The 70,702-nt window shown below is 40.2% G+C and overlaps 8 protein-coding genes across 8 annotated transcripts; 1 reads left to right on the top strand and 7 right to left on the bottom strand.

The window, feature by feature from the left end:
• Positions 1–27,998: 27,998 nt before the first annotated feature.
• LOC121877856 (cuticle protein 21-like) lies at positions 27,999–28,779 on the bottom strand. The gene is made up of 3 exons (XM_042383762.1): positions 28,753–28,779; positions 28,486–28,587; positions 27,999–28,348 (listed from the first exon to the last, which is right to left on the bottom strand). Exons 1-3 carry the CDS (start codon positions 28,762–28,764, stop codon positions 28,100–28,102), a joined length of 363 nt encoding a protein of 120 aa, XP_042239696.1. The 5' UTR covers positions 28,765–28,779; the 3' UTR covers positions 27,999–28,099.
• A 2,311-nt stretch (positions 28,780–31,090) lies between these two features.
• Positions 31,091–31,868, bottom strand: LOC121877854 (pro-resilin-like). The gene is made up of 3 exons (XM_042383760.1): positions 31,809–31,868; positions 31,567–31,668; positions 31,091–31,429 (listed from the first exon to the last, which is right to left on the bottom strand). The coding sequence occupies exons 1-3, from the start codon at positions 31,818–31,820 to the stop codon at positions 31,181–31,183; spliced, it is 363 nt and encodes a 120-aa protein (XP_042239694.1). The 5' UTR covers positions 31,821–31,868; the 3' UTR covers positions 31,091–31,180.
• Positions 31,869–36,013: 4,145 nt separating this feature from the next.
• LOC121877855 (pro-resilin-like) lies at positions 36,014–36,768 on the bottom strand. The gene is made up of 3 exons (XM_042383761.1): positions 36,724–36,768; positions 36,496–36,597; positions 36,014–36,358 (listed from the first exon to the last, which is right to left on the bottom strand). The coding sequence occupies exons 1-3, from the start codon at positions 36,733–36,735 to the stop codon at positions 36,110–36,112; spliced, it is 363 nt and encodes a 120-aa protein (XP_042239695.1). The 5' UTR covers positions 36,736–36,768; the 3' UTR covers positions 36,014–36,109.
• A 2,566-nt stretch (positions 36,769–39,334) lies between these two features.
• LOC121877851 (pro-resilin-like) lies at positions 39,335–40,109 on the bottom strand. Its single transcript, XM_042383756.1, has 3 exons — positions 40,065–40,109; positions 39,817–39,918; positions 39,335–39,679 (listed from the first exon to the last, which is right to left on the bottom strand). The coding sequence occupies exons 1-3, from the start codon at positions 40,074–40,076 to the stop codon at positions 39,431–39,433; spliced, it is 363 nt and encodes a 120-aa protein (XP_042239690.1). The 5' UTR covers positions 40,077–40,109; the 3' UTR covers positions 39,335–39,430.
• Positions 40,110–42,656: 2,547 nt separating this feature from the next.
• On the bottom strand, positions 42,657–43,431 carry LOC121877853 (pro-resilin-like). The gene is made up of 3 exons (XM_042383758.1): positions 43,387–43,431; positions 43,138–43,239; positions 42,657–43,001 (listed from the first exon to the last, which is right to left on the bottom strand). The coding sequence occupies exons 1-3, from the start codon at positions 43,396–43,398 to the stop codon at positions 42,753–42,755; spliced, it is 363 nt and encodes a 120-aa protein (XP_042239692.1). The 5' UTR covers positions 43,399–43,431; the 3' UTR covers positions 42,657–42,752.
• Positions 43,432–46,053: 2,622 nt separating this feature from the next.
• On the bottom strand, positions 46,054–46,948 carry LOC121877852 (pro-resilin-like). Its single transcript, XM_042383757.1, has 3 exons — positions 46,783–46,948; positions 46,534–46,635; positions 46,054–46,398 (listed from the first exon to the last, which is right to left on the bottom strand). Exons 1-3 carry the CDS (start codon positions 46,792–46,794, stop codon positions 46,150–46,152), a joined length of 363 nt encoding a protein of 120 aa, XP_042239691.1. The 5' UTR covers positions 46,795–46,948; the 3' UTR covers positions 46,054–46,149.
• A 14,185-nt stretch (positions 46,949–61,133) lies between these two features.
• Positions 61,134–62,083, top strand: LOC121877787 (cuticle protein 19.8-like). Its single transcript, XM_042383651.1, has 3 exons — positions 61,134–61,189; positions 61,376–61,480; positions 61,753–62,083. The coding sequence occupies exons 1-3, from the start codon at positions 61,178–61,180 to the stop codon at positions 62,008–62,010; spliced, it is 375 nt and encodes a 124-aa protein (XP_042239585.1). The 5' UTR covers positions 61,134–61,177; the 3' UTR covers positions 62,011–62,083.
• Positions 62,084–64,933: 2,850 nt separating this feature from the next.
• On the bottom strand, positions 64,934–65,764 carry LOC121877838 (pro-resilin-like). Its single transcript, XM_042383726.1, has 3 exons — positions 65,692–65,764; positions 65,416–65,502; positions 64,934–65,264 (listed from the first exon to the last, which is right to left on the bottom strand). Exons 1-3 carry the CDS (start codon positions 65,701–65,703, stop codon positions 65,013–65,015), a joined length of 351 nt encoding a protein of 116 aa, XP_042239660.1. The 5' UTR covers positions 65,704–65,764; the 3' UTR covers positions 64,934–65,012.
• Between the last annotated feature and the right edge of the window lie 4,938 nt (positions 65,765–70,702).

Here is a 70,702-nt window from a genome sequence, read left to right as displayed (position 1 = left end):
ATTCAGGTCCTGATATGGGTCAGTGACCTGTGCCAGGGTGGGCTAATCCCCGTAAAAAAAAAAATAAAAAAATAAAAAAATAAACACTTATATATTCACCACGAGCCTTTGTGACTAATTACCTGAACTGTCTCTACGGACAGCGTCCATGGAGAGACATCATCGTAATGGTCAGTGAGAGTATAGTTAACAATTAGGTGACTTGTGACTAATGGTCATAACTACAAGTGCATGACCTTGTTACAGTAATGTATAGTAAACATGTAGACTGGGGTGGGGGGGGGGAGTGACCAATAGGAGGGTTAATTATAGGTGAGGAAAGACTGGTGATTCAATCTAGCTGCCAATGACCTCGTTTAGAAAGTGATGTTTGATAACAGCTGAAGAACCGTGAAGTAGATATGAAGTTCATAGATGATTGGTTAGTGTTCTTATTAAGGAAGTTCTGAAGCAACACGTGATTGGTTGGTTTGAGGTGACCAGTTGGAAGGTGATTAAACCAGAGGTGAATGGCCTTGTTTATAGAGTGACGCTTGTTAAGTATGTTAGGTGTGGAAAGTATTAGGGCTAAATATGACCAGGTTGCTTTGTACACGTATGCTAAACAGACACGCTCGTGTGTGTATTCATGTATGTACGTGCATTTACATGTATGTGAGTAAATGAATATGTAGATGTTGTGTAATAAGAAACGGTGAAAGAGAGAGAGAGAGAGAGAGAGAGAGAGAGAGAGAGAGAGTCATTTCAGGACAAATATCAACCTCTTAGAAGCAACCCAAAATATAATGTAACAAACAAATAAAAAAACGAACAATGACAATGATTTTCTTAAAGTTAACAAACAAAGAAACAAACATAAACAAAACAAGTATTTTAAGAAACTTCGCCTCTTATATCAGACGTCATCAATTCTCACAATCTTCCGGTAAATAGCCAATCATTTGCAAGGTGATTAGAATTGTGTTACGACAAGAACGATCTCACGAGCTGTTTGTGGATGATTGACAAACCCGGGAGAAACAGTTACGGCTGACCGTTAAGTCTGTTATCATTGCCTTTGACCATTATTTTCATTACGGTTTTTATCGTTATGTCAGTTATCATTGCAGTTGACCGTTATTTCCGTTACTGTTTTCATCGTTATGTCAGTTATCAGTGCAGTTGACCGTTATTTCCGTAACTGTTTTATCGTTATGTCAGTTATCATTACAGTTGACCGTTATTTCCGTTACTGTTTTTATCGTTATGTCAGTTATCATTGCAGTTGACCGTTATTTCCGTTACTGATTTTATCGTTATGTCAGTTATCATTGCAGTTGACCGTTATTTCCGTTACTGTTTTTATCGTTATGTCAGTTATCATTACAGTTGACCGTTATTTCCGTTACTGTTTTTATCGTTATGTCAGTTATCATTACAGTTGACCGTTATTTCCGTTATTGTGGCTTCTAATCGTTAGGTCAGTTACCGTTCCTTCACATCTCCGTTATTTACACTACTGTTATATGTGCTTATGTGAATAGTTATTCCGTTAAAAATAAATTCCTTTACATATCCTTAAATTTATTTACTGGAGAATAATTTACACATTTACAACTATGTAACTATCTAAAACTAGATTATTTACACGTTTACAACCTAGTAACTCTATCTATTAAAACCCCATTTACACATATACACCCTTACACCTCTCTTTCATTGTGATTTATTTACACATTTACAAATTTAGTCTTGTCTTCACTCATGAATAAATAACTCAATTATAAATTTTAATATAGATTTACAAATGTACTTCTCTCTCTTAGTAAATGATATTACTCATTTACACTATAAGTCAATAATTTACATGGATATAGTGTTATATTTTTTCTTAATTGTTAATATTAAGTTAATACTAATTCAAGCGACATCAACATAGGTGGTAACAACGCTAACGACCTCATTGCTCGCTACTCTCCTTCTAATTGGCAATTATCTCATTGATGCTTGTTATACCTCTCTCTTGACTGCTAATCGCCTCTTAAGTGTTTGTTATGCCTACCCTAACTGGTGAGTACCCATTATAAATGCTAATTATCTCTTAACTGCTTGTTTGGTCATCCAATTGGCCAGAGTAGACCTTATCTCCCATCTTGATTGGTCGATCCCTTAACATCCTTATTCACATAAATTAATCCTATTCGTCAGTCACGGTAACAGGTTATTAACTGATGCTAATGAGCCATGGTATCACCTCGTCCAGTCAACCTCATGAACCACTTATTAATGAGGTGTAATTAAAGTCTTACCTGTATTATCATTCTTATTATGTGTCTGAAGTTTTATTAATATCAGGTGAGAGAGAGAGAGAGATATCGTGTAGTGTATTGTATAAGAAAATTTTATTTTCTCTCTCTCTCTCTCTCTCTGTTTCTAAGGTTAGGTTAGGTTAGTAATGATGTTATTTATTTACAGTTTTTATTTTGATGTTCTTCGTGATGACACTAGATAACGCACACACACACACACACACACACACACACACACACACACACACACCGCGGCACTGTGGTGAAGGTGGCCACCCGCTGCCTCACAGTGCCACGCCCTCACCAGCGGCACTCTGCTTCCCCTTCTATGTCCCTCACCCAATCCCTTATCTCCTTTCTTCTCTCCTTCTAGTTCTCTATACCTCTCTTTTTCCCTTCCTCTTCCTTCTATCTTTCACTGCTTCATTTTCTTTTCATCTCCTCCTTCCTCCTTCTTCATGTTTTCTTCATCTTGTCTTCTCTCACTCATTTCTTTCCTTTCTCCCTCCTTCTTCCGTTCATTCTTCAACCCATTACCCTCCCTCATTCTCTCCTCCCCTTCCTTACACTTCTCTCCCCCATTCTCCTTATTTTTTTACCTCATTCCCTCACTTCCTTCATCTCTCCTTCTCCCTTCCACTGTCTTACAATGTCTCTACTCCCTTCCCATTTAAGATTCCCTCCCTTTATTGTCTCCCTCCCTTTTTAGGTTCCCTCTCTTTTCTCATCATTCTATTGAACCTTCCATTCTCTCTCTCTCTCTCCCTTTGTTTCTTTCTCTTTTCTCTCTTTCTCCCTCTCCATCTCCCTTTCTCCCTCTCCATCTCCATCTCCCTTTCTCCCTCGGTTAACCTCAGCCACACTACATTTCACAATACGCCCCCTTTCCTCTCCTCTCAGGGCCTCTTCCATCATAGAGACCCCACCCTTCCACCACGTCCCAGGGCCCCTTTCCTCCTAAGACCCCCTCCCTTCCCTCACCCATTCTTCTCTCACATCTTAGGGTCTTTATACGGTTATCATTTCCTTCCCACCCTTTCCACTTCCTTCTTTCCTTCCTTCTCTCTCCTGGTTACCCTCTTCCATGGTTCCTATCCTTCTATGGCATCTGTTCCACCCCTTTTCCTCTACACGGTTCCTTTCCTTTCAGTCTCTCCTTCATCCTTGGAAAAATAACGAAAATTAACGAGAAATAATAATAATAATAATAATAATAATAATAATAGTAATAACAGCTGGGAAAGTAAAGACAATCAGAAGAGAGAGAGAGAGAGAGAGAGAGAGAGAGAGAGAGAGAGAGAGTATAAAACAAGGCAGGGGAGATATGACACGAATAAATGAATAATAATAATAATAATAATAATAATAATAAACAATAACAAGAGAGTCTAGCGTATAAGGAGGTGATTACTGTGACGTTAGAACACAACAGCCAGCCGCCCAAACATTATTTACATTGGTTCTTCTTACCACTTTAGAATACCAATGTACTTTACAATGGTGATGTGGGGCAAAGGTTTCAGGGTTAACATTCAGGAGTATCATTGTAGAGTACCATTGTAGAATATAATTGTAAAGTACCATTGTAGAGTATCATTGTAGAGTATCATTGTAAAGTATCATTGTAGAGTACCATTGTAGAGTACCATTGTAGAGTATCATTGTAGAGTATCATTGTAGAGTACCATTGTAGAGTACCATTGTAAAGTACCATTGTAGAGTATCATTGTAGAGTATCATTGTAAAGTATCATTGTAGAGTACCATTGTAGAGTACCATTGTAGAGTACCATTGTAGAGTTCCATTGTAAAATATCATTGTAGAGTATCATTGTAGAGTACCATTGTAGCGTATCATTGTAGAGTATCATTGTAGAGTACCATTGTAGAGTACCATTGTAGAGTATCATTGTAGAGTATCATTGTAAAGTATCATTGTAGAGTATCATTGTAGAGTACCATTGTAGAGTACCATTGTAGAGTACCATTGTAGAGTATCATTGTAGAGTACCATTGTAGAGTACCATTGTAGAGTATCATTGTAGAGTACCATTGTAGAGTACCATTGTAGAGTACCATTGTAGAGTATCATTGTGGAGTATCATTGTATTTAGCATCTATATACAATTGGGCACCTCAGCTTATTTCTCCTGATGATTTTAATACCTTATTGCTACCTGGGGAGGGTTAGGTTAGGTTAGGTTAGGTTAGGTTAGGTTAGGTTAGGTTAGGTTGCCTTATCTTGATGATATTCAGAAATACACGATATTATAATTATTTCACTATTTTAACATTGAATTAAGAATGCATAGAATCTAGTGTTCATGAAGAGAGAGAGAGAGAGAGAGAGAGAGAGAGAGAGAGAGAGTGTGAGTGTGTTAGTTTGCCAGCTTCAGCCATTAACTTAACCACAATGACAAAACAAATAGATCACTCATATTTCTTGTTGTTTTCTGCCTTCTTACTTCTTTAGTGTTTGCGTATCTATGTATTATTTATTCTTTCTCTCTCTCCTTACTATATATATCCCTTATTCATTATATCTCTCTTCTCTTTCATGTTTCTCCTGTATTCTATCTCCCCTTTTTGTCTCTAATACACTCTCACTTTCTGTGTGTGTGTGCGCGTGTGTGTGTGTGTGTGTGTTAAAAGACATTCCCGTGGGCTTCGCTATAATTGGTGATAGCCGCAGGCAGAGGGCGTGTGGTCTAGACGGTGTACGTACATGTGCGTCGTACGTGTGTATATACGTTCATGTGTACGTGTGTGTGTGTGTGTACATATAGGTTAGAGAATGTATGATAGGTGAGTATGTGTGCGTCAATAGGTTCTTGCGTACGTGTGTATGTAGTGCGAGTAAATGTATATATGTATGTATGTATGTAAGTATGTATGTATGTATGTATGTAAGTATGTATGTATGTATATATGTATGTATGTATGTCTTATGTGGTAATGTGGATATTTTTTACCCCAGGATGAATAGAATTATCAAAGAAACAGCATGGGCCCCAAGTCATCGCCCTGTAGAACCTCACCCAATCGTAGAGAGAGAGAGAGAGAGAGAGAGAGAGAGAGAGAGAGAGAGAGAGAGAGAGAGAGGGGTATACATTTCAAACCTTTGTTCGCCCTAGAAAAAAAAATATAGGTCACTTTAAATAGCGGAGTCGTTCAAAAGAGAGAGATATATGTTAATGACGTATTTGTTCATACTAGGAAAAGGAACAACTTAGTGAACGTGTTTAATGTTCTGGTAACGAGAGAAACAATACCACGCCTTAGTAACTACTTAATGGCCTTGTTTCTGACTGGGAGGAGGGGGGTGTTATTATAAGCTACAGCTGTTCTGTACAACTCAGGTTTATGTAGTTAGGTAGTTAATGAGAGTTTATTTGTTGGTGTTGTTGTTATAATGTATTACTGCACTTTAATAACTGAGGTCTCTAATATATAACATACGTTCTTCACAGTCTACATAACACATACTGATTATTTTGAATAGAAGGGAAAGTAGTACTATTACTACTACAAGTACGTTTTTTCTACTACTACTACAGCTGCTACTACTACTACTGCTGCTACTACTACTGTTATTATTATTATAACAATAAATAATACTAATAGTAAAGTAACAACAACAACAACAACAATAATAACAATAATAATAATAATAATAATAATAATAATAATAATAATAATGATTATGATATTAATAATGATAAAAGTGCGAAGAAAAGGTAGAATTTTTTTTTAATTTGTTATTATCATCATAATACCATTACTATCATTACTATAATTTAATGACTACTATTACTAATCTGTTTATTACTATTTTAATTAACATAATTTGTTAATTTCATTTTAACAATATTACTATGATTATTAACAGTATTACAATGATTACAATCTTGTTTTAATTACTATTACTAATATTTCTGTCATTAAGGTTTTCATTATCATGGTATTTTAGAGAGAGAGAGAGAGAGAGAGAGAGAGAGAGAGAGAGAGAGAGAGAGAGAGAGAGATTAGCTAATATGCCTTGAACACTTCACGTCACCAGTAATCACACAAAATAACAAAAGAATTGGTTTGACTCCGCCTTGACTTTCCATCAACTACTTTGTCGAGAAATGAAAAAAAAAATTGAAGTGTTTTTCAAGTGGTCACGTTACCTCAAATTATGGATGACACGCGAGAAGGACAAAGAATAACTCTGAATTTTACCCTTGACCTTTATTTCATTACCTTGCAGCTGTAAAGAATTCAGGTTAAAACTTTCAGTAATTGTCTTGTCATGCGTGACTCGCAGCAAGGTCTTGTCACTCTTGTAAAGGTATTATCACCCATGTTTTACTCAGCCGTTTAAACAGAAAGGAATATATTTCTTACTTTTTGTCTTTTGTTGAAACTCAAGAAGGCATGAACTGTGCTTCAAGACTCTGGGACGAAGCATTAATATACACACACATTACCAATATACAGCTAAAACACCATTATATATTTACAGCACCAAGATACATTTAAAACATCGATATACATAAAATATACATATAAAACACCAGGATACATATACAATAATACATATAAAACACCAGGATACATATACAATAATACATATAAGTCAAAAATACACATTCTAAAACACCAAAATCAGCTGCCACTTGAGCCCTACGACACAGTCTCAACATTAAGACTCGCTAACAGTACCGCGAGTTCTTGTCAGTTCCTTGATGATGTGGAGTGTATTGTATTTTCAATTGAAATAGTGTAAAGAGGTGTACTTATGCTTGAGGGTTTTACTAGTATACCTAACCTAACCACCGCAGGCAGCGTTAAGGTAGATAATATTCAGGTGAAATAAGCTAGGGCGTGTAATCTTCAGGTGATCCATTCATTACATACAGTACATCGTAACTGTTCAGATACTTTTAGAAAAAATGTCACATAAGATCTATTTCCTATATTAGTTAAAAGAATTTTGTGTCCTACGATTCGTATTTTCTATTTCTGGACAAGACAATAAAGTGACATTTAAAATATAACAAAAATACTGCATAAAAAACGGGAAGAGAGATCGAGGCAAATAATGAACTTTTCAATTATAAAAATCAAAAGAAAATGGGGCGCTGGAAAGGTCAGACTACAGATGACTGATAGAAAATTGTATAAACGATGACGTGTGACGAACGGAGGAGCACAACAAAGGATGATAGATAAATATGAACGATGATAGACGCAAAAACGTGAGTGAAATTTCCCATTCTTTATGGTGGGTAATGTAGGGTACAATAGCAGAGAGAGAGAGAGAGAGAGAGAGAGAGAGAGAGAGAGAGAGAGAGAGAGAGAGCCTATATCTCCTCAATGTTCAGACGTATCACCCAATCCTTCGTTTCTGACCTGACCAAATTATCCAAATTTCTCTCCCTCCAGTTTACCATCTCCACTTTCCCTTCCGCTACCACCACTTCCCTGTCACCTCAACATACCCACATGTCCAAATCCGCTTTAATATCCACGAGTTCACACTGAATAACCACATTTCCAGATGCCCCAGTTTTTGCGTGTGAATATGTAGGCTATTTGATCTTGTCTCCCCGACGATGCTCTCAAGAGATTGTTCTGAGTTTTGTTTTATTGTTATGGTGTTAGGATTCGACATTCTAACTCTCCCTCTTCCTCTTCCTCTTCTTCTCCCTTCTCGATGTTGTTATTCCATTTCTCTCCTACCCTTGCGACGTCTACACTTCCCCCAGCATGCCCATTTCTCATCCCCATTAGCGTCCAGTCACCTAAGATGATGATTCGGCTGTTCCTCTCCTCCCAAACAAGTCCACGGGAGATGGGTCTAGTTTTTGTAGGGAGAGGAGGAAGGGTGTTTAAACTCGACCTTTCCCTCTCTCTCTCTCTCTCTCTCTCTCTCTCTCTCTCTCTCTCTCTCTCCTCTCTCTCTCTCTCTCTCTCTCTCCTCTCTCTCTCTCCCTCTCTCCCTCTCTCCCTCTCCTCTCTCTCCCTCTCCCTCTCTCCCTCTCTCCCCTCTCTCTCTCTCTCTCTCTCTCTCTCTCTCTCTCTCTCTCTCTCTCTCTCTCTCTCTCTCTCTCTCCACATCCCCAAATCCACCCACACATCCCTGTTCCTATCCACACAACCACATCCACCTCAGCCCCCATTTCCTTCCACCCCATCCCATCACCCCATCACCCTCCTCCACTCATTCCTACCAGCCTAATTTCACCATTTATTGTCCATGTAGGTGTTGTAGGCGTTGGTTGTGTGGTGTGGGCGTGAGGACGTGGGGTGTGGGCGTTAGGACCTATGGGGTGTGGGCGTGAGGACGTGTGGTGTGGAAACAAGATGTAGGGTGTGGGTGCTAAACGTGTGGTGTGGGCGTGAGGATGTGGGGTGTGGGCGTGAGAAAGTGACCGCTAGTGTGGTGGTGTGTGAAAGTGTAGCTGTACTGACCACAATATGCCGTGTTAAGCTTACCTCTCTTGGTTGCCGCTGCCTCCTGATACAAGGCTTTAGCTGGAGGGTGCTGTGTGTGGGTCATGGCTTCATTAACTACAGTAATCATCGAGTAAGAATGTTCAGATGCATTACCATTTAATATTTGGACATTCCTTGTATGGATGTTGTTTTTTTTTTGCGGAATCGGTTATTTTGAAAAAAGACCGGCATGCATATTGGTAATTTTGCAAAATAACTTACAAACAGGCTAACCTAAACTGACCTAACCTTATGATCGAATAAGGTTAGGGAAGGTTAGGACAGCACAACGTCCAAAGTTAATAAAAAAAGAACAGGACCACTTAACTGTGTATCAAGATACACTAACCATCCTAACCTAACCTAACCTAACCTTAAGGTGAGGTCAGTTTAGGTTAGCCTGTTTGCAAATTATTTTGCAAAATTACCAATATGCCTACCGGTCATTTTTCAAAATAACCGATTTCGTAAAAAAAACGTAACACATATACTGCAAATCTACATGAATTTGAGAATTCTTTTTTATCAATAATTATTGTATATTAAAATTTTCCGAGAATATTATTTTCAGGTATATAATAATAATAATAATAATAATAATAATAATAATAATAATAATAATAATAATAATAATAATAATACAAATAATAATGATAATAATAATAATAATAATATTTAAAAGAAAAAAAAAATAATAATAACAATATCAATAATAATAATAATAATGATAATAATAATAATAATAATAATAACAATATCAATAATAATAATAATAATAATTATAATAATAATAATAATAATAATAATAATAATAATAATAATATTTAAAAGAAAAACAATAATAATAACAATATCAATAATAATAATAATAATGATAATAATAATAATAATAATAATAACAATATCAATAATAATAATAATAATAATTATAATAATAATACATAAACATTAAATATACAATCTACACCTTTGAGATATATGTGTATTATATGTCACATATACAGTACAGGTATACTCTAGTATGTCGACATTCACCTCTCCGGGCATACCTTTAATGTGTTCAGTCATGTTGCAACATACTCGCTCGTGCTGTGGTGATCATCATTGCAATTATAGCTTGCAACAGTATCCACTCCCTTATCATTCTTATAACCCATTTTATACATATTATTCTCAACCCTGATATAGAATTATAGGTTGCAGAGTTATATAATCTTTTATAATCCCATATATTCTGTTTTCCATATATTTTTTGCTATTTTGACATAATATTAACCTGCAACATTATATATAACCTTTTTGCTCGATATAAGCCAGACAGTTATAGTTTGTTCACTTTATATCGTGTTATAAGATGATAGAGGATATAGACCTATGCTCTATTATAGTTGGCGGTTACATAAAATTATAGGTTGTAAACTTACACTCCTCTATAATTCTTTGCAGCAGGTATACGATAAACCTATATCTACTTTGAAATGTAAATTATAGGTATTTTTTATCATATGCTACTGAGTAATATTTATTTTACCGAATTATTGTTTGTTTTATTATTGTGGTAATATAACGTGATACATTATCTCTCTCTCTCTCTCTCTCTCTGCTGGTGGGTGACCTGCTTACGTCATCACCACACCCTTGGCCCACCATTCGCTCACTAGCCCACCCACCACGCCCACACCCTCTAACCCATAGCACGCCCATTTCCACCCACCAGACCGTCCATCAATCAACTCACCCATTACACCCACGTCTACCCATCAGGTCACCCATCCACTCATTCACCCAACCAGCCAGCCACCCACCCGCCCATCAATCCACCAGTCCTCCCACCACGCCCACCCACACCTGTTGAATTGTATCCAGTTTTACTCGTCTGTTTCTTTCTGTCTTTGTTTCTGTCTGTCTGTCTGTCTGTCAACGTTTATGTATAGGTTATCCTTCTCACTTGTTCCTCTCTCTCTCTCTCTCTCTCTCTCTCTCTCTCTCTCTCTCTCTCCATCTTCCGTCATTCCACTCTCTCTCATCTCTATTCCTCTCTCTTTCTGGATCTTACACACACACACACACACACACACACACACACACACGATTGGACTCTTCAGTTTTCAATATTTTTTTTGTCTTGGATTGCTCAACATCGGTCGTCTTGGGCAACAGATTACCTTAGGAAAACCCCGTGACGTGTTCAGTGACCGCCGGATACCAGTCTGACGAACGGTTCACTGAGACGGATTCTTCTTCGTTTACTTTTTCAAATTATTATTATTATTATTATTATTATTATTATTATTATTATTATTATTATTATTATTATTATTATAGAAGGGAAGAGAAGAGGAAAGTAATTAATACAACACAATATAGTCCATATACCTTCGAGACATACATACAGTTATACATACATTCATACAGGCAGAGAGGGAAGGAGCTGGTGTATGGGGGGGTGGTAAGATGAGACTTGACAGGGTTCCATATATGTGGTGTTTAAAAGTCTGTGATTTTCTCTCCTCGTTACCAATGTTTAATTATGAGGCAGGAGCAGCGTACACTCTCTCCCTGCTCAAGTCTTTTTGTCCATAACTGCATAATATATATAATGGTTACCCCTTGTGTAACGCGGTTGGCCAGCCCAAGGGCCACCTAGGCGTGAATTTGTTTAAGGTGTAAAAGCTATCGCCAACACAACAACCACACCCTAAGTTAATGAGCTGCTTGACCCAGTGTCGAGGAATAGTCCGAGAAGACCGGACAACTCGCTAACTGCACTGGCTAATCATTACCTCGGAGCACGATCCGCAAATCAATTAACATCCAGGTTCCCAATTACTGCTGGGTAGACAGAGGCAAATGGCGTAAAGAAACTTGCCTATAGTTTCACCATGCCGACAACTGTACATACATACATACATACATACATACATACAAACAGGAAAATGATGACTGGTGGGGTGGGGAAGGACTCAGTAGGTTGTGGTTGGTTCGACAGGTTCAGTGAGATGGGTGTGTTGACTCCATGCTTGGTGAAAGCTCTTGGCTGCCTCGCTCTCCTTACTGCTGATTTTACAGTCGTGACACACACACACATTATATATATATATATATATATATATATATATATATATATATATATATATATATATATATATATATATATATATATATATATATTTGTTCACTTAAGGTTATTATTATTCATTTATTCAAGTATCGCTTCGTACTATATTTTATTAATAAATTTATTTGGTCATTCACTCATCACACACATAGCCTTTTATTCTATATATTTCTATTTATTAATTTTATATTAAATTACTTATCTAGTTTTGTTACCTATATCTAGCTTATTATGTAATATTCAATTGATTTGTATTTATTCATTTAATTTAATGCTGTTTTTATTCATTCTCTTTGTCACTTTATTTTTAATCATATCTTTATTAATTATTTCTTTATTTATCTGTTAAGTGTCTATTCCTTTTTATTTGATATTTTATTATTATTTTTTTATTTGACATCTTATTCCGTTCTTCGTATATTGTTTGTCTAATATTCATCTTCTGTTGTTTATTTCCTAATGGAGATTTACTCGTTAACTAGTCACTAGGACTATTTATTCAGTAACTATAGGGATACGCTTACCAGAGCTTCGTTGAATCTTTGTCTCGTTGAACATTTGTCTTGTAGAATCTTTGTCTCGTTGAACATTTGTCTTGTAGAACCTTTGTCTCGTTGAACATTTGTCTTGTAGAATCTTTGTCTCGTTGAACATTTGTCTTGTAGAATCTTTGTCTCGTTGAACATTTGTCTTGTAGAATCTTTGTCTCGTTGAACATTTGTCTTGTAGAATCTTTGTCTCGTTGAACATTTGTCTTGTAGAATCTTTGTCTCGTTGAACATTTGTCTTGTAGAATCTTTGTCTTGTTGAACATTTGTCTTGTAGTATCTTTGTCTCGTTGAACATTTGTCTTGTAGAATCTTTGTCTCGTTGAACATTTGTCTTGTAGAATCTTTGTCTCGTTGAACATTTGTCTTGTAGAATCTTTGTCTCGTTGAACATTTGTCTTGTAGAATCTTTGTCTTGTTGAACATTTGTCTTGTAGAATCTTTGTCTCGTTGAACATTTGTCTTGTAGAATCTTTGTCTCGTTGAACATTTGTCTTGTAGAATCTTTGTCTCGTTGAACATTTGTCTTGTAGAATCTTTGTCTTGTTGAACATTTGTCTTGTAGAATCTTTGTCTTGTTGAACATTTGTCTTGTAAAATTTTTGTCTTGAACATTTGTCTTGTAGAATCTTTGTCTCGTTGAACATTTGTCTTGTAGAATCTTTGTCTCGTTGAACATTTGTCTTGTAGAATCTTTGTCTCGTTGAACATTTGTCTTGTAGAATCTTTGTCTCGTTGAACATTTGTCTTGTAGAATCTTTGTCTCGTTGAACATTTGTCTTGTAGAATCTTTGTCTCGTTGAACATTTGTCTTGTAGAATCTTTGTCTCGTTGAACATTTGTCTTGTAGAATCTTTGTCTCGTTGAACATTTGTCTTGTAGAATCTTTGTCTCGTTGAACATTTGTCTTGTAGAATCTTTGTCTCGTTGAACATTTGTCTTGTAGAATCTTTGTCTCGTTGAACATTTGTCTTGTAGAATCTTTGTCTTGTTGAACATTTGTCTTGTAGAATCTTTGTCTCGTTGAACATTTGTCTTGTAGAATCTTTGTCTTGTTGAACATTTGTCTTGTAGAATCTTTGTCTTGTTGAACATTTGTCTTGTAGAATTTTTGTCTTGTTGAACATTTGTCTTGTAGAATCTTTGTTTCGTTGAACATTTGTCTTGTAGAATCTTCGTCTCGTTGAACATTTGTCTTGTAGAATCTTTGTCTCGTTGAACATTTGTCTTGTAGAATCTTTGTCTCGTTGAACATTTGTCTTGTAGAATCTTTGTCTCGTGGAACATTTGTCTTGTAGAATCTTTGTCTCGTTGAACATTTGTCTTGTAGAATCTTTGTCTCGTTGAACATTTGTCTTGTAGAATCTTTGTCTCGTTGAACATTTGTCTTGTAGAATCTTTGTCTCGTTGAACATTTGTCTTGTAGAATCTTTGTGTCGTTGAACATTTGTCTTGTAGAATCTTTGTCTTGTTGAACATTTGTCTTGTAGAATCTTTGTCTCGTTGAACATTTGTCTTGTAGAATCTTTGTCTCGTTGAACATTTGTCTTGTAGAATCTTTGTCTCGTTGAACATTTGTCTTGTAGAATCTTTGTCTCGTTGAACATTTGTCTTGTAGAATCTTTGTCTCGTTGAACATTTGTCTTGTAGAATCTTTGTCTCGTTGAACATTTGTCTTGTAGAATCTTTGTCTCGTTGAACATTTGTCTTGTAGAATCTTTGTCTTGTTGAACATTTGTCTTGTAGAATCTTTGTCTCGTTGAACATTTGTCTTGTAGAATCTTTGTCTTGTTGAACATTTGTCTTGTAGAATCTTTGTCTCGTTGAACATTTGTCTTGTAGAATCTTTGTCTCGTTGAACATTTGTCTTGTAGAATCTTTGTCTTGTTGAACATTTGTCTTGTAGAATCTTTGTCTCGTTGAACATTTGTCTTGTAGAATCTTTGTCTCGTTGAACATTTGTCTTGTAGAATCTTTGTCTTGTTGAACATTTGTCTTGTAGAATCTTTGTCTCGTTGAACATTTGTCTTGTAGAATCTTTGTCTTGTTGAACATTTGTCTTGTAGAATCTTTGTCTCGTTGAACATTTGTCTTGTAAGTCTTTGTCTCGTTGAACATTTGTCTTGTAGAATCTTTGTCTTGTTGAACATTTGTCTTGTAGAATCTTTGTCTTGTTGAACATTTGGCTTGTAGAATCTTTGTCTCGTTGAACATTTGTCTTGTAGAATCTTTGTCTTGTTGAACATTTGTCTTGTAGAATCTTTGTCTCGTTGAACATTTGTCTTGTAGAATCTTTGTCTCGTTGAACATTTGTCTTGTAGAATCTTTGTCTCGTTGAACATTTGTCTTGTAGAATCTTTGTCTCGTTGAACATTTGTCTTGTAGAATCTTTGTCTTGTTGAACATTTGTCTTGTAGAATCTTTGTCTCGTTTGGTGTTTGTCTTGTGATCTTTGTCTCGTTGAACATTTGTCTTGTAGAATCTTGTCTCGTTGAACATTTGTCTTGTAGAGATCTTTGTCTTGTTGAACATTTTGTCTTGTAAGTCTTTGTCGTTGAACATTTGTCTTGTAAATCTTTGTCTCGTTGAACATTTGTGCTTGTAGAGATCTTTGTCTTGTTGAACATTTGTCTTATAGAATCTTTGTCTCGTTGAACATTTGTCTTGTAGAATCTTTGTCTTGTTGAACATTTGTCTTGTAGAATCTTTGTCTCGTTGAACATTTGTCTTGTAGAATCTTTGTCTCGTTGAACATTTGTCTTGTAGAATCTTTGTCTTGTTGAACATTTGTCTTGTAGAATCTTTGTCTTGTTGAACATTTGTCTTGTAGAATCTTTGTCTCGTTGAACATTTGTCTTGTAGAATCTTTGTCTTGTTGAACATTTGTCTTGTAGAATCTTTGTCTCGTTGAACATTTGTCTTGTAGAATCTTTGTCTCGTTGAACATTTTGTCTTGTAAATCTTTGTCTCGTTAGACATTTGTCTTGTAGAATCTTTGTCTCGTTGAACATTTGTCTTGTAGAATCTTTGTCTTGTTGAACATTTGTCTTGTAGAATCTTTGTCTCGTTGAACATTTGTCTTGTAGAATCTTTGTCTTGTTGAACATTTGTCTTGTAGAATCTTTGTCTTGTTGAACATTTGTCTTGTAGAATTTTTGTCTTGTTGAACATTTGTCTTGTAGAATCTTTGTTTCGTTGAACATTTGTCTTGTAGAATCTTCGTCTCGTTGAACATTTGTCTTGTAGAATCTTTGTCTCGTTGAACATTTGTCTTGTAGAATCTTTGTCTCGTTGAACATTTGTCTTGTAGAATCTTTGTCTTGTTGAACATTTGTCTTGTAGAATCTTTGTCTTGTTGAACATTTGGCCTTAGAATCTTGTCTCGTTAAAGACATTTGTCTTGTGGAATCTTTGTCTTTGTTGAACATTTGTCTTGTAGAATCTTTGTCTCGTTGAACATTTTGTCTTGTAGAATCTTTGTCTCATTGAACATTTTGTCTTGTAGAATCTTTGTCTCGTTGAACATTTGTCTTGTAGAATCTTTGTCTCGTTGAACATTTGTCTTGTAGAATCTTTGTCTTGTTGAACATTTGTCTTGTAGAATCTTTGTCTCGTTGAACATTTGTCTTGTAGAATCTTTGTCTTGTTGAACATTTGTCTTGTAGAATCTTTGTCTTGTTGAACATTTGTCTTGTAGAATTTTTGTCTTGTTGAACATTTGTCTTGTAGAATCTTTGTTTCGTTGAACATTTGTCTTGTAGAATCTTCGTCTCGTTGAACATTTGTCTTGTAGAATCTTTGTCTCGTTGAACATTTGTCTTGTAGAATCTTTGTCTCGTTGAACATTTGTCTTGTAGAATCTTTGTCTTGTTGAACATTTGTCTTGTAGAATCTTTTGTCTCGTTGAACATTTGTCTTGTAGAATCTTTGTCTCGTTGAACATTTGTCTTGTAGAATCTTTGTCTCGTTGAACATTTGTCTTGTAGAATCTTTGTCTCGTTGAACATTTGTCTTGTAGAATCTTTGTCTCGTTGAACATTTGTCTTGTAGAATCTTTGTCTCGTGGAACATTTGTCTTGTAGAATCTTTGTCTCGTTGAACATTTGTCTTGTAGAATCTTTGTCTCGTTGAACATTTGTCTTGTAGAATCTTTGTCTCGTTGAACATTTGTCTTGTAGAATCTTTGTCTCGTTGAACATTTGTCTTGTAGAATCTTTGTGTCGTTGAACATTTGTCTTGTAGAATCTTTGTCTTGTTGAACATTTGTCTTGTAGAATCTTTGTCTCGTTGAACATTTGTCTTGTAGAATCTTTGTCTCGTTGAACATTTGTCTTGTAGAATCTTTGTCTTGTTGAACATTTGTCTTGTAGAATCTTTGTCTCGTTGAACATTTGTCTTGTAGAATCTTTGTCTCGTTGAACATTTGTCTTGTAGAATCTTTGTCTCGTTGAACATTTGTCTTGTAGAATCTTTGTCTCGTTGAACATTTGTCTTGTAGAATCTTTGTCTCGTTGAACATTTGTCTTGTAGAATCTTTGTCTCGTTGAACATTTGTCTTGTAGAATCTTTGTCTTGTTGAACATTTGTCTTGTAGAATCTTTGTCTCGTTGAACATTTGTCTTGTAGAATCTTTGTCTCGTTGAACATTTGTCTTGTAGAATCTTTGTCTCGTTGAACATTTGTCTTGTCGAATATTTGTCTCGTTGAACCTTTGTCTCGTTGAACCTTTGTCTCGTCTAACCTTTGTCTCGTCTAACCTTTGTCTCGTTGAATGTTTTATCTTCGTGAACATTCGTGTTTTGTAGGAAGAGGAAGAAGAGAAGGAGAAGAAGGGGGTAAAACAGGAGGAAGAAGAAGAAGGAGGCGGGGGAGGAGGAGGCAACGGAGAGAGAGAGAGAGAGAGAGAGAGAGAGAGAGAGAGAGAGAGGCATGGCTTGTACCGAAACATGATAATTTACGTATGTCAAAAGCACTCACAAAAATTACGTGGCAAATACTTGAAAAAGAAAACACGACGAACCTAACATTAACACCTTTGTATTCTCCCAGGCGACGTGTGACCTAGACAACACACACACACACACACACACACGCACACACACACACACACACACACACACACACATACACACACACAAGTAAAAGAAACCGAAGCGCGTGATTGAGTAGTTGGGAGCAGTTTTGACGCAATCTTGAGCCGATTTTATCTCTCTGTCATGTAACTTACCTGGATCGTGGTCAAGGGCGTTAGTGTCATATGTTCTGCTTGTTAACAATGTGTGTGTGTGTGTGTGTGTGTGTGTGTGTGTGTGTGTGTGTGTGTATGTGTATGTGTGTGTGTGTGGCATTAATACTTCTCTTATATTTTCCTCTTGTTCTTTTTCTTGTTTATTTTGCTCTTGTTCTTAATATTATTCTTGTTCTTGTTTTGTTCTTCTTATTCTTCTTCCTTTGTTCTTGTGCTTCTTCTAATTGCTCTTGTTCTTGACTTTCTTCTTGTTTTGTTCTTCTTCTTCTTCTTTTTTCTCTTGTTCTTTATTTTCGTCTGGTTTTTGTTCTACATACTTAACAACACACACCGAGAGACAGTGTTACGGGCTGATACATCGCATCACAACACATCACAACAAAACACATCACATCACATCACAACACCTCACAACACATCACATCACATCACATCACATCACATCACATCACATCACAACACATCACAACACATCACATCACACCACATCACAACACCTCACAACACATCACATCACATCACAACACACCACATCACATCACATCACATCACAACACATCACATCACAACACACCACATCACATCACATCACATCACATCACAACACATCACATCACAGCACATCACAGCACATCACAACACATCACAACACATCACATCACATCACAGCACATCACATCACAGCACAGCCTCTGAGTTTTATTTACCTACACTAAGGAAGTCTGATGATAAGGTTCTGTGTTTGACTCAAAAGACGCTTTCTGGTTCACCATAGCGCTTAACTTCCCCTTGCCTTTATTTACAGGGAAGAATTTTTACCTTTTTTTTATTAAATTTAAAGTCTAATTATAAGGGATTTTAGGAATGACTGATTTCTGTAGGCGGGCATAGGACGTGGCCATATCTAATCTCACCTAACCTAACCTGAATGAATTTTTTTTAGGTACCCTTGAGCAGTGATGTAATTATTATTATTATTATTATTATTATTATTATTATTATTATTATTATTATTATTATTATTGGTGTTGTTGTTGTTTATTTGTATAGGGTTTAACAAAGTCAACTCAAACACAACTCTTACATTTACCTATATTTATCCTCTTTACTATATCGAAATCATCGTTTACCAACCATGTTTTTGAAATCTTCACAATTGTCGACACTGTGAGGAGTTAGTTCTTAAAATAGGACTTACAGTGGTGCTGACAAACAGACCTACACGACGCTATATGTCACAGTTCTATTTACAAAACCCGCAAGAAAATTGGGCGACCTCAATGCGTGTTGTAAGTAGTGATCCACGGTATGAACACAACATGTTTGTGTATGTGTGTGTGTGTGTGTGTGTGTTTTTGTGTATGTATTTTTTTCTTATTTGTGCATGTGTGTATTATGTGTACATGTACTGTACAAGTGTTATGCGTACTTATGCACGTGTGTATGTGTAATTAATATCTATAAGTATGTATGTGTATTGAATGTAATAATAATAATAATAATAATAATAATAATAATAAACGGTTTATTAATAGAGTTGCAGCCGGTGGCTGAAAATATACAGACTTACATTTGATTTAGACATAATGATTTAGTATGCATTGAATACATTTACAGGGCTGTGCAGTACATAAATCAGGAGTTGTTTATTATTTTAACAATAGATGGGATGGTGCTGTTCTTATATCTATCGGTGCGGGCTCTTATGGACTGAATTTTGTTGTAGTGGCGGACTGCGCGAGGTGGGTGGGGGGCTGCAGGTGGCAGGAGGTGGCGATGGCGAGGGTGATGCAGTAGTCCACGGCCAAACCTTTCCAGTGCTTGGTGGTGGAGGTCACTGAGGGATGGCGGAGCGGAGCTAAGGGGAGGAGGAGCTTGTCGCTAGAGAGACACAGAAAACAACAACACGTAGCACTAGAAAAAAAATAGGACGTCCCTGAGTAAGTTCCGAGACGAACTGGTGTGACAGGCGATAAACGGGTGAAAATGAAGGGTAATTTCCTTAGTAGATAGTTAAGTGAGCTATTCACTCGGTCTACTGAGGCGATTGGTCCAGACATTAGTGACGTGAGGCGGCGACGAGCCTTACTGGGCGAGGTCGTTGAATAGGGTCATGTAGCGATTATTTTCATTTTTTCCCATTATACAGTAGATCCAGCTTAAACCTTCATTCTAGATAGGTTTAGCTATGATTTGAGGCACTCGTGCATAAACTGCTTATGAAGCTTGGTGATGTGAGGGATAAAGCCAACACAGTATATAAATGAAAGAAACTGACACCTGCAATGGTAAAGAACAGATAGCCATTTAGGTTAGTGTGTCCAAGTGAATATTACGTTTTTTCTGTTCGTAATCTGCCGTTTTCTTTGATTCACTCGCTGCATGGATGAAGAAAGTCGGTCAGCACCACAAAAGGGTCCGCTGAAACACGTAGTTATCTGAACCTGGCATGATGGATACATCTGATTGCAGGTTATGTTCAGCCACATGTTCACTCGATTATGATTTTGATCAATGATGGACAGCGGCTTGTGGTTCTCTCCTATATGTACTGTACAGTATATACATATTTTTGGAATTGCTATACTCCTTTATCTTGGCTATATCAATTATAACCCTTTCCATACTCCAACATCATTAGTATTTTCTTCTGTTTTGCTAACATTCTGATTTATAATATTTGGGATACATTTATATTTATCTAATTAATAAGAAGTAATGTCAAATACAATATTTATTTAAACAAAATTTTAGTATAATAACAAACTTATAGTTATTTTCCAAAATAACGCGAAAATTTTTGTCTGAGTAGAGATAATCTTACTTATAAATGCAAAGATTGTGGGATGATTGTGATTACTGGGAGCAGGAGAGACCAACAAACAAACAAGTGTCTTTGTTGTTATGATATAAATTACAAGTCAAGGATGAAAGTCGGTACCGAATTGTTCACATTAAGTATAGTCGACATCTCCATCACCCAGGAATTACTGTACATTTAAGGGTAACCGTAATTATTTTACACTGTAGAGCATCATAAGTCAGGTTTTATTACTGTCAAATATAACTCACATTACCGTATGTCAGCAGCTCGGGTTTAGGTAGAGTTAACCAAGCGTCGTGCGTCCTGTCTAAGTCATTACTGTCCCCCTGTGTTAAATGTGTGATTCCTCATATTCCCTTCAGTCTAAGGTGTTATTATATCTTAATGGTTGTACAGTCTGTACAGACCCCCCACCCAACCCGGAGCTGTCTTACCCAATGTATGATAGAGTCTGTGGGTCAAGGATCGGACTACACAGCCACATCCAGTGGCACCGCCGACAACATCCCTAGTTCACCACTCATCATCATCATCGATTTCATAATGAAGCAGAGTCATCGTCGGCTACGACGGACAGCCTTATGCAAGTAAGTGTGTGTGTGTGTGTGTCTCTACGTGTATTTGAGTACTGCCAGTATATTTGCTTACTTGAGAAAGTACATAAAACTATGCACACTATCCAAACACACACACTACTTTGCTGTCACTCGGAATCGAGTATGACGATCATCCAGATATAGTTTATTAAAGATGTCATCCTTTTTGGTGGGCTCTCAGATGACACGTGTGGAGGGCTACATCTAGTGCGGAAGTGTCTTTGGAGCTGTAGTTTGTCTGCCTTGGTATGCAATCTGGCTAACTGGAAAGTATTGACACCTTGTGTGGTGCTCCTCCAAGCGTTGCGGTGTGGAGTGATCGCCTCCCAGGTGAAGGGGTTGATTTGGCACTTTACAGGTTTGTCTTAAGACTATCCTTATATATTTTCCGTTTCTCGCCAGCGTTACGTTTATCACTCGTTATGTGACTGTAAAGTAGCTGCTTTGGCAGTCCATGCGGGTAACATGGCCAGTCCAACTTAGTTGTTCATGGATAATGGTAGCCTCGATGCTCCTACAGTTGGTGTCAGTGAGAATACTGGTATTTGTACTCTTGTCTTCCCAGCGAACTCGAGGAGGGAACGTAGACTATGTTGGTGAAAGTTTTCAAGTGCCTTGAGGTCCCTTCTGTATGTGACTCATGTCTCGCTGCCATATAGCAGGGTGGGGAGGACCACTGATCGATATACGTGCAGCTTTGTAGATAATTTCAGCTCTCTACAGCTGAAGACACAGGTGGGAGGCAAAATACTGAAAGTGGGTAACATTAGTCTCTACCTTCCTATGGCCCTCCTATTCTCAACTTTGCCCATTAACATTTCTGTTATTATCCCCTCATCCCTAATTATATGACTAAAGTATCAAATTTTTCTCTTTCCGTACATTTCACGTATTTCTCTGGAGGTTTGGTTAATTTTAGTAATTTTCCATTTGTTTTCCTGTCAGTGTAGTTTATTCTTAACATTCACCTATAACACCACATTTCAAAGACCTCCAACTCTCTTTCTAGTGTTTGCTGAAAGTGTCCATGTTTCTGACTCGTACAACAGTCCTTGTCATATTAGGGTGTGTCATAGGAGGGAAGATCAGCTAAAACTAATGGCCCATCACTTTTTTGGTAGATTTTAGTGTATATAAACAGAAAATAATTTCAGTTTCAATATTTTGCAAACTTTTGCTAGGTAAATTTTAGCGTGAAATTTATCGAAAATCTAACGTACAGCTGCATTAGTGCATTACAATTAAATAGTGAACATTGCTTTCTGACTTCATTCTTTAACAACCCAACTAACAATATTTTTTCTGTTTCAGATTCTGATGCATTTATAAGTTGATAATATTTGCGATGGCTGCTTGTGTCAGGACGAGGAACCAAAAATCCAGCCATCTCAGTCACTATCTTGGGTCTAGGAGAGAGCTCCTGAAGTCGGAGTTGCCTACATTGAGAGATGCTTTGAGATACGGTGTTTTAATCAGGCAAATCAGTGAAAAGAACCAAAGAACTTACACAAACAAAGACATTGCCAGTGATATGACCAAAGCTGTCTTGGCACAGTACACTCTGGCTAACGCTCAGTTCAAGCCTCCAGTCATAACAAGTCAGAAGAAGATTAGTGAGAGACTCTAGCCAGTTGGAAAAGGCAAGAGATATCTCTCTTGGGAGAGGAAAACTTGCAGTTAGGACAGCTTTGCCAAGCAACTGACCAGTTATTTGACATAATTACTTGCAAGTGCCCAATTGTTCTCTGTCCTGAGTTTGGATGCGATCGTGACTGTAAATCCGAGGCCCACATCTCCTGTATTTGCAAGCGTGAACTGAAGATTCCCAGTGATCGAACTGGCATTTGTCAAAGCACAGAGAGAGAAGACTGGCAGTATAGGGGCTCTCATGATTTCTAGCCAAGATATTCCGGAGTCCAAGAGACAGGAGGCTGCCACTGAGAGACAGAAGAGGAGAAGAGTTGCCGAGGAAAAGAGACTTGAGAAGGCCCAGGGTGAGGTAAAAAAGGCCGATGATTGGAGTCAAGCTGATTCAGAGTTTAATGACTTACATAACATAAGAACATAAGAAAGTGGGATACTGCAGGAGGCTGACTGGCCCATACAGGGCAGATCCCTTTCACACCCATCCCAGCACTTCCATGTGCCTATCCAACTTCGTCTTGAAGCTCCCTAGCGTCCCCGATCCTACTATAGCACTCGGTAGCCTATTCCACATATCCACAACTCTATTACCAAACCAGTGCTTGCCTATATCCTTTCTGAATCGGAATTTATCTAATTTAAAGCCATTTGTTCTAGTTATTTCGTTATTACTGAGCTTCAGAACATCTTCCATTTTACCCTTGTTAATCCCACTTACCCACTTGTACACCTCTATCATATCTCCCTAACTCTACGCCTCTCTAATGAATGTAAGCCTAAGCTTTTCAGTCTTTCTTCATATGGAAGGTTTCTAATATTATGGATCATTTTTGTCATTCTTCTTTGTACTCTCTCCAAAGAATCTATGTCCATTCTATAATAAGGACACCAGAACTGAACCGCATAATCCATGTGTGGCCTCACTAATGCTAGGTAAAGTTTCAAGATAACGTCAGCAGTTCTGTTACTCACAGACCTAGATATGAACCCAAGAACTGTTTGCCTTGTTGCGAACGCTAATACATTGTTTTCTAGGTTTCAAGTCGTTGCTAAAAATACACCTAGATCTTTTTCACAAACTGAGTTTTCTATTTCCGTGTTACCTAGTTTATACTTAACGTTTGTATTCGTCTTCCTATCTGTAGTACCTTGCATTTATCAGTATTAAAATTCATTTGCCAGTCTACTGACCACTCATGTAAGGTATCTAGATCTCTTTGAAGGTGTTCAAAGTCACTGTCTGAATTTATCACTCTCCCATTTTGGTATCATCTGCAAATTTACTAATCCTACTAGTTATGCCTAAATCAAGATCATTAATGAATATAACAAACAGCAGAGGGCCTAATACAGATCCTGGGGAACTCCGCTTTGACCGCACCCCAGTCTGACTTTAATCCATTTATGCTGACTCTTTGTTTCCTACCAGTTAACCATGACCTAATCCATTTTAATACTGATCCACCTATTCCATGTGCTTCTACCTTCCTTATCAATCTCTCATGAGGGACTCTATCGAATGCTTTACTGAAATCTAAATAAATTATATCATATGACTTATCATTATCTACCGCTTCAAATACTTCTGAGAAAAAGCTAAGCAAATTTGTGAGACAAGAACGTCCCTGGTGAACCCGTGCTGAGAAGAATGAATTAAGTTGAATGTTTCAAGGTGGCTTCTGATTTTTGTAGCAATAATTGACTCTAGCAACTTGCCTATGATTGACGTGAGACTAATGGGACGGTAATTTGATGCTATTGATTTATCACCCTTTTTGAAAATCGGAACTACATTTGCAAGTTTCCAAGCTTCTGGCACTAGGCCCGATTCTAATGACTTCCCCATGGCTGATCCGAGTGCTGACCAGGAGAATGGTGACTTTGTCCCTAACCCAGAAAATAATGATCCCAAACCTTCCAGGCATAAGATTCGAAATAGGAAAGATATCCCGAGCATAGCTCTGGCCAGCATGCGACACCACACTGGTCTCAGAGAAACTGCAGAGATAGCAACAGCTGCCTGATTGACGGTGGTTTGATAACACCTGATGATGTTCACCTGGTGATAGATCATAACAAAGGAGAGCTCAGGAGAAACTTGTCAGTAACCTAGAAGAGGAGTTTGATAAGGGATAAGAGAAAATGGAATCAATTGTTTGTTCTTTGATGGGAGAAGGGATGACACTCAAAGTGTTCATGAAAGTTGAGATTCTGACAAGTTGTTCCCTGCCATGGTGAAGGAGGAACACTACTCCTGCTGCAGTGAACCAGGAGGGAAGTATTTGTGGCATTTCACTCCAGAGAAAGATGACATCAGGAAACCAGCTGAGATAGTGGCAGATAACATTGTGAACTGGCTCAGAGAGAACGTAGACCAGACCCTGCAGGCCATTGGAGGGACAGCACCAACACGAACACAGGGCAAGGGGGGGTCATACAGTGGATAGAGCGAAGATTGGGAGGAAGCTGGTCTGGATTGTTTGTGACCTCCACACCAACGAGTTGCCACTCAGACATCTGATCCAGGAGCTGGATGGCAAGACTCTTTCAAACAACAGATGGTCTGGTCCTCTTGGCAAGATGCTGGACTCTGCCACTGAGTTAGAAATAAACCGAGCTTTGAAAAATCACAGTTGGCCCTCCACTCGTTTGAGCTTGCACATACTGTCATTGGCGACCTGAGTACTGACCAGTACTATGGTTACATGATTTGCAGTGCCATCAAAACTGGGGTCATGCCTGATAGACTTGCTTACCTGCAGATAGGTCCAGTCTCACATTCTAGGTGGCTCACAACGGCTCTCAGGTTCTGCAGAATTTGGGTCGCTCATCATAAACTGAAAGGGAACCAGCTTCACAACCTGAGACTTATTGTCCAATTCATCGTGAGTGTCTACTTGCCAAATTGGTTCAACACCAAGGTCAAGTCATCGTTCTCCGAAGGTCCGAGGCATGTTCTCTTCCAGCTTGAGCTCCTGAGGAGTCAGCCAAGGAAGGTTGTTCAGATTGTGGAGCAGACTGTGAGGAGATCTTCCTGGTATGCTCATCCCGAGGCAGTTCTGCAGACAATGCTTTGCAGTAAGGATGAGGAGGAGAGAAGAGTGGCATTCAAAAAGATCTTGGATATGAGACTTATGAGAGGATCTGGGCATGACGAATCAGTTGGTGACGATTCCTTCAGGGTCAGGAAGACTCCTGAAGTCAATCTAGGTGCCAAGACCCTCACTAATCTCATAGATCTGGATAACATCCAGGCTGGCAGTGAGCCCCCTCTTACCTGCAGCCTCACCAATGTTCAAGTCAGAGCTTTCCTGGACAACCCCATGCATGTCCCTGCCTGGCCCTCGCACACCCAGAGTATAGAGCGTTGTGTACAGCAAGTGAGCGAGGCCAGCAGTCACGTGTACAGCCAGGAGAGGAGGGAAGGCTACATCCGAGCTCAGGTGGTCAGCAGGGAGGTGATGAATAGAAACAGAAGCAAGAAAGACATGTTCTCTATGGTGTGCAGCAACACCGGGTCGTAGTAGTAAAACCGGTTTTTGTATTTGATGATTTTGTTTTCTAAAGGAATATTAAATTCAATAAATGTGTCAAGATTATTCGTTTCACTATTCTGGATCATTTTCATCCTAATAAATTAATCTGATACATTTACTTTACTTTAAATAAGCTATTTAGTGGTGTTCATAAAAGGGTGGGAATACTGAATTTTCATAAGATTTCAAGTTAAAATTTACCTAGCAAAAAATGAAAACTTTTCAAATCTGAAGATATCACATGATTCTGCACATAGAACTACATCATTAATACCATGGGCCGATTTTTCAAACTCAAAAAAAAAAAAATTCGCATTTATATGACAATGTCATATAAAGCCTTTCAGTAGCCATTTTCTCAAATTGAAGTTAATATCCATTTTCATTACGTCTTTTAGAGTATTAAATGCTGTTTTTGTTTGCCCTATTCTTTCTACTATCGCAGCTAATGTTATTACCCATATACCCACTTGTTTAAGTTCTCTGTTGCCAACCTTAATATTTGTTTTAGGATTTATTTCCAATGTGGAAACAACTATTTTTTTTTGGTTTTTACAGCATTAACTCTTAAACCACATTTTTCATTGTTTTTTTCAGAAATCTGTTAACGAGTTTTTGTAATGCCTCTTCACTATATTTGATAAAAGTAGTATCATCTGTATAGCGGATATTTGATATTACTTTACCATTGACTTTTAATATAACTTTTTTCATTAAGAATTCTGAATATATATTATACCGTACACTGTTGGAGATAGAAAACAGCCTTGTATTACTCCCTGTTTAACTGTGAACCAATTAGTTAGTTCATTATTTATTAACACTGCAGTCTCCTGGTGCCAGTAAAGATTCTTTAAAATCCTAGCATCTACTTCATTAATGCCTATATTTCCAAGATCTCTATACTTTTTTTTGTGCTTTAGTTGATCAACACCTTTTTCAAAATTAACATAGCAGATGTACATATTTCTTGGGGTTCTAAAGCCTTTCACTCAAAATTCTGAAACCAAATAGAGCTTCTAGTTCCCTTTCCACTCCTAAATCCATTTTGTTTTTATAGATAACTCAAATTCTATTTCAAAATTTATTCTACATAAAATTATGTTTAATAAGAAATTGCAGACATGACTTATTAAGCTTATTGTTCTGAACTGGGTGCACTCTAAGGCCCTGGCTTTTTAGGTAATAATACAAATATTGACTTTTTGAAGCCACTGGGAAGGTCTACTTTGAAGTATATAAAATTACATATTTTAGTCAAACATATCCGTTTCTTATGTCTACTCTATCCTTATCATAGTAAAGTTCTTCCACGTAATCTGTCAAGCTCTCTTTTATTTTTTCTGTCTCAAACAGTCAAGCATTAATAGTTAATATCATTTAGCTTAGAACATGACAATTTGACGATCTCTCCTCCCGTCCGTCTTAGAGCTGTTCAGGTGAGGGACGCGAGCTAAGTATTTAGTAAACATTCACTTTCTTTATAACTATATCTATACTCATCTATATCTGCCTATCTAACGTCGTACAGGAAAGAAAACATTACACTGATGCTTCTCTTAGTAGGGACAATATAACTGTCCCTCAGTCTACATGACACTAGTCCAAAGGTACAGACAGGTTCGTGATTGGTAGAACTTGAGCTCATATTCACTTGTCTGTCTTGTAAATTTCTTCGTAATAACTACATCAGGAATCTTAGAAATACATCATATGTTTCTGCTTGTCATGTATATTTACAAAGCAATAATATGGCACACACTGTTATTCTCAATAAATATTATCAGTGGCATTTATTATTTGTATTTTTTTTATCTAGGCGTAGGGAGCTGGGGTGTAGGAGGGCTGGGGTGCTGGGTACTGGGCCTCACCCTCGTAGCTCACCTCGGCCACGTACCCGGAGTCACCGTTGACAGTGTAAGCGACCCTCTGCAGGCGACCGTCGGGAAGCAGCACGTAGTAGGAGCCCTGGGTGTTCTCACCGTCACGGGACTCCTGGTGGCCGAAGTCATTGCCTGAGAGGTCGTCCTTCACGGCCCAGTTGAAGTCGTACTGGGCAGGAGCCTGAAACAATGTTGTTTTTTTGTTATGTCACTTAAGCGGCCACAATCATATTGATCAATTACACATACATGTTAATATTGTAACGTCAACTACTTGGTGTTTTCATGGTGAAACACGGACAGGTGGGCAGTACTCACCACAGGAGAAGGGGCGCCATAGCCGGCTGTGGGAGCATTGTAGGTAGGGGGAGAGTCAGGGCGGGCCAAAGTGGCTACCACAACAGCTACCAAAACCAAAGCCTGTAAGAGTTTTTCAGTGTGGATGATTTATAACTCATGTAGAAGTAAGAAGTATTTCCTTTATATAAGTTACACATGATAAAATATGAAACTATAAAGGGTGATTTTTGACAGGGTAACAAGACAATATTCCTGAAACTGCACAAGACAAACTCCCAACAATACCTTGAAAGACATGTTTATTGTTGAAGAGGAGTCAAACTGATGCTCCCGAAGGGATGCGTAGAGTTTATATACTCCAGGCTTCACCCTTTGTGCCGTGACGTCATAACCTTGAGAAGGAAAAGGGGATGATAATCCACACTCACGACCAGCGGGGAAACATTTTACATATATAATTATTTACCACTCCTAGTATTACTACCACAACTGCTACTACTAATACTATTACTACTGTAACAACTGTTATTACCATAACTACTTGAAATTCCATTACTCTATAGAAACGATTCTTCTCATCATCGCTTCTGTCGTTATTAGAGGAAATAATGAAGCAAAGTTTATGTTTTATGAAGAGAAGTCCCAGAAAAAATAATAGTAGACAAAGACACGCTAAAAATGTGGCCACTTATAAACAACTGCTATTATTTTCTTAAGTGAGTGCCACCACCATGGACAAAACACATGTCAGGACGTGCCAACTTTACCAGAAACATCTTATAGCGTTTTAGTTTTTTCGGTATTGTTTCATTAATGTTGACACGCTCATAGTTTGTTGGTCACTGAACCTCGACATACTCCTATACACAGTGAAATGGGTTCAGTTTTCTCCATAACCAAATTGACGACAAAATAAAATATATACATAGTAAGATTTACATGGTCACCACTTCAAAGAAAAGATTGAAAAACACTTCCAAGGTAAATTTTCTACTTATTACCGCATTATAAAAAATAAATTTGTAACAAATGTTTACGAATCATTATAATTTTAGAATATACTGGATGTTTAATGACCCGCCCTCAGTATGTTGGGATAATATAAGTTTGGTGTTTTCCATCCGTCTATGTGTGTCCGTCCGCCGGTTCGTCCATTCAACCCAAATTTGTTGTTCGTATTAAGAGAAAATTCCCGAAGTAAAATAAAGAAACTATATCGTCTTCTTTTTGTAAATCAGTTGAATGAATGATAAAATGTTTAAAGTTTTTGCTTTAAATTTGCACTATTGAGAGCTTAGTTTATCTTAAAGGTTATAATATATAATTTTTTGTTATGACTCTCTGCTGTACTCTAGGAGAGGAAATACTCAATTCTCACGACTTATTCTATAATTAACAAAAGTCTAAACAGATTATCCTTCCTATCCCTTTCACTACGGGAATGCTAACTTTCATATATTATTTGGCTAACGACAGACAATTTAATTCAGCATAGAAGGGATTGCTAAGCTAGTTCCAAGTTTAGAAGCTCCAACAACTTTCCCTGAATACGAATTCGCAACTTTTCGATTTACAACAGGTACTTACTTGCTGCTAGGTGAACAGGGACCAAGGAGGCTAGGAAGAGTGTCCAAACAACTTCTGCCGGCCCGGGAATCAAACCGTGACATCTTCCTTGCGAGGCAAGAACGGTACCACACTACCACCAGCGCCCCTTATTAGACAAATTTTACAATTAATGACGGGACGTACTGGTACTGAACTGCCTACTCAACGCTGCAGACTGAGAAAATGTAATAAACTCTTGCAGTGTTTTTGAGTTTCTGTAGACTGGTGAAGATCTCCTCTTATAGATGATAAAACTTTCGTCAATGTTTCTCTACTGCGTGTTTTTTTTTCGTTTATATAATTTTAAAGTTTTTCAATTGAAGTGATTGATGAGATGAATTGAAAACCCATTTGCAAGTACTTGATGGAAACTCCTGAAATTCCAACACAGAAATACTGATATTTCCATAAATTACGGTACTGTGACATATACAGCAAGTGATAAGTGAACTAAAAATGGCTTCAGTAGACCTAACGCCCTCATTGGGTCATTACGAACACGGGACATTGAAGCCAAAGCCATTTTTCAGTAAAAAAAAAGGAGCAGTGTTGTCAACAGTCCCGTCGACCATCGTCACTTCCCCGACTATACAGTTACGTACCCATTCACAGCTGGGTGTACTGGTGGTGCACAGATGCGAAGTATTTACGCTTAAGTAAACAACAGTTTTGTATCTACTTGGCCGCCGCACCTTAAAACGCCAAGAGTTACTTATTAATAAATTTAATCTTCGGACACGAAAATCAGATGGTTATGGGGTGAGGATGTGAGTCTAGTATGTACTAGGCATTTTCTGTCTCTTTATATAAATTTAAGTATTTTGACGGAAAGCAGGAAAATTACAATAATAATTATCTCCGTTAGGACTATTTCTGGTCATGAATCTACATGACACCTTTATACAGTACAGTCATAAGTTAGGCAGCCTGACCCCTCTTTTCCCAAGTCTCTATTTTCGGGTATATTTAATTTCAAGAACTACATCATAAATGTTAGAAATACTTCATATTTTTATGTTCATGTTTATTTACATAGCAATATATGGCATTTTCTGTTATTCTCAATAAATATCATCAGAGTCGAGTTTATTTAGCTCTTTCTCATTTAGGCGTAGGGAGCTGGGGTGTAGGAGGGCCGGGGTGTTTGGTACTGGGCCTCACCCTCGTAGGTCACCTCGGCCACGTACCCGGAGTCGCCGTTGACAGTGTAAGCGACCCTCTGCAGGCGACCGTCGGGAAGCAGCACGTAGTAGGAGCCCTGGGTGTTCTCACCGTCACGGGACTCCTGGTGGCCGAAGTCATTGCCTGAGAGGTCGTCCTGCACGGCCCAGTTGAAGTCGTACTGGGCAGGAGCCTGAAACAATGTTGTTTTTTTGTTAGGTCACTTAAGCGGCCACAACCATATTGATCAATTACACATACATGTTAATTTTGTAACGTCAACTACTTGGTGTTTTCATGGTGAAACACGGACAGGTGAGCAGTACTCACCACAGGAGAGGGGGCGCCATAGCCGGCTGTGGGAGCATTGTAGGTAGGGGGAGAGTCAGGGCGGGCCAAAGTGGCTACCACAACAGCTACCAAAACCAAAGCCTGTAAGAGTTTTTCAGTGTGGATGATTTATAACTCATGTAGAAGTATATCCTTTATATAAGTTACACGTGATAAAATATGAAACCTTAATATTTGACTATGTGAAGAGCCAGTATTCCTTAAACTGCAGAAGACAATACCTTGAAATACATGTTTGTTGTTGAAGAGGAGTCGAAGTGATGTTCACGAAGGGATGCGTCGAGTTTATATACTCCAGGCTCCACCCTTTGTGCCGTGACGTCATAACCTTGAGACGGAAAGGGGATGATCCACACTCACGACCAGCGGGGAAATATTTTACTACATTCATTACTTATATTATTAGTATTACTTCCACCAGTGCTGCTTCTATTATTACAACAACAACTACTACTGCTACTACTTTTTTTTTTTTTTTTAAATGGCTTCCAGTCTCCCCCAATAGCCACACCTTCGCCACCATTTAATTACCTTAATATTAAATATCCTAATACATAAGTAGCTATCTTATCTGCGTTAAATTAGTTGAGCCGCAGATCTATGCGGCATTCAGTGACAGTAGCCTCATAGTCAATATCTGCAGCAGTTGTCGGAGTTGGGGCAGAAGCTCTCGTTCCCCTGAGGCAGAGCAAAGCCGACCGAAGGAGAGAGAAAGACAGTCGACATCTCATCCAGGCTGTAACATAACTTCTGGGCTGCTGCTTCTGTTTGGAGATCACCTCCGCGAGTCTGGCGTAGAAACATCTTCCACTTGGTCCCATCCCACCAGAGGTTGTGAACACTAGAGGAGTGAAGCTGCCGTGATCAACGTTTTGAATTCTCTCCCTATATGCCCTTCTCTTGTCGTTCTCGTTCCTCCTGTGTGCAGCACCGAGAGCTAGGTTACGGTGATATGCGGCCATAGGATCAAAAATCCTGATGTCGAAGAAAGCTCGCTGTCCCCGCGTCCAGAATCCTCGAGCACTGACATCCACACAGGCTTCGTTAGATGTGTTTGAAGTCCTGTGTTGGAAGATCTCACCATCCAATGGAAGGAGGGTCGGTTCTACCATGACATCCCGGCAGATTTCCTTCGACATATTTGCTGTGAGGTCCCTTTCCTCGTCATACCTCATGCATATGAAGCCCCCCTTTCTTGCACACCATGGCGTGATTGCCATCATAGGAATAGCCACACACGCATTGGGAGGGCAAACCTTCTACTGGCCGACCGTACCTTAGAGCAATGGCATCTGTAAATTCTTGTTTATTAAGACTGAAACCATTTGCCCTTATCGGTAACGTAGTTAACCAGTTCGAGGCGCCCACCTCCTGCGCTATAGCTACTTTTTTTCAAATTTTCTGGTACCTGTAGCAACAGTTGCTGCAACTTATCATTTTGGCAGTGCTGTCGATCTGTCGTAATGGACCTACGAATCTTATTTACCTCACTGGTATCCACTTCCCCTGTTGCATTCTGGGCTATTATGTGGTCCGTGAGGGCTGCCGCGAGCTTAAGTGAATTTTGATGTTCAGTGGCAGCAATCTCCTCTGGATTTGTTAGTCCCATCCCTCCCAGTCTTGATGGAAGTGCAAGAAGTGCTCTTTCTGCTGGGGTTAAGTCAGGGTGTTTCACTAATTTAGGAATGAAATTGAAAGTGATAACTTCTTCCAGAGGGTGAAAGAGGGGTCCGATATCAGGGATAGTACGCCTCAGGTAGTTCCAACGATGCTTGACTCCATGAGTGAATGCAGCAAAGGCCGCATGTGGCTCTGTGTTAGCAATCTGAGACAGAGCTTGGATTTCACTAACCCACTCATTTTATGGCCTCCAGCCTCCCCCAATAGCCACACCTTCGCCGCCATTTTATTGCCTTACGACTACTACTACTACTAATAATAATAATAATAATACTTTTTTTTAAATGGCCTCCAGCCTCCCCCAATAGCCACACCTTCGCCACCATTTTATTACCTTAATATTAAATATCCTAATACATAAGTAGCTATCCTAGCTGTGTTGAATTAGTTGAGCCGCAGGTCTATGCGGCATTCAGTGAGTGTAGCCTCATAGTCAATATCTGCAGCTGTTGTCGGCTTTGGGGCAAAAGCTCTCGTTCCCCTGAGGCAGAGCAAAGCCGACCGAAGGAGAGAGAAAGACAGTCGACATCTCATCCAGGCTGTAACATAACTTATAGGCTGCTGGTTCTGTTCGGAGATCACCTCCGCGAGTCTGGCATAGAAACATCTTGCACTTGGTCCCATCCCCCCATAGGTTGTGAACACTAGAGGAGTGAAGTTGCCTTGATCAACGTCCTGAATTCTTTCCCCATATGCCCTTATCTTGTCGTTCTCGTTCCTCCTGTGTGCAGCACCGAGAGCTAAGTTACGGTGATATGCGGCCATAGGATCAAAAATCCTGATGTCGAAGGAAGCTCGCTGTCGCCACGCCCAGAATCCCTGCGCACTGACGTCAACACGGGCTTCGTTGGATGTGTTTGAAGTCCTATGTTGGAAGATCTCACCGTCCAATGGAAGAAGGGTCGGTTCTACCATGACATCACGGCAGACTTCCTTCAACCTATTTGTTGTGAAATCTCTTACTTCGTCATGCCTTATGCAAATGAAGCCCCCCTTTCTTGCACACCATGGCGTGATCGTCGTCATAGGAAGAGCCACACACGCATTGGGAGGGCAAACCTTCTACTGGCCGACCGTACCTTAGAGCAATGGCATCTGTAAATTCTTGTTTATTAAGACTGACACCATTTGCCCTTATCGGTAACGTAGTTAACCAGCTCGAGGCGCCCACCTCTTGCGCTGTAGCTACTTTATTTTTTTTCAAATTCTCTTGGTACCTGCAGCAACAGTTGCTGCAGCTTATCAGTTTGGCCGTGCTGTCGTTCTGTCGTAATGGATTCTAATAAATGAATTTCCAATAAGTATTTTTGAATCATTGTAACTTTAAAATTACTAGACGTTTTTATGCCCCGCATTCAATATGTTGGGATTATAATTATACGTTCAGTGTTTTCCATCCGTCAGTGTTCGTCTGTCCGCTCGCTCGTTAGTTCTTTCCACCCTAATTCGTTATGGGGATTAAAAAATAAATCCCAAGTAGATTAAATAATAAATAAACTGTCATCTAATTGTATGAATCATTTGAATGACTGATTAACTTTTTTTTCAGTTATTTTCTTGAATTTTACGCGAGTGAGAGCTGAGTTACTTCACATATTCATCCTTATTCATGTCTAAATTTTAGACATTCGACTAACAACACCCAGATTCTCCACAATTCTAATATGATAAATCAGATTAACTTCAACTTTCCGACCTGGTTTGAGAAGATAAATATCTTCTTGTTGCTCTGAAGGAGAGGAAATAATTTTTTTTTATGACTTATTCTATAATTGAGCAAAAATTCTTAACAGATAATCTTCCCTATCCCTTTCACTATGGGGATGCTCACTTTCACATTATATTTAATAACGACAGGCAATTTAATTTAGCACAGAAAGGATCGCTAAGCTAGACCAAATTTCCTCTTTGCAATAAATAACGGGACTCTTGCAATGTTTTTGAGTTTCTGTAGACTGGTGAAGATATCTTCTGGTAGACGATAAGACTTTCGTCAATGTTTCTCTACTGCGTGTTTTTTTCGCTTGTATAATTTTAAAGTTTTTCAATTAAAGTGATTGATGAGATGAATTAAAAAGCCATTTGCTATTACTTGGAGATTCCTGAAATTCCTACACAGAAATACTGATATATCCACAAATTACATAATACGGTACTGTGACATATACAGCAAGTGATAAGTGAACTAAAAATGGCTTCCATAGACCTAACTCCCTCATTGGGTCATTACGAATAGAGGACAATGAAGCCAAAGCCATTTTTCAGTAAAAAAAAAAAGGAGCAGTGTTGTCGGCAGTCCCGTCGACCATTGTCACTTCTCCGACTATACAGTTACGTACCCATTCACAGCTGGGTGTACTGGTGGTGCACAGATGCGAAGTATTTACGCTTAAGTAAACAACAGTTTTGTATCTACTTGGCCGCCGCACCTTAAAATGCCAAGAGTTATTTATTAATAAATTTATTCTTCGGACACGAAAATCAGATGGTTATGGGGTGAGGATGTGAGTCTAGTATGTACTAGGCATTTTCTGTCTCTTTATATAAATTTAAGTATTTTGGCGGAAAGCTGGAAAATTACAATAATAATTATCTCCGTTAGGACTATTTCTGGTCATGAATCTACATGACACCTTTATACACTACAGTCATGAGTTATGCAGCCTGACCCCTCTCTTCCCAAGTCTCTATTTTCGGGTAAATTTAATTTCAAGAACTACATCATAAATGTTAGAAATACTTCATATTTTTCTGTTCATGTTTATTTACTTAGCAATATATGGCATTTTCTGTTATTCTCAATAAATATCATCAGAGTCGAGTTTATTTAGCTCTTTCTCATTTAGGCGTAGGGAGCTGGGGTGTAGGAGGGCCGGGGTGTTTGGTACTGGGCCTCACCCTCGTAGGTCACCTCGGCCACGTACCCGGAGTCGCCGTTGACAGTGTAAGCGACCCTCTGCAGGCGACCGTCGGGAAGCAGCACATAGTAGGAGCCCTGTGTGTTCTCACCGTCACGGGACTCCTGGTGGCCGAAGTCATTGCCTGAGAGGTCGTCCTGCACGGCCCAGTTGAAGTCGTACTGGGCAGGAGCCTGAAACAATGTTGTTTTTTTGTAAGGTCACTTAAGCGGCTACAACCATATTGATCAATTACACATACATGTTAATATTGTAACGTCAACTACTTGGTGTTTTCATGGTGAAACACGGACAGGTGGGCAGTACTCACCACAGGAGAGGGGGCGCCATAGCCGGCTCTTGGAGCGTTGTAGGTAGGGGGAGAGTCAGGGCGGGCCAAAGTGGCTACGACAACAGCTACCAAAACCAAAGCCTGTAAAAGTTTTTCAGTGTGGATGATTTATAACTCATGTAGAAGTAAGAAGTATATCCGTTATATAAGTTACACATGATAAAATATAAAACCTTAATATATTCCTTAAACTGCAAAAGACAATACCTTGAAATACATGTTTGTTATTGAAGAGGAGTCGAACTGATGTTCACGAAGGGATGCGTCGAGTTTATATACTCCAGGCTCCACCCTTTGTGCCGTGACGTCATAACCTTGAGAGGGAAAAGGGGATGATGATCCACACTCACGACCAGCGGGGAAATATTTTACTACATTCATTACTTATATTATTAGTATTACTTCCACCGGTGCTGCTTCTATTATTACAAGAACAACAACAACAACAACTACTACTACTACTACTACTACTACTACTACTACTACTACTACTTTTTTATGGCCTCCAGGCTCCCCCAATAGCCACACCATCGCCGCCATTTTATTACCTTAATATTAAATATCCTAATATATAAGTAGCTATCCTAGCTGTGTTGAGTTAGTTGAGCCGCAGGTCTATGCGGCATTCAGGTACTGTTGCCTCATAGTCAATATCTGCAACCGTTGTCGGCTTTGGGGCAGATGTTCTCGTTCCCCTGAGGCAGAGCAAAGACTACTTCTATTACTTCTACTACTACTATTACTACTGCTACTAATACTACTACTATTACTACTACTATTACTACTACTACTACTACTACATTCACCATAATTATGTGTAGTTGGCAAGCAGTAACTTTTCTCAAGATGATAAAAAATTCCTTTATTCTTCAAATAGAATTTTCGTCCTATCGTTGCTGTTTTCGTTATGAAAAGGAATTATGGAAATAACTTTATTTTTTCTAAAGATAAATTGCAAAGAAGAAATGAAAAAATAATGTCGAAAGATACGGTAAAAATGTCGCCACCTGTAAACAGCTGCTATTATTTTCTGAAGTGAGCTCCACCACCATGGACTAAACACATGTCAGGAGGTGCCAACTTTACCAGAAACCTCTTATTGAGTTTAATTTTTTTCGTGTATTGTTTCATTAATGTTGACACGCTCATAGTTTGTTCGTCACTGGACCTCGTCATATACACAGTGAAATGGGATCAGTTTCCTTCATAACCAAATCGACGACAAAATATATACATGGAAAGATTCACATCGTTGTTGTTTCAAACAAAAGGTTGAAAAGCACTTTGAAGTAAAATTTCTCCATATTAAAGGATTCTAATTAATGAATTTCCAATAAGTATTTTTGAATCGTTGTAACTTTAAAATTACTAGACGTTTTTATGCCCCGCATTCAATATGTTGGGATTATAATTATACGTTTGGTGTTTTCCATCCGTCAGTGATGGTCTGTCCGCTCGCTCGTTGGTTCATTCCACCCAAATTCGTTATGAGGATTAAAAAAATGGTTACAAAGTAGATATAAAAATAAGCAAACTATCATCCAGTTGTATAAATCATTTGGATGGCTGATTAACTTTTTTTTCAGTTATTTTCTTGAACTTTACGCGAGTGGGAGCTGAGTTACTTCAGATGTCCTTCCTTATTCATGTCTAAATTTTAGGTATTCGACAACAACACCCAGATTCTCCACAATTCTAATATGATAAATCAGAGTAACTTAAACTTTCCGATCTGGTCTAATAACATAAAGATCTCCGTGTTGCTCTGAAGATTGAATTTATATGAAAGGTTATAAGATATAATGTCTTGTTATGACTGTGCTGTACGCAATGAGAGGAAATACACTCGGGATGCTGATTTTCATATTATATTTGGCTAACGATACAATTTAATTGAGCAGAGAAGGGATCGCTAAGCTTGATCAAATTTTCCTCTTTTACAATAAATGACGGGACTTACTGGTAGTGAACTGCCCACTCAACGCTGCTGACGGAAAAAATATTCATAAACTCTTGCAATGTTTTTGAATTTCTGTAGACCAGTGAAGATCTCTTGTAGATGATAAAACTCTCGTCAATGTGCCTCCACTGGGTGTTTTACTCTTTTATTATTTTTAAGCCCTTCAATTAAAGTGATTGATGAGATGAATTAAAAAGCCATTTGTTAGTACTTGTTGGATCTCCTGAAATGCCTACAGAGAAATACTGATATATCCATAAATTACATAATACAGTACTGTGATATATATAGCAAGTGACAAGTGAACTAAACATGGCTTCAGTAGACCAAACGCCCTCATAGGGCCATTACGATTATAGGTCATTGAAGCCAAAGCCATTTTTCAGTAAAAAAAGGAAGCCGCGTTGTCAACAGTCCCGTCGACCACCGTCACTTCCCCGATTGTGCAGTTACGTACCCATTCACAGCTGGGTGTACTGGTGGTGCACAGATGCGAAATATCTACACTTAAGTAAACAATTTTGCATCTACTTGGCCGCCGCACCGCAAAATGTCAAGGGTTACTTATTAATGAATTTAATCTTCAAATACGAAAATCAGATGTTTATGGATAAGGATGTGAGTCTAGTATGTAGGAGGCATTTTCTGTCTTTATATAAATTTTAGTATTTTGGCAGAAGGTGGGAAAGTTTTAATAGTAATTATCTCCGTTAGGACTATTTCGGGTCATGAGTCTACATGACACCTTTATACAGTACAGTTATAAGTTAGGCAGCCTGATCCCTCTTTTCCCAAGTCTCTACTTTCGGGTAAATTTAATTTCAAGAACTACATCATAAATGTTAGAAATACTTCATATTTTTCTGTTCATGTTTATTTACATAGCAATATATGGCATTTTCTGTTATTCTCAATAAATATCATCAGAGTCGAGTTTATTTAGCTCTTTCTCATCTAGGCGTAGGGAGCTGGGGTGTAGGAGGGCCGGGGTGTTTGGTACTGGGCCTCACCCTCGTAGGTCACCTCGGCCACGTACCCGGAGTCGCCGTTGACATTGTAAGCGACCCTCTGCAGGCGACCGTCGGGAAGTAGCACGTAGTAGGAGCCCTGGGTGTTCTCACCGTCACGGGACTCCTGGTGGCCGAAGTCGTTGCCTGAGAGGTCGTCCTTCACTGCCCAGTTGAAGTCGTACTGGGCAGGAGCCTGAAACAATGTTTTTTTTTTGTTATGCCACTTAAGCGGCCACAACCATATTGATCAATTACACATACATGTTAATATTGTAACGTCAACTACTTGGTGTTTTCATGGTGAAACACGGACAGGTGGGCAGTACTCACCACAGGAGAGGGGGCGCCATAGCCGGCTGTGGGAACGTTGTAGGTAGGGGGAGAGTCAGGGCGGGCCAAAGTGGCTACGACAACAGCTACCAAAACCAAAGCCTGTAAGAGTTTTTCAGTGTGGATGATTTATAACTCATGTAGAAGTAAGAAGTATATGTGTTATATAAGTTACACATGATAAAATATAAACCTTAATATTTGACTATGTGAAGAGCCAATATTCCTTAAACTGCAGAAGACAATACCTTGAAATACATGTTTGTTATTGAAGAGGAGTCGAACTGATGTTCACGAAGGGATGCGTCGAGTTTATATACTCCAGGCTCCACCCTTTGTGCCGTGACGTCATAACCTTGAGAGGGAAAAGGGGATGATGATCCACACTCACGACCAGCGGGGAAATATTTTACTACATTCATTACTTATATTATTAGTATTACTTCCACCAGTGCTGCTTCTATTATTACAACAACAACAACTACTACTACTACTACTACTACTACTACTACTACTACTTTTTTTATGGCCTCCAGCCTCCCCCAATAGCCACACCTTCGCCGCCATTTTATTACCTTAATATTAAATATCCTAATATATAAGTAGCTATCCTAGCTGTGTTGAGTTAGTTGAGCCGCAGGTCTATGCGGCATTCAGGTACTGTTGCCTCATAGTCAATATCTGCAACCGTTGTCGGCTTTGGGACAGATGTTCTCGTTCCCCTGAGGCAGAGCAAAGACTACTTCTATTACTTCTACTACTACTATTACTACTGCTACTAATACTACTACTATTACTACTACTACTACTACTACTACTACTACATTCACCATAATTATGTGTAGTTGGCAAGCAGTAACTTTTCTCAAGATGATAAAAAATTCCTTTATTCTTCAAATAGAATTTTCGTCCTATCGTTGCTGTTTTCGTTATGAAAAGGAATTATGGAAATAACTTTATTTTTTCTAAAGATAAATTGCAAAGAAGAAATGAAAAAATAATGTCGAAAGATACGGTAAAAATGTCGCCACCTGTAAACAGCTGCTATTATTTTCTGAAGTGAGCTCCACCACCATGGACTAAACACATGTCAGGAGGTGCCAACTTTACCAGAAACCTCTTATTGAGTTTAATTTTTTTCGTGTATTGTTTCATTAATGTTGACACGCTCATAGTTTGTTCGTCACTGGACCTCGTCATATACACAGTGAAATGGGATCAGTTTCCTTCATAACCAAATCGACGACAAAATATATACATGGAAAGATTCACATCGTTGTTGTTTCAAACAAAAGGTTGAAAAGCACTTTGAAGTAAAATTTCTCCATATTAAAGGATTCTAATTAATGAATTTCCAATAAGTATTTTTGAATCGTTGTAACTTTAAAATTACTAGACGTTTTTATGCCCCGCATTCAATATGTTGGGATTATAATTATACGTTTGGTGTTTTCCATCCGTCAGTGATGGTCTGTCCGCTCGCTCGTTGGTTCATTCCACCCAAATTCGTTATGAGGATTAAAAAAATGGTTACATAGTAGATATAAAAATAAGCAAACTATCATCCAGTTGTATAAATCATTTGGATGGCTGATTAACTTTTTTCAGTTATTTTCTTGAACTTTACGCGAGTGGGAGCTGAGTTACTTCAGATGTCCTTCCTTATTCATGTCTAAATTTTAGGTATTCGACAACAACACCCAGATTCTCCACAATTCTAATATGATAAATCAGAGTAACTTAAACTTTCCGATCTGGTCTAATAACATAAAGATCTCCGTGTTGCTCTGAAGATTGAATTTATATGAAAGGTTATAAGATATAATGTCTTGTTATGACTGTGCTGTACGCAATGAGAGGAAATACACTCGGGATGCTGATTTTCATATTATATTTGGCTAACGATACAATTTAATTCAGCACAGAAGGGATCGCTAAGCTTGATCAAATTTTCCTCTTTTACAATAAATGACGGGACTTACTGGTAGTGAACTGCCCACTCAACGCTGCTGACGGAAAAAATATTCATAAACTCTTGCAATGTTTTTGAATTTCTGTAGACCAGTGAAGATCTCTTGTAGATGATAAAACTCTCGTCAATGTGCCTCCACTGGGTGTTTTGCTCTTTTATTATCTTTAAGCTCTTCAATTAAAGTGATTGATGAGATGAATTGAAAAGCCATTTGTTAGTACTTGTTGGATCTCCTGAAATGCCTACAGAGAAATACTGATATATCCATAAATTACATAATACAGTACTGTGATATATATAGCAAGTGACAAGTGAACTAAACATGGCTTCAGTAGACCAAACACCCTCATAGGGCCATTACGATTATAGGTCATTGAAGCCAAAGCCATTTTTCAGTAAAAAAAGGAAACCGCGTTGTCAACAGTCCCGTCGACCATCGTCACTTCCCCGATTGTGCAGTTACGTACCCATTCACAGCTGGGTGTACTGGTGGTGCACAGATGCGAAATATCTACACTTAAGTAAACAATTTTGCATCTACTTGGCCGCCGCACCGCAAAATGTCAAGGGTTACTTATTAATGAATTTAATCTTCAAATACGAAAATCAGATGTTTATGGATAAGGATGTGAGTCTAGTATGTAGGAGGCATTTTCTGTCTTTATATAAATTTTAGTATTTTGGCAGAAGGTGGGAAAGTTTCAATAGTAATTATCTCCGTTAGGACTATTTCGGGTCATGAGTCTACATGACACCTTTATACAGTACAGTCATAAGTTAGGCAGCCTGACCCCTCTTTTCCCAAGTCTCTACTTTCGGGTAAATTTAATTTCAAGAACTACATCATAAATGTTAGAAATACTTCATATTTTTCTGTTCATGTTTATTTACATAGCAATATATGGCATTTTCTGTTATTCTCAATAAATATCATCAGAGTCGAGTTTATTTAGCTCTTTCTCATCTAGGCGTAGGGAGCTGGGGTGTAGGAGGGCCGGGGTGTTTGGTACTGGGCCTCACCCTCGTAGGTCACCTCGGCCACGTACCCGGAGTCGCCGTTGACATTGTAAGCGACCCTCTGCAGGCGACCGTCGGGAAGTAGCACGTAGTAGGAGCCCTGGGTGTTCTCACCGTCACGGGACTCCTGGTGGCCGAAGTCGTTGCCTGAAAGGTCGTCCTTCACTGCCCAGTTGAAGTCGTACTGGGCAGGAGCCTGAAACAATGTTTTTTTTTGTTATGCCACTTAAGCGGCCACAACCATATTGATCAATTACACATACATGTTAATATTGTAACGTCAACTACTTGGTGTTTTCATGGTGAAACACGGACAGGTGGGCAGTACTCACCACAGGAGAGGGGGCGCCATAGCCGGCTGTGGGAGCGTTGTAGGTAGGGGGAGAGTCAGGGCGGGCCAAAGTGGCTACGACAACAGCTACCAAAACCAAAGCCTGTAAGAGTTTTTCAGTGTGGATGATTTATAACTCATGTAGAAGTAAGAAGTATATGCGTTATATAAGTTACACATGATAAAATATAAAGCCTTAATATTTGACTATGTGAAGAGCCAATATTCCTTAAACTGCTGAAGACAATACCTTGAAATACATGTTTGTTATTGAAGAGGAGTCGAACTGATGTTCACGAAGGGATGCGTCGAGTTTATATACTCCAGGCTCCACCTTTTGTGCCGTGACGTCATAACCTTGAGAGGGAAAAGGGGATGATGATCCACACTCACGACCAGCGGGGAAATATTTTACTACATTCATTACTTATATTATTAGTATTACTTCCACCGGTGCTGCTTCTATTATTACAACAACAACAACAACTACTACTACTACTACTACTACTACTACTTTTTTATGGCCTCCAGCCTCCCCCAATAGCCACACCTTCGCCGCCATTTTGTTACCTTAATATTAAATATCCTAATATATAAGTAGCTATCCTAGCTGTGTTGAGTTAGTTGAACCGCAGATCTATGCGGCATTCAGTTACTGTTGCCTCATAGTCAATATCTGCAACTGTTGTCTGCTTTGGGGGCGATGTTCTCGTTCCCCTGAGGCAGAGCAAAGGCTACTTCTATTACTTCTACTACTACTATTACTACTACTACTACTACTACTACTACTACTACTACTACTACTACTACTACTACTACTACTACTGCCTTCACCATAATTATGTGTAGTTGGCAGTCAGTAACTTTTCTCAAGATGATAAAAAATTCCTTTATTCTTCAAATAGAATTTTCGTCCTATCGTTGCTGTTTTCGTTATGAAAAGGAATTATGGAAATAACTTTATTTTTTCTAAAGATAAATTGCAAAGAATAAATGAAAAAATAATGTCGAAAGATACGGTAAAAATGTCGCCACCTGTAAACAACTGCTATTATTTTCTGAAGTGAGCTCCACCACCATGGACTAAACACATGTCAGGAGGTGCCAACTTTACCAGAAACCTCATATTGAGTTTAATTTTTTTCGTGTATTGTTTCATTAATGTTGACACGCTCATAGTTTGTTCGTCACTGGACCTCGTCATATACGCAGTGAAATGGGATCAGTTTCCTTCATAACCAAATTGACGACAAAATATATACATGGAAAGGTTCACATCGTTGTTGTTTCAAACAAAAGGTTGAAAAGCACTTTGAAGTAAAATTTCTCCATATTTAAGGATTCTAATAAATGAATTTCCAATAAGTATTTTTGAATCATTGTAACTTTAAAATTACTAGACGTTTTTATGCCCCGCATTCAATATATTGGGATTATAATTATACGTTTGGTGTTTTCCATCCGTCAGTGATGGTCTGTCCGCTCGCTCGTTGGTTCATTCCCCCCAAATTCGTTATGAGGATTAAAAAAATGGTTACATAGTAGATATAAAAATAAGCAAACTATCATCCAGTTGTATAAATCATTTGGATGGCTGATTAACTTTTTTCAGTTATTTTCTTGAACTTTACGCGAGTGGGAGCTGAGTTACTTCAGATGTCCTTCCTTATTCATGTCTAAATTTTAGGTATTCGACAACAACACCCAGATTCTCCACAATTCTAATATGATAAATCAGAGTAACTTAAACTTTCCGATCTGGTCTAATAACATAAAGATCTCCGTGTTGCTCTGAAGATTGAATTTATATGAAAGGTTATAAGATATAATGTCTTGTTATGATTGTGCTGTACGCAATGAGAGGAAATACACAATTCTCACTACTTATTGTACTGTATAATTGACAAAAAGTCTTAACAGATTAACTTCCCTTTCACTACGGGGATGTTGATTTTCATATTATATTTGGCTAACGTCAGACAATATAATTCAGCACAGAAGGGATCGCTGAGCTAAACCAAATTTTCCTCATTTGCAATAAATGACGGGACGTACTGCCAATGAACTGCCCACTTAACACTGCAGACTGAGCAAATATATAAGCTCTTGCAATGTTTTTTAGTTTCTGTGGATTGGTGAAGATCTCTTGTAGATGATAAAATTCTCGCCAATGTTTCCTCTACTGCGTGTTTTGCTCACTTATATCATTTTAACGTTTTTCAATTGAAGTGATTGATGAGATGAATTGAAAACCCATTTGCTAGTACTTGAAGGAAACTCTTGAAATTCCAACACATTAATTCTGATGTATCCATAAATTACATAATACGGTACTGTGACATATACAGCAAGTGACAAGTGAACTAAAAATGGCTTCCATAGACCTAACTCCCTGGTAGGGCCATTACGAACACGGGACATTGAGGCCAAATCCATTTTTCAGTAAAAAGGAAGTAGTGTTGTTGGCAGTCAGGTCGACCATCGTCACTTCTCCGACTGCACGATTGCATACCCATTCACAGCTGGGTATACTTGTGGTGCACATATGCGAAATATCTACACTTAAGTGAACAGCAATTCTGTATTTACTGGGCTGCCGCACCTTAAAATGCCATGAGTTACTTATTAATGAATTATCTGACACGAAAATCATATGGTTATGGGACGAGGAATGTGAGTCTAGTATGTAGTAGGCATTTTATGTCTCTTTATATAAATTTAAGTATTTTGACGGAAAGTAGGAACATTACAATAATAATTATCTCCCTTAGGACTATTTCTGGTCATGAATCTACAGTACATGACACCTTTATACAGTATAGTCATGATTTAGGCAGCCTGACCCTCTTTTCCCCGGTGTCCTTTTTTGGTAATTTTCATTGCAAGAACTACATAAAAATGTTAGAAATACTTCATATTTTTCTGTTCATGTTTATTTACAAGGCAATATATGGCATATTCTGTTATTCTCAATAAATATTATCAGTATCGAGTTTATTTAGATTTTTCTCATTTAGGCGTAGGGAGCTGGGGTGTAGGAGGGCCGGGGTGTTTGGTACTGGGCCTCACCCTCGTAGGTCACCTCGGCCACGTACCCGGAGTCGCCGTTGACAGTGTAAGCGACCCTCTGCAGGCGACCGTCGGGAAGCAGCACGTAGTAGGAGCCCTGGGTGTTCTCACCGTCACGGGACTCCTGGTGGCCAAAATCGTTGCCTGAGAGGTCGTCCTTCACGGCCCAGTTGAAGTCGTACTTGGCAGGACCCTGAAATAATTTTGTGCTTATTTGTTATGTCACTTAAGCTGCCACAGCCTTATTCATCTGTTACATATGCATGATAATAATGTCAGCCACCTGGTGTGTTGATGGTATGAACACAGACAAGTGGGCAGTACTCACCACAGGAGCGGGGGCGCCGTAGCCGGTTGTGGGAGCGTTGTAGGTAGGGGGAGAGTCAGGGTGGGCCAAAGTGGCTACCACAACAGCAGCCAAAACCAAAGCCTGTAAGAGTTTTTCAGTGTGGATGATTTATAACTCATGTAGAAGTAAGAAGTATATCCTTTATATAAGTTACACATGAAAAAATATATAACCTTAATATTTGACTATGTGAAGAGCCAATATTCCTTAAACTGCAGCAGGCAATACCTTGAAAGACATGTTTGTTGTTGAAGAGGAGTCGAAGTGATGCTCACGAAGGGATGCGTCGAGTTTATATACTCCAGGCTCCACCCTTTGTGCTGTGACGTCATAACCTTGAGAGGGAAAAGGGGATGATCCACACTCATGACCAGCGGGGAAGTCATCTCCTCCACGTACGTGACTTATAGTAAGATTTAAACAAAATGAAGAACACAAATTACATTAAAATGCATTTTATACACCAGCACAACTACTACTACTACTACTACTACTACTACTACTACTACTACTACTTTTTTATGGCCTCCAGCCTCCCCCAATAGCCACACCTTCGCCGCCATTTTATTACCTTAATATTAAATATCCTAATATATAAGTAGCTATCCTAGCTGTGTTGAGTTAGTTGAGCCGCAGGTCTATGAGGCATTCAGGTACTGTTGCCTCATAGTCAATATCTGCACACACACACACACTACACACATATATATACTATATATATACTATATATATATATATATATATATATATATATATATATATATATATATATATATATATAATATATATATACTGCATAATACCCAAAACAAATGTATGTCAGGCTGGAGAGTGTATTTCATTCAGCTGGACTCAACTGCCCAGAGGTCTAGAGGATTTTGCTTTCACTCTCCTTTGTCTCATGTAAAGTTCTTGTTGTGTTCTTATTATCTCTTTGGAGAGTTACTCATAAACCTGAACGGTGTTTCTCTAAGCACTTGTCTCTTTTCACATGTTTTATTAATAAGTTTGTGAATGTAATATTCATTCAATGTTTGTCTACCTGCAAAAGTATCTATAGATCATATACTTTTTGAAGCTCCAGCTGGGTGTAACTTACAAACTTTATTGTTTTACCTTGAATTAAATGTGATGAGATAATTATACCATTTGTTGTACTTGGTGTTCATCTAAATGCCTAAAGAGAAATTTGTTCCATTTACTAGACTACTACTTGTTCCAATCACCACAGTACTAGTGACTGATGACTGGAATTTTTTGTTCCAGTAACCTCAATACTATTAACTGGTAGCTGTTGTTCCAGGTACGACAATACTAACTCCTTTTAATTCTTGTACCAATCACCAAAATACGTGTGTGTGTGTGTGTGTGTGTGTGTGTGTGTGTGTGTGTGTGTGTGTGTGTGTGTGTGTGTGTGTGTGTGTGTGTGTGTGTGTGTGTGTGTGTGTGTGTGTGTGTGTGTGTGTGTGTGTGTGTGTGTGTGTGTGTGTGTGTGTGTGTGTGTGTGTGTGTGTGTGTTGTGGCGAAAGTGTGTATGAACATGTTATTCCAGTCACTTCAGATACTTGTGGTTCTTGTTCCAGTCACCACATCCGAAATGAATGACGACTCGGGGTATTATTTTCGGTCTGTGGTGCGGGTCCTCGGTGTAGTTCACCTTCACCACCAGACATGATCCTTATGGCTTAAATAGCAAGTGAGAGGCCGTGAGAATAACTAGGTGCGAATTGGTGACAGAGTGTGTGTGTTGTGATGGAGAGTGTGTTGTGATGGAGAGTGTGTTGTGATGTAGAGTGTGTTGTGATGGAGAGTGTGTTGTGATGGAGAGTGTGTTGTGACGGAGTGTGTGTTGTAATGTAGAGTGTGTTGTGATGGAATTATGTTGTGATAGAGAATCTTGTGATGGAGTGTGTGTGTGTGTGTGTGTGTGTGTGTGTGTGTGATGGACATTCAACACGCAATCATTACACAACAATTAAAAAATAATTCTCTCCTTCATAATATATAATTGTTGATGATTAGTGTGATTAAATAGAGTATACACACTTAACGATCTCAAAAGCTGAAACACAGACGAAACAACCACTAAAGAGATATGTTAATTGTTACCTAACCAAACCTAAACTAGGAGCACTTACTAGTTACTCTTTGTTTTTAGTAAGACAATAGTAGTGACCTATCAGTTGCTCTTGTTCCAGAAATTATTTACTTTTGTTTCACCTACAACAACAACAACAACCACAACAATTAACAACACCACAATATTATCCACGAGTAATTTCAGAAGAACAATTTTACTCGTCATGGCTTAGCTCAATACCTGAAGAATCCCGGGCAGTATTAATGCTGACCCACAAATAAGACGAGTCACTGTTGCTCTCTCCGGCTAGGTGACGAGGTAAGGATTTTTCTCGAGGTCACAGCCAAGTTGAATTACGTGAAGATTAAACGCTCACCTTATTTCACCTGATGATTAAATACTCTAAAGCTACTTGGAGAGGTTAGGTTATATTAGGGCAAGTTAGGTTTATGTTAGGTTAGATTACTGGAGGTCAAGTTAGGTTAGGTTGGATTAGGTCAAGTTATGTTTGTTTATGTTAAGATTAGATTAAGTTAGGTTAGCATTAGGGTGGTTAATGTGGTAAAATAATCCCGAGTGCCTAATCTTCACGTGATTCAACACATTCAGATTTTATCCTATGTACTTGTTTGCCCTCACACGTCTTTTCCACAAGTCACGCCTCATGATATCAATAAGCACCTACTAACATTCATTTTAGTTAAGAATCAAGTTAGTTCACCCGGTCAGTACTCTTCACCGCCTCCAGAGCTTATTACTGGTGTGTAGAATCTTTACAATAACCCATGGTAGAATTAGCTTAATCCCTAATTTCCTAGTTATCTCTACATCCTTCTGTTCTTAATCTTTCATCTCTTCCTATCTTTCTTTCTCCCGTCAGCTTTATCTTGGGTTTGTTCACTCACGATCAGCTCCAGCTTAAGCTTTTAAATTTTTCATTAAATCTTACCTAAACCTGTTACATCTACCCCTCCCTAACTGTGCTAATCCACCACTGAAATTATTATTTTTAGTCACTCAATACACACAGCATAAACTAGTTGACTCACTCTTCTGGCACACTTACACACGAACTCAGGGCAGAAAAACATATTGTTGATGATCTCACGCACTCAGTCGTACAGCCAACTAGAATTCCTGACTGCCTGGTGACTAGGCAAGTATCCGATCTGGTGCTCACGACACATCCAGACACTTATACTTTTAACTGCGTCATCTCCTCCAAGTTCTTCAGATTATTGTCTTGCTTTTGTTTCTTGATCTCTTGCCTATTGCCTCCGGCCTTCCCTCCCCTCTCAGCCCGTTTCTCCATCTCCTTCGAGACCACCCCCCCAGACTTGCACAACCTGACACAGACGGGTTAAAAGATGTTTGCTCTGGCTATAAGCAAACTCACTCACTTTTGACAACAACATTTCGCAAACTATTCAACTGTGTAAATTTTTTTGTTTAACTTTGCGTTTATGAATTAGCCTGGATCTCCGTCATCGCTTAGTCTAAACTAAACATGTACAAGCCTCTACAAGGACTTACAACACAATACATACATTACTGCTCTTAATCATGCCAAAAATACCATTACGATAAGGGAAAAAAAAACTTCTCTACAGGCCAAAGGAACTTACAATGTTATATCTTGTTGGGCATTAACCAAGTCATTGTACAAAGTTCTCTAACCTTGCACCCCACCTCGTTACTCCCTATCTCACAATAGGTAAGGTAATGTCAATATTCCCGGTTCTATGTGTACTGGGAATTAAACCCTCAGTCCTTCCAAGAACGTCTGCCCACCCCCTGCATCATATTCTTCTTATCTTATGTAACCGCCTAATTATCTTCACTATTGTATCTCTCCTCTTAAACTCATATGCACACGAATCTGTTTCTGTCATCTCAAAGTTATTTACCCTTTATTGTCGTTCTCTTATAGTCATTTGGTCTCGGGTATTAACAAATGTCTAACCAAGAGGTGATCCATCTTTCCCTTCCACACAGAGCCTCACAATTCTCACCTCAGTCGTCCCTAGTCATCGATTCTTCCAAAAAACGAACAAATAATAAAACTTTGAATAACATAATTTTTCCCTGATATCTAGTGAGGTATCTGTTCCACGTGTGGGCCTGACACTAAAACTATTTGCCTCATCAGTGGTAAACTCCTTGCTTTCCACTTCCCTTCTCTTCATGGCAGACGATCCATCTCTTCACTCTCTCTTCTGTTGGCATTTTCATGGTCAATGAGTCAAGTAAATCCAACACATTATCTTGTCTCCTTTTACTATTAGTCTTAAAACACACAACTGTTTGTCACACTTCACGTACTTCTTCTATGTTTGATTCTGTCTAATGACCTCATTATATTCTCCTTTTCTTCCTTAATGAATTTTCCCTCTCTTCACACTTCTTCTTCACACACTTCTTAACAGGGACGTGGTAGTTTGATATTCTTCTTCCCTCTTGTTCTTGATATTCTTTCCTCTTCTTGTTTTTTGGTGATAAAGGAATAAGGAGAAATACACTGGACATCAACAATACATAATTTACACGGATCACCAGATGACACCCTTGCTTATTTCGCATGGAGAGTAATCACCCTAATGCTAACCTAACGCAACCAACCTAACCTAACCAAACCTAACCTGGTCTAACCTAACTTAACTTAACCTAACCAAATCTAACCTAGTCTAACCTAATTTAACGTAACCAACCCTAAGATATCCTAATCTATTCAACCAATCAACTCCAACCCCCTAACTAACCTAGTTCAATTCCAATCCTAACTCCACAACCGTAATCTAACCTACTCAATCCTAACCTAACCAACCTAATTTAAATTAATCTAACCCTATCTAACCTAACCTAACCTCCCAGGCAGCTTTCGGTGAATTAACTGGGGTGTCTAAACTTCAGGTGATCCTAATATGCTTATTTTGTAAATGAGAAGCATAATGAGACCCACATGACAATTAGATATTCTATGCTAATTAGGCGTTAGGTTTGGTTGTGTGAGGTTAGGTTACGTTACCATTAGTTTAGTTTAGCTTTGTTTAGGTTAGTGGTAGGTCAGGTTAGTGGTAGGTCAGGTTAGTGGTAGGTCAGGTTAGTGGTAGGTCAGGTTAGTGTTAGATCAGGTTAGTGGTAGATCGGGTTAGTTAACCAGGTTAGGTTGAGTGGTAGGTCAGGTTAGTGGTAGGTCAGGTTAGTGGTAGGTCCCATGGGTTAGTGGTGGTCAGGTTAAGTGGTAGGTCAGGTTGAGTGGTAGGTCCCGAGGTTGGTGGTAGGTCAGGTTAGTGGTAGGTCAGGTTAGGGAATTAGGTCAGGTTAGTGCATTTGAGTCAGGTTGAGTGGTAGGTCAGGTTGGTGGTAGGTCAGGTTAGTGGTAGGTCAGGTTGGTGGTAGGTCCAGGTTGGTGGTAGGTTGGGTTAGTGGTAGGTCAGGTTGGTGGTGGGTCAGGTTGGTGGTAGGTCAGGTTGGTGGTAGGTCAGCAGGTTAGTGTAGTAGGTCAGGTTAGTGGTAGGTCAGGTTAGTGGTAGATTAGGTTATTGGTAGGTCAGGTTAGGGGTAGGTCAGGTTAGTGAGTAGGTCAGGTTAGTGGAAGGTCAGGTTAGTGGTAGGTCAACAAGGTTGGTGGTAGGTCAGGTTAGTGGCAGGTTAGGTTGGTGGTAGGTCATGTTAGGGGTAGGTCAGGTTAGTGGTAGGTCATGTTAGTGGTAGGTCAGGTTAGTGGTAGGTCCAGGTTAGTGGTAGGTCCAGGTTGGTGGTTGGTCCGGGTTAGTGGTAGGTCAGGTTGGTGGTAGGTCAGGTTATTGGTAGGTCAGGTTAGTGGAAGGTCAGGTTAGTGGTAGGTTAGGTTGGTGGTAGGTCAGGTTGGCAGGTGGAAGGTCAGGTTAGTGGTAGGTCAGGTTGGTGGTAGGTCAGATTGGTGGTAAGTCAGGTTGAGTGGTAGGTCAGGTTAGTGGTAGGTCAGGTTAGTGGTAGGTCAGGTTGGTGGTAGGTCAGGTTGAGTGGTAGGTCAGGTTAGTGGTGGTAGGTCAGGTTGGTGGTAGGTCAGGTTGGTGGTAGGTCGGGTTGGTGGTAGGTCAGGTTAGTGGTAGGTCGGGTTAGTGGTAGGTCAGGTTGGTGGTAGGTCAGGTTAGTGGTAGGTCAGGTTGGTGGTAGGTCCAGGTTGGTGGAAGGTCCGGGTGGTGGAAGGAGGTCAGGTTGAGTGGTAGGTGCAGGTTGGTGGTGGGTCAGGTTGAGTGGTAGGTCAGGTTAGTGGTAGGTCAGGTTAGTGGAAGTCAGGTTAGTGGAAGGTCAGGTTAGTGGTAGGTCAGTTTAGTGGTAGGTCAGGTTAGTGGTAGGTCAGGTTAGTAGTAGGTCAGGTTGGTGGTAGGTCAGGTTGGTGGTAGGTCAGGTTGGTGGTAGGTGAGGTTGGTGGTGGGTGAGGTTGGTGGTAGGTGAGGTTGGTGGTAGGTGAGGTTGGTGGTAGGATAAATGGATCAGGTTCTCGATCAAATTAATGAATAAATCAGATTAAGTGATCATCTGGTCAGGTTAGTGGTAGGTCAGGTTAGTGGTAGGTCAGGTTGGTGGAAGGTCAAGTTGAAGTGGTGGAAGTCCAGGTTAGTGGTAGGTCAGGTTAGTATTGAGTCCAGGTTAGTGGTAGGTCGTGACGAGATGAATGGGGATAGTGGTAGGTCATGTTAGTGGTGGAAGTCAGGTTTAGTGGTAGGTCAGGTTAGTGGTAGGTCAGGTTGGTGGTTGGTCAGGTTGGTGGTAGGTCAGGTTAGTGGTAGGTCAGGTTAGTGGAAGGTCAGGTTAGTGGTAGGTTGGAGTTGTGGTGGTAGGTCAGGTTGGTGGAAGGTCAGGTTGGTGGTAGGTCAGGTTAGTGGTAGGTCAAGTTAGTGGTAAGTCAGGTTAGTGGTAGGTCAGGTTAGTGGTAGGTCAGGTTGGTGGTAGGTCAGGTTAGTGGTAGGTCAGGTTGGTGGTAGGTCAGGTTAGTGGTAGGTCAGGTTGGTGGTAGGTCAGGTTGGTGGTACAGGTCAGGTTAGTGGTGGGTCCAGGTTAGTGGTAGGTCAGGTTGGTGGTAGAAGTCAGGTTGGTGGTAGGTCAGGTTGAAGGTGGTAGGTCAGGTTAGTGGTAGGTCAGGTTGGTGGTAGGTCGGGTTGGTGGTAGGTCAGGGTTGGTGGTAGGTCGGGTTGGTGGTAGGTCAGGTTGGTGGTAGGTCAGGTTAGTGGTAGGTCAGGTTAGTGGTAGGTCAAGGTTAGTGGTAGGTCAGGTTGGTGTTAGGTCAGGTTGAGTGGAAGGTCAGGTTGGTGGAAGGTCAGGTTAGTGGTAGGTCAGGTTAGTGGTAGGTCAGGTTAGTGGTAGGTCAGGTTAGTGGTAGGTCAGGTTGGTGGAAGGGTCCAGGTTGGTGGAAGGTCAGGTTAGTGGTAGGTCAGTTTAATTGGTAGGTCCGGGTTGGTGGTAGGTCAGGTTAGTGGTAGGTCAGGTTGGTGGTAGGTCAGGTTAGTGGTAGGTCAGGTTGGTGTTGAGTCGGGTTAGTGGTAGGTGTGAGGGTTGGTGGTGGGTGAGGGTTGGTGGTAGGTCAGGTTAGTGGTAGGTCAGGTTAGTGGTAGGTCAGGTTGAGTGGTAGGTCAGGTTGGTGGAAGGTCAGGTTAGTGGAAGGAGGTCAGGTTAGTGGTAGGTCAGTTTAGTGGTCGGTCAGGTTAGTGGTAGGTCAGGTTAGTGGTAGGTCAGGTTAGTGGTAGGTCAGGTTAGTCGTAGGTCAGGTGAGTGGTAGGTCAGGTTGAGTGGTAGGTCAGGTTGGTGGTAGGTCAGGTTAGTGGTAGGTCAGGTTGGTGGTAGGTCAGGTTATTGGTAGGTCAGGTTAGTGGAAGGTGCTGAGTTGGTGGTAGGTCAGGTTGGTGGTAGGTCAGGTTGGTAGGTAGGTTGGGTTGGTGGTAGGTCGTAGGGTAGGTCAGGTTGGTGGTGGGTCTCGTAGTGGTAGGTCGGGTTGGTGGTAGGTCAGGTTGGTGGTTGGTCAGGTTGAGTGGTAGGTCAGGTTGGTGGTAGGTCAGGTTAGTGGAAGGTCAGGTTGTGGTAGGTTAGGTTGGTGGTGGGTCAGGTTGAGGTGGAAGGTCAGCAGGTTAGTGGTAGGTCAGGTTAGTGGTGGAGTCCAGGTTGAAGTGGTAGGTCAGGTTGAGTGGTAGGTCAGGTTGGTGTTAGGTCAGGTTTGTGGTAGGTCAGGTTAGTGGTAGGTCAGGTTAGTGGTAGGTCAGGTTGGTGGTAGGTCCAGGTTGGTGGTAGGTCAGGTTGGTGGTAGGTCAGGTTAGTGGTGGGTCAGGTTAGTGGTAGGTCAGGTTGGTGGTGGGTCAGGTTGGTGGTAGGTCAGGTTGAGTGGAAGGTCAGGTTAGTGGAAGGTCAGGTTGGTGGTAGGTCAGGTTAGTGGTAGGTCAGGTTAGTGGTAGGTCAGGTTGGTGGTAGGTCAGGTTGGTGGTAGGTCAGGTTAGTGGTAGGTCAGGTTGGTGGTAGGTCAGGTTAGTGGTAGGTCAGGTTAGTGGTAGGTCAGGTTGGTGGTGAGTCAGGTTAGTGGTAAGGTCAGGTTGGTGGAAGGTCAGGTTAGTGGAAGGTCAGGTTAGTGGTAGGTCAGGTTGGTAGTGGAGGTCAGGTTGGTGGTAGGTCAGGTTGGTGGTAGGTCAGGTTGGTGGAAGGTCAGGTTAGTGGAAGGTCAGGTTAGTGGTAGGTCAGGTTAGTGGTAGGTCAGGTTAGTGGTAGGTCAGGTTAGTGGTAGGTCAGGTTAGTGGTAGGTCAGGTTAGTGGTAGGTCAGGTTAGTGGTAGGTCAGGTTAGTGGTAGGTCAGGTTAGTGGTAGGTCAGGTTAGTGGTAGGTCAGGTTAATGGTAGGTCAGGTTAGTGGTAGGTCAGGTTAGTGGTAGGTCAGGTTAGTGGTAGGTCAGGTTAGTGGTAGATCAGGTTAGTGGTAGGTCAGGTTAGTGGTAGATCAGGTAGGTTTCTGTCTTCTACTTTCACCTTAATACAACCCAGATATCAATCCCTCTAATATAAATGTAAAAAAAATATATACAATAGATAAAATAAAAATTAACGAGGTGATAAACGTGGTAACATTCTGACATGTTCTTATTACCACCATGTTATTGTACTATTCCAGATGATGCTAAATGTTACATAATACGTCCTTGACATAAATGTATTGTATATATCAGGTGCCTTCAACTGAGCCAAGTCTCTCAACTGGCTCAGCTATTTTAGTATTGTTATTATTATACACTCTGTATCTGTATTTTTCTGGTTAAATAAACTGCTTCAATATCAATATCTTAAATGACAAGTCTCAGGGTCAATTTGTCACGCCTCACAGATGGCAACAACATTTGCGGTAACTGACCTGACTGCGGTGGCTCGCTAGGAAGGGAGACTTTACCATATTCGAGGAACTACAGTGCATTGGTGCGGTCTGTCAGGTGTGGGTTCCTTGGTTTTCTGCTGAGGGGGTGATGGTCCTGGTGAGTTTCTGCAACTGCGGGCATGAAATATGTTCATGAATTTAGTAACACTGCAGTTTGGATACCCATTTCCTTGCTTTTAACCGAAGAGGATCCACTTGGATCACTTGGATTACTTCATCCATCAATATTTGTCATACTTGTAAACCGACGTTACTGGCTGTCTGCGGCGGCCCTCTTCACTGTGACACGCTGAGGACTACCTACAAGTTAGTAATACACTACTAGCCGGTGATGGTTATTGTGAATCACTCTTGTTTTCCTTGGGATACAATATTGGATCACAGTGTGATAACCAATATTTGGACTGATCACTCGAATGTTTTGCTGATAAATCACGGTACAGTGAGGGAAGGGAGGGGGTGCGGGTTAGAAAGGGGCCAACACGCTTGACTGTGTGTGTGTGTGTGTGTGTGTGTGTGTGTGTGTGTGTGTGTGTGTGTGTGACTTTACACTAGAAAGACTAGATAATGCCAAGGTTGGTAGTGGTCGAGTGACAGGAGCACCAGTAAGTGTAAGAGTAGTGAGAATTACCCATGAAGCGACGATCATAGAATTGATAAAGTGACTGAGAGGAAGACAGGTAGGCTATTACACAGAGAATGATGCTGTGTGATCTATTAACCTTTTTGAAGAAGTGTTGTGGACATTAAGAGGGGGGACTAAGTTAATGTTGATATTTATTACTTGGCTTCAATAACTGAGGTCATTAAGCACATACTCACAGTAGGTTCATACAGTTGATAATATCTTATTAAAAATCGAGTTAGAGATAAGTAGATATAGTTGAGGCGTCAGAACTGATGCCCACTGCCGCGGTCAACCAGTTTATATATTCCTGGCCCTACCTTGCCCGACGTGACGTCACAGTCTTGAAATGAGGACTAGGACTTGGTCTTCTGTGATGTCATTCTCAGATACTATGACGAGAGAGTATAATTAAAACATTACCAACTTTTCCTTTCACATCCAGAGAGAGAGAGAGAGAGAGAGAGAGAGAGAGAGAGAGAGAGAGAGAGAGAGAGAGAGAGAGAGTCTTAGGTGTAATCTTGACTACCAACTGGAGCAAGATAAAAGTACCTCTCAAATGGCCACCACCAGGGTTTCGCCTCCTGAACAACACAGTACTCGCGTGATACCTCCTCACTGTACCTTATTGTCCTGGTTGTCCACTTGGAACTTTAAAATGATTCCATATAGTCTTCTACTCAAAGGGTTACGAATAAGTTTTCCTGTTATTCGAGACCTTTTATTTGTATGTAAGTTTTGTTTCTGTACACCATTAACGCTGAAGATATAGGTCGATTGCTGTAAAGATCCCTGAAGATACAGCCTGGAAGAGAGAGGTACCATCTTTGTACCATGACATGAAGATAAGGTGATGTCACTGTGTGTTATAAATGATTCTTATACAATTATCGGCTACTTCCAGGCCCTTTTGTGGGTCGTGTACTCTACTCTACGGTTTTCACTTCCCCAACCGTAAAGTTAGATACTCATTCGTAAGTGGGTGGACTAGGGGTTGTTCCAGGCACAAACTAGAGTCTTATAGGACAGGCGGCAGTCACTGTATACATTCTGGATTGACCTATTTTATGATCAATATTCATCCTAAAGATTATTATTTTCTGGTTTTCATTATTACATTTATCAGCAATATTGGTATTTTATTATAACTAATGTAATTATTAGAATGATTTAATTTTCCTGATACAGAAACTCATTCACTCGCCACAGCTGACCCCTCGCGGGCCATTACATGACCATTCTCGCATACTAATATCAACTTACCATGAGTCGCGACGAGTCAGTTTTATAATTCTTAGAGGAGCGTCAGACACGCCCTCAAGCACCGTGAACCAAATACACCAATAGGAGGCAATGACCTAAAACACCGCCACCCGGAGAATGGCTCAGTAATTACAGCCAAGTTAAGTATGTTTCCACAGTCCCTGTTATTAAGTTGTCAACACGAGGTAATTACTGTCCTCGCCGTGGGTGACTGACCGTAGTGACTACAAGTTGTGTTTCCTCTGAATAATGCCCATATATGTATATGTATGTGTGTGTGTGTGTGTGTGTGTGTGTGTGTGTGTGTGTGTGTGTAATAATAATAATAATAATAATAATAATAATAATAATAATAGTAATAATAAATAACGGTTTATTGAAAGAGCATGGCAGCCGGAGGGCTGAAAATATACAGTTGCATAATTGGGGAATGGATCTCTTGATTGACAAATATTTATACTAATAACATATGGGATACAAATATGATATAATTGTAATAACTAGGTAGAGAGAAGGCTATACTGCAGGGCATTTCAACATTGTGACAGTGCAAAAAGGTAAGATTGACTGGAAGTGAATACACTGGTTGATTACTAGTTATTGATAATTTTTACAATGGTTGGGACTGGGCTGTTCTTATAGCTATCAGTACGTGCTCGTATGGCCTGGATGCGGTTGTGTTGTCGAACAGCAATTCTCTGACTATGGATCTTGGGTGGTAGTAGAAGCCGGTGTCGAGGATGGTGCAGAAGCTTCACACCAAATTTGCAGATGTGGTCGTGGTGATGGTCAGAAAGAGCCGAGAGGGTCAGTGTGTTGAGCGCTGTGGCATTTAGGGAGGAAGATTAGGCAGGGGAGGCACAGGTGAGCTTGGGAAGTATGAATGTTGAGTAAACACTGAGGAGCTCGGGCGCAGGAACTCCGAGGGACTTGAGTCAGCGGAGGAGGTGGAGACAGAAACTGGAGGATTTGACGACTTAACTGACGTATGTTTTCCAATTTAGTTTGTTATCTACAGTGACACCGAGGAGCTTAGTGGACTCTACAACCTGGAGTGTTTTGGGGGCTAAAGTAATGGAAGAGGGTGGGATATCGTCGGAGGAGAGGTTGATGTGCATATCCATTATCCATGGTCTTGGTATGGTTGATGGTGACGTGGTTGTTGGTGGCCCAATTTTGGAGACTGTTCAATAAATCGGGAGCCGAATTGTTGGTACTGATCCCAATGGTGGAGTCGTCGACATATTTCCAGCGAGCGGGGGTTTCTTTTAGGCCATCATTGATAAGCATAAGGAAGCAGAGCGGTCCCATCTTGGTGTCTTGGGAGACGCCACAGGTGAGTGACTGAAAAGTGAAGACAGCCCCTCGGAAGAGCGCGCGCGCGTGCGTGCGTGTGTGTGTGTGTGTGTGTGTGTGTGTGTGTGTGTGTGTGTGTGTGTGTGTGTGTGTGCGTGTGCGTGTGGGAGTAAACTCCGAACGATAAAACTGTTGTGGAGCCCCGCAACAGGCAGACATGCTTATAGAGCTCCAGTAAGACCCCAACGGTGGAATAGGCGGAAGAGGTGACCAACATGGCAACCCAACGACGATACCGGTGGATGAAGGCAATGCAAGATGGACAGGCAACTAAGGCGAAAAACAACAAACTGGGCTATCGGCAGTCCATTGCAACTTCCCCTCTCTTCAGTCGTTGCAACTACTTGCACCACTGGATCAAGAAAATGGAGAGCCAGGAAGTATGGTTGCAGCCTGAGCTCCTGCCTCACCACATAAATCAAATCACGTGTAGTCTTCATCCAGCTCATCATACTTCTAAACAACATCATCAAAACCCCTATACCCCGAAAAGTCCTGTAGCGACAGACGAGTGGCGACGTTGACACGCAGAGATGACTGCTGGGAGTCTCTAGTCCCAACCCTGCACATGGGCGTAGTACTTTGTTATTTTTTTTACTGTCTACGTAACTTATTTTTAACATTCGCCTGTAACACCACATCTCAAAGGCCTTTGACCTCTTTCTGGTATCTGCTGAAACTTTCCACACGTCTTACCCATACAACAGTATTTGCCATATAAAAAAAAAATTAGAATCCAACAAACTCCCGAAAATATTACTTAATGCAGCCGATTTATCCCACAAAATACCACAATCGTAGCATTAGTGAACAGTACTTTATCCAGTAAGAATCAGTGTTCGAAATAGGGCAGTGTATTTATGGGGGTCATCACTCTCGACAGTGGCGGGGGCAAGAGGAGCGAGGCCTTACAGCTGTAAGCCGCTGCAGGAAATTTTTTTGAAATCTGACCGATATGAGGTCATATGAAGTGGATATTAGAACATATTGTAAGGTTCTAAGGTTCGGGATACAGTATTTCCAATATCATGGACATTTTTTTTTTATTCAACATATATGATAACAATGTGTGTCACCTTCAAACTCTCCCCTGAATCGCGAGCTCTAGCGGAGTATTGTACTTTGTAGTGAAGGTCACACTGTCACGGCAGTGCTGTGTGGTACGCACAAAATTTGTGAATTAATATATGTGCTTGCCAAGTTCAGGAACAAAGAGTCATACTCTTAGTCTTAAAAAGGTTTCGTTTTTATTCACTTTCTCAATGATCACATACATAAGATATATATTTCCTTCGTAATAATAATAATCAGCACATCTTATTTGAGGTTGGTCTTTTTGGGACCCACGGTGGGTCCTCCTGAATAGTCTATTTCCATGGGTCTTAAGTGTATTTGGGGGGTCAAATCCCCCCCCAACCCCCTGCATTTCGAACACTGGTAAGAATCCTATCAGTAGTAGAAGTGTCCCAGCTAGAGAGTGTATCAGGCGTTCTGTGATCTCTTATTCTGAGGGAGTTGGAGCTCAGACGTGAGTGAGAGGACAACACCACCTGGAGGGTGTCAAGGGGTGGTGGTGATAGTGGTAGTACTTTCATCTTGCTACAGTTTCCAGGCACCAGAAGTTTTATGTTAAGTCTTCCATTTATCTCTCCCTCTCTCTCTTTGTAGTTTCTTAATGTGTAGGGGGAGAAATTGCAATAGGTGAATTATTATTAACAGCGGACGAGTGTTATTTATTTCATAAGCTGAAGATATTCCCTCGCTGTTTTCTTTGAAACTGGCATCAGAGATGACAGTCCTTTTCTCCTTTCAAGTTTGTGACGTCATTGAAAGCACTGTGAACCTTAAGATGTATTTAAGCTGGTGCTTTCCCTCGGTGAGCATGAGTCCTGACTCTCCTCCTCACGACAATGTCTATCAAGGTCTAACATGTGGTTTGATGTTAAAAAGTTAGCGTTAAATATGCAAAAAATGGAAGAGAAAAAAAAAAGGGAATGTTTAGATTCAGTGACACACACACACACACACACACACACACACACACACACACATAGTTAAGATTTTCTCATTAAGCATGAAGAAGAATATAGACCTCATAACTTTCCCAGGTTGTGGTTGTATTTGCTGTTGTGGCGGTCGTGGTGGCTGGCCCCCAGTATACCCCCTACGGCGCCCCCCCTCCACCCACTAACTACGGCGCCCAACCTGCTGAGGTGAGTAATGCCTATCTGTCTGTGTCACCACCCTCAAGTGGCTGACACCAACATAATAATAACATGCATGTGTAACAGATCAACCTGGCTGTGGCGGCTCTTGTGAGACAGTATACAGTATATATATGAATACTGTCTATATATTTATATATATATATATATATATATATATATATATATATATATATATATATATATATATATATATATATATATATATATATATATATATATATATATATATATATATAGTATTATTGTTGTTATTACAGGCTCCTGCCCAGTATAACTTCAACTTGGCCGTGAAGGACGACTACTCTGGTAACGACTTTGGTCACCAGGAGTCCCGTGACGGCTACGACACCCAGGGCTCCTACTACGTGCTGCTTCCCGACGGTCGTCTTCAGAAGGTGGACTACACTGTCAACGGCGACTCCGGCTACGTGGCCGAGGTGACCTACGAGGGTGAGGCTCAGTACCCTGCAGCCCAGCCCTCTTACAACCCAGCTCCTGCTCCTGCCTACGGTTGATTCAGCAAATGCATATTGATATAAACTTATGCTAATAGTTACTGACGATTATACAATAAAAGTTACAAAAGTATTTTTTAATGTCTAGTCTTCCTGCTTCTCCCTTCGCCTGATCATCTCTGTGTTTAGTTTTCGATGAATCACAAGCTGACAACTTCGCCATTTAAGCTGGAGTGACCAAGGAATCTACTGCCGCTATTAATCTCTTTATATTACATAACAGACTTATCATCGGGAAGAAGTACTTTTGGTATAAAATCTTGCAAGGAAAACACCAATGTTATTTCAACTAATTTCCTCAAACCTCTTCTGATTCTCTATTTATTTTTTTCTTTAAACAGAGAGACGTGACTTACTCTTCACAATGACATCACTGACATTGTTGATTGTGTATGCATGAACCTTACAAAACAATACCAGGAACAAGAAGATATACTGCACAGTATCTTCCTTAAATCATTTCAGTTATTGTCTCCTTCCTTGCTAAAATAATTAAATTGTTTAGTGACGTCGTCCAAAGACACAAGTTGTAAACACCTTAAGCGAAGCTACAGCAGGTGTTACATGTCCAGGGTGACGTTTACATTACAACTGCCATTCAACAACTAAGGTCTTAAAGCACGTAACAAGAATAGTAATTTCGTTGGTCCATTAACTCTTTACATTTATGAGATATATATTTCCCGATTAATGTGCAGGTAACCCAGGTAAAATTTCAGCATTTCAGACCTCAGATCTTGGCAGCCAAATTATCCAAAATCTTTTGTGTTCCACGTAGAGTAATATACAACCCCGAGATGGCAGTTGTATAGTGTTTGAAGCTGACTACAACTTCCCTGAAAGACCATGGTTGTTGAGGCACAGAAATACACTCTCACAATAATAAATTCAATACAACAGTGTGTACAAAAAGTAAGAAATGTGTTCTGATAAATTTATTAAAGTAGTCAAAAGTGACGTTGAATTTTCTCCTTAATGAAACAATCTTACTCCTTCTATCTCCTTCCCTCACGTTCTACCTCGTTTGGGATTCTAATGTGATATTTTACCTGTAGTACAAAACTTAACTGATCACTAGTTATCACACACAATGAAAACTCCTCCCTCCTCTCACCTCCGTCTCCAATTTAAAATACAGTGATCTTCTCCCTTGTCTCACCGGCGTCTCCAAGTTAGAATACAGTGAACTCCTCCCTCCTTTCATACCTGCGTCTCAAAGTAAAAATGGACGACTGTCACTTCAAGAATGCTCTACTGTATATCAGTAATTTAGCACGCATGATGCACAGGAATTGATTGTGTAATTATAATTCTCCTGACTCCTCACTGCAAATTGCACAAGTGAAAGTAGTAAGGAGTGTTGCAAGTGATCATCTTTACTTATAAAACGTCTCAAAAGTTAGGTTAGATTACGTTTTGTTAGGTTAAGTTGAGCTGAGTTGGGGCAGGTTAGGTTGGGGTTGACTTATTTAGGTTAGTTTGGGTTGGGTTAGGTTGAATTAGGTTAGGTTAGGTTAGGCATTGTAAGGTTAGGTTAGGTTAGGCTTAGTTAGGTTAGGATAGGTTAGGTTGCTTAAGGCAAATATAAAGAACTGTATTGGTGGGTTTAAAGTTAAGAGAAATGGTGACTAGATTAGCAGGTTTCTTCGTGACCAAAGTCATTGCCGGAGGAGTCATCACTTACTTGCCAGTTGAAGTTGTACTGAGCAAGAGCTTGAAATAATAACAATTGAATGTGTATATTTATTGTGTCTCATTAGAGCTGCTACAGGCAGGTTGACCAGTTAAACATGCATGCTAATATTCTGGCGTCAGCCACTTGAGGGTAGTGACACAGACAGATCAGCCAGTGACTACATCAGAGTTGAGTTGTGTATGATGGATTAAACCAACACACTTGTCTACAGCCCCGCCATAATAGATGTGTGTTGGCTCACTATTAATAATGATTTAAAAATCTTCATATACGTTTAGTAATGAGCTAAGTCTCCTACCATTGGTGTTAGTGGTAAGGTCACCTAATTTCTTGTGTCAAGTGTTCAGGTCACCAATTTGGACAGTGGGTTCAGTATATACGAAGTCCGGGAGATCTGTTACATTAGACATGTAACAGATGTTTTGGCTTAAGGACCAGAAGGATTTACTAGAGGAAGAATTAGTCAGGACAGCGGTAGGAGTAATCCAAGTGGCAAATTGGAGGAGTATTCCATTTTTTTTATTGTTGTTTACGTTTATTTGGTGGTGGGTAAGCTGGTTGGGGGTGGCGGGCGAGATACTTGATGGGTGGCCTGGCGCGGACCTAACACCCAGCCTGCTGAGCTCAGTGATTAACTAGTGATCTAAATGACTGGTCGGTTGGACCATTGCCCTGATTTCCGCCTGGTCTCGCGTACAAGTGCACACGTGGTGTGAGACTATGCGACCAGTAATTTAGCATTTACTGTGACTGGACGCACCAGATGCTGAGTACGACATGGAACGCCCAGGGCATCGTCATTAACACCGAAGTATTGAGAAAAATACAGACTACAAGTGTGAGTGGTGACGAGTTTGTTGATTCGTTAGTTGAGTGGCGAAGGCTTTAGTTGGGTGCACAGGAAAACGTAGAGGACTCATATTTAGATAATCCCAATTCTACCGAGCAACCTTGTTGTTAAGGAGTGACCTGATTACCCTCACCCCAGTCTGACCGGAGTCACGTATACATGGACACAATATTAATGTAAAAAACATATCGATTATTATTCGACCTTCAACTTATCACTTAACAATGCAGTGTTCTCCAATATCCCTATAATGTATACGATGTACTTGTTGTAGATATAAAGTTTGTCTCGCCAAACAAAATTTTTAGTAATGTTGAAGAAAACATTACCACCACATCATTTCTGTCATTTGTTCAAGGATTTTGGAAAACGGCAAATTGCAATGCAATAATTTTATTTACATATTTAAGTATATTATCCGGTATATTGAAATAAATAATATCACTTAAAAAATCCTTAGGTGTAGCGAGGAGCTGGTGTGTAGGAAGACTGGTATGTAGGGAACTGGGCATCGCCCTCGTAGGTCACCTCGGCCACGTAACCGGAGTCGCCATTAACAGTGTAGGTGACCCTTTGCAGGCGACCGTCGGGAAGCAGCACGTAGTAGGAGCCCTGGGTGTTGTCGCCGTCACGGGACTCTTCGTGACCGAAGTCATTGCCGGAGGGGTCATCTTTCACTTGCCAGTTGAAGTTGTACTGAGCAGGAATCTGCAACAACAATAATGAAAGGTGTATATTTACTCTCTCCCATAATAGTCACCACAGCCAGGTTGACCAGTTATACACATGTTAATATTATACTGGTGTCAGCCACTATAGTTTGTTGGGGGTGTTGACACAGACAGGTGGCACTACTCACGTCAGAACCTGGGGAGCCATAGTACTGTCTGGGGTGATTCTGAGGGCGCGCCACTGCCATCGTCACCACACATAGCACCAGCACGAACTGTGAAAGATTGTTCATTATTATTATCTTCAATTATTGATAGTTCATGTCGAGGAAGTTTAGAATTTTTAGAATTGTATGATATATTTCTAATCGTTTATAGCCGAAGTAAAATCTTTATATTCCACGGTTAAACAAGGTTTACTGTATATTAACGGTCATTACGTTGGTTCATGACTGTCATTATACCTTAAGAGACATATTTGTTGATATGTGAGGAAGAAGACTCAGACTGATGATCTTCGAGGTGTAACACCATCTTATATACTGGGGCCTCAGTCAACACCTGTGACGTCATAACCTTGAAGTGGGAGTTATGTTGGTGACTGTGGAGAAATTTTCTTTGATGATAATTTTTTTTTGTAAATGGGTCGAGTTAAATTTATTTATTTTATAGTTTATGTAAAGCAAAAATCGATATATGAGGTGAATAGACCTGAAGATTCTGAAGCATAAGGGAAGTCTATAAGGAGTAGAACTTCGTGAGTTATTTTTATATCTCATATTATCCCGTGGACAGTGAGAGTTACTAATATGAAAAAGATATCACCTCACTATGGTTGTCTGAGGTGAGTCAAGTTATTATTACAAGTACTTTACACGGAGGGTTTGTGTGATTAACAAGACAGAAAGACAGACAGGTAGACAGAATGACAAGCCGACACAGACAGACAGACAGATAGACAGGTAGACGAAATACAGGCAATTTGTCACCTTTAGTTTCTCTGTTCATTTGACACTAATGATGCTTTGTAAGGTCTCCTGTACACATACACATAAACATTCTGTTAATATCTCGTATACACAAGACGACCCACTATCATTGTCTCCAGTATCTTTTCCAAATATAAAGAAGTATTTAATGTGGTCTGGAAACTGATAGACCACCATTAATGCTTTACAGGGATTCCTAACACGGGGGTAAATTACCTTAAGTGTAGCAGTTTGGATATTTCCACGGTATAATGAAAAAAAAATCTCTTTCGGTTAGAACTTTATGAACAAATTATAGAAGAGAACCACTTTACAATATGTTTTTATCTGTAAGTTATTTTGCTGAACACGAATCTACAGTGACGTTCAAGTTCCCGGTCGCGACATATTGACTTGTTTGCATTATGTATGTGATTGGTGTAAATAAGTTGAAACAAACCAAATCCACCTCCAATACAAGAATGGATATATATTATCTTAGGTTAAGTTAAATTAGGTTAGATTAGGTAGGTTTGGTTAGGTAAGGTATATTGAAAGGTCACTGGGTGGTGATCGGTCGCTTAGCGTTTTGTGGGTTGTTATAAAGCATACGTCAACATAATGAAGCGCCCACATGGTGTCCTCGGTGAAGGAACGTATATTAAAAAAAAAAAAAAAAAAATGGAAATTCGCCAAAATAAAATTTAGGATAATTGGAATTCCTCCACCTTGTTTTGGATATTCTTGAGGTAAGATACAGGTTTCCTTCTATGGGAAAGTTTCGTAAAGTTGCTGGTACTTAGTGGATAATATCTAACAGTACTACCTAATTTTCATACAAATATTATGTAAATAAGTATAATAATACAACTTGAATTACATTATGAATATCATGTAACTGTGAGATAGTATCAGTGTGTGTTAATGTACTTTTGTAAAATATTTTGCTGGTTTGCTAACATTTAGTGCAGCCAGTCAGTCACCCATTAAAGCTAGCAGTAGGTGCGTCGTCACATTTAGTGGAATGATACAGCTGGTCGGTGCATTAGTTTAGCGTTAGATATTTAATATGTTGGAACTTAAAAGATTACCAAGTGTTTGTCAAAAACTGGTAGGCTGGCGTGTCTGTGACAAGACAGCAATAATTATACATGATTAACTGTCACAAATACTGGTGACAAGGCAAGAATTATAAGCAGTATGTGTACATCCGGTAATATCAAGGTGGTGGGCAAAATTATGAAATTAGAGTCAACATGACAATAATTAATTAGATATGAGATGGCGTTGCCGCCAAACAATTTTTGTCAGACAAAAGTAAAGAAATTATCTATGACTCAGATGAAGTGTGTTGTGCTCTATCAGTCAACAAACTATGAATTTTTTTGTTAGTAGTGTATGTAAATTATGTATGCTGGATTATATATTATGTATGTATATTATGTATGTGCTCCATTTATGTATTATTTATTCAGCCTAGCTAGCAGTGTGTGGCAATGTATTTAAGATATCCCACATGCTTAATTAATGTGCCTGGCGACGTATGGAAGCTGCTAATGTCTCACTTGCCATACGTCGTCTATAGCAGTTGACAAGCAGCCAGGTTGAGGAGAGCACTACTTCCCTCTGTGTACATATCTCTTATCCAGTAAATCGAACCTACAAAATCTATACAGGTCTTTATGTTCTCTCCTGTATATTGAACTTATTATCCAGAACCTAACATGGCGCAGTGCGTAGTTTTACTGGATAATTACGAGTGACAGTGCAAAGTTTGTGGAAAGCCGGCTTATGGACCCTCGCCCTGCGTCAACCAACCGCCTCCCGCTATCCCTCCTCGAGGAATTTAGCAACTTTGAGCAGTGTCAGTGACAGTGATTTTCTGTGAAGTGTTTAGTGCATTGTGTGTTTCGTGCCATTCATGTGTGACCTTGTTCTAAAGGATTCTCAAGGTATACGGCATGTTCTGGGCATTTGTAAGGAGTAGACTTGAGTACACCTCCCCTCACGAAGTCTGGAGGGTGACTGACGCTCCTCGCCGTCTCCACACCCCCTCACAGCTCGAGGCGAGACGCTCTCCCTGGCCGGGACACACATACACACATACATGTACTAACATTCTCTGACCGCGCGGCTCCCCTATATATATTTTATATATATAACCTACTTATCTGTGTATTTAATTAATTTTTTTGTCTGAAATCTTGTTGATACGACGGGCTGACCGGTCAACACTGATTTAAGACACAGTACACAGATGAAGTAGTTATGTCTCGTGCCTTACGTAGCCGTGGAGCCAGCGCCGCCCGGATGAGTGAGGCGGATGATAGCCCCGCAGAGATGGATGACATGGCCGACCACGACGCTCCAGCTCCCACAACATCGCGCAGCCCTTCACCTCAATATTCAGCGTTGTCTCCAGAGATAATTGCTTTACTGAAGTTTATGAGAGATGAAAGGCGCGAGGATGAAGCTAGCAGACGTGTGGCGGATGAACACAGAAGGCAAGCAGAGGCAGAACGAGACCACCAACGGAGATTGGAAGACAGTGCACGGTTTGAAGCCTTGATATCTCGCCTCACTGTTAACCAAGCCCCTGGCTCTAACACTGCCTCGGTACTGACTGGTTCAGCTACCTCATCAATGCTTCCTTCACGCCCCCCAGCCCCACCTAAAGCAGCTGCTCAAACACCGCCCATCTTGAAGCCTGATGTGACTTTCCAGACTTTTCGTGAATGGCGGCGACGGTGGACTGATTATTCTACAATGGTGGATCTCCAGAGTTTGTCACAGCCTAAACAACTCATCCAGCTGCGTATGTGCCTGTCCTTGGAAATTCAGCGTGTCTTAGAACACACGTTGCAGGTACCCCCAACCTCTTCGCTGTCTGTAGAGGAGGTACTGGACATTCTACAACGGCACATCAAAGGACAGCAGAATGAAGCTCTGCGCAGGAGGGAATTGTTTAGCTGCAGACAGATGGAGGGTGAGTCTTTTGACGCCTTTTATGTACGTCTTAAGAGAGCCTCGGAAGAGGTAGATATATGTCTAGGCCACCACCAGCAGTGCGAGGAGACCCAGTTGAACAGGTGATCCTGATGGGTGTTAAGGACAAGGAACTTGTCCAACGCTTCACCTCCCTCGACTCTTCCTCTTCTCTCAAGGATGTGTTGACGATATGTCGCTCCTATGAGGCTGCCAGGTGTGCCACCTCTGCCATCCGAGCTCCCCCTACAGCTGTACGCGCTGTGTCCCGGTACAAGAAGGACAAGAAGTCTGCTCCTACGCCTTCGCCCACCACGTCCACGCCCGGCTCATTTTGTAACAACTGTGGTAAGCAGCACGGAACACAGGTGTGTCCTGCTGCTCAGTCTACCTGCAACAGTTGTGACCGTAAGGGCCACTGGTCACTCACAGTACGGTGCCCAGCCAAACGCGTCCAGTGCAATGTGTGCGGTCGTCTGGGCCACTATGACAAGTGTTGCCCTCCCCACAAACCCAAGGGACAGCGTCGGCGGAAGCTTCAGCGCCCTTCTACCGGTGAGGGCCGCCCACAGTCGCCAAATCAGAGGCACGACGACCCTGGACAAAGCCCGACCCATATTAGGAGGGTGTACTCCTCGCATCCCAGGACCAAAGTCCCCCAGTACATCAGCGTCATCGTGACCTACGGCGGTGTATCATCCCGTCTTCAGATGTTGCCCGACACCGGCGCTGATGCTACAGTCATCGGTCCCCAGCATTTGCAATGCTTGGGGCTCTCTCCAAGCGATCTAGGACCGCCTCCCAAGGACCTCTGCGTCACGGCAGATGGTTCACAGATGGCCCCAGCCCTGGGTTCACTCTATGCACATGTCACCTTTGGCAACAGGTCGTGTCAGGCCTGGATTGACGTGCATAATGGTGTCCCGACTTCTTTGCTGTCCTACAGACATTGCCAAGAGTTGTCCATCATCTCCCAGGACTTCCCAACACCGATTCTCGAGGTAAAATACGCCAACAGGGTGCACGAAGGGAGCAGCAACTACCCTGCTGCCGCCCTACCCCTACCTCTGGCCAGTGACACCTCTCCTTCGGTAGTTGTCCCTGCTGCTTCAAGTCTCCATCCCTTGGCTCGCCTCCACGACAGTCACTGTGGAGCCGAGGCCACCAAACGACGTGCAAGACAGACTGTGTTCCGGCCTGGCATCGACCCCGACATCTCCAATGCTGTCCAGGTGTGTAAGCCCCGCCACGTATTACAACCCAGCCAGCAGCAGGAACCCTTCATGAGTGACGACAACCCCACCCGCCCCTTTGAGTCTGTGTCGGCCGACTTTTTCTGTGTGTCAGGAAAGTCCTTCCTTGTTATCGTCGACCGTCTCTCTGGTTGGCCGGTTGTCATCAAGTGCGGTAATGACACGACGTCTGCCGCCACCATCAGCAAGTTCCGCCACTACTTCCGTGACGTGGGCGTTCCTGTACGCCTGCGAACCGACGGAGGGCCTCAGTTCACAAGCCGGGACTT

Source organism: Homarus americanus, unplaced genomic scaffold (assembly GCF_018991925.1).
Source record: "Homarus americanus isolate GMGI-L3 unplaced genomic scaffold, GMGI_Hamer_2.0 scaffold24523, whole genome shotgun sequence".
NCBI lineage: Eukaryota > Metazoa > Arthropoda > Malacostraca > Decapoda > Nephropidae > Homarus > Homarus americanus.
This window is presented reverse-complemented; position numbering and strand designations above follow the sequence as displayed.

Excerpts from the sequence above, each read along its gene's own strand:
- LOC121877854 (XM_042383760.1), bottom strand. Across the intron at positions 31,430-31,566 it reads ATGGCGCCCCCTCTCCTGTG|GCTCCTGCCCAGTACGACTT; the intron begins GTGAGTACTGCT and ends ACATTGTTTCAG.
- LOC121877787 (XM_042383651.1), top strand. Across the intron at positions 61,481-61,752 it reads ACGGCGCCCAACCTGCTGAG|GCTCCTGCCCAGTATAACTT; the intron begins GTGAGTAATGCC and ends TTGTTATTACAG.
- LOC121877856 (XM_042383762.1), bottom strand. Across the intron at positions 28,349-28,485 it reads ATGGCGCCCCTTCTCCTGTG|GCTCCTGCCCAGTACGACTT; the intron begins GTGAGTACTGCC and ends ACATTGTTTCAG.
- LOC121877855 (XM_042383761.1), bottom strand. Across the intron at positions 36,359-36,495 it reads ATGGCGCCCCCTCTCCTGTG|GCTCCTGCCCAGTACGACTT; the intron begins GTGAGTACTGCC and ends ACATTGTTTCAG.
- LOC121877852 (XM_042383757.1), bottom strand. Across the intron at positions 46,399-46,533 it reads ACGGCGCCCCCGCTCCTGTG|GGTCCTGCCAAGTACGACTT; the intron begins GTGAGTACTGCC and ends AAATTATTTCAG.
- LOC121877838 (XM_042383726.1), bottom strand. Across the intron at positions 65,265-65,415 it reads ATGGCTCCCCAGGTTCTGAC|ATTCCTGCTCAGTACAACTT; the intron begins GTGAGTAGTGCC and ends TTGTTGTTGCAG.
- LOC121877853 (XM_042383758.1), bottom strand. Across the intron at positions 43,002-43,137 it reads ATGGCGCCCCCTCTCCTGTG|GCTCCTGCCCAGTACGACTT; the intron begins GTGAGTACTGCC and ends ACATTGTTTCAG.
- LOC121877851 (XM_042383756.1), bottom strand. Across the intron at positions 39,680-39,816 it reads ATGGCGCCCCCTCTCCTGTG|GCTCCTGCCCAGTACGACTT; the intron begins GTGAGTACTGCC and ends ACATTGTTTCAG.